The sequence below is a fragment of the Mobula hypostoma genome, chromosome 7 (assembly GCF_963921235.1).
Source record: "Mobula hypostoma chromosome 7, sMobHyp1.1, whole genome shotgun sequence".
In the NCBI taxonomy this organism is placed as follows: domain Eukaryota; kingdom Metazoa; phylum Chordata; class Chondrichthyes; order Myliobatiformes; family Myliobatidae; genus Mobula; species Mobula hypostoma.
Window position 1 is genome coordinate 16,755,842 of NC_086103.1, and position 72,089 is coordinate 16,827,930.

At 46.7% G+C, this 72,089-nt stretch overlaps 1 protein-coding gene across 1 annotated transcript; it reads left to right on the plus strand.

The window, feature by feature from the left end:
* The first annotated feature begins 394 nt into the window (after positions 1 to 394).
* On the plus strand, positions 395 to 56,460 carry mat2b (methionine adenosyltransferase 2 non-catalytic beta subunit methionine). The gene is made up of 7 exons (XM_063053098.1): positions 395 to 547; positions 27,486 to 27,680; positions 35,404 to 35,518; positions 40,180 to 40,332; positions 43,065 to 43,258; positions 43,653 to 43,766; positions 54,403 to 56,460. Exons 1-7 carry the CDS (start codon positions 419 to 421, stop codon positions 54,571 to 54,573), a joined length of 1,071 nt encoding a protein of 356 aa, XP_062909168.1. The 5' UTR covers positions 395 to 418; the 3' UTR covers positions 54,574 to 56,460.
* The last annotated feature ends 15,629 nt before the right edge of the window (positions 56,461 to 72,089 follow it).

Genomic DNA, 72,089 nt, shown 5'->3' on the forward strand with positions numbered 1-72,089 from the left:
TTTGTTCACCAGTCAGCTGCCAGTTGTCCCTCTCCGTGACTCTACACACAGAGCCTCTGTGGGATTTTAAAGATAAATTATCATAACACCCAGCTGATATTACATATTGATTTGTTAGCCCCAAATCCATTCAACGCTGTGGAAGGAAGAGCGTGAAACTGATTGGTGGGTGGCCATGTCAGTCATTATCAGAGGCCGAACTCCAGCCAGCTAAATACTGTATCCAGAGAGGTGACGCAGTTGAAGGCGGGATCTTCAGTTATCCGATGATGTGATTCGGGCGTCCTTTCGCCAAGGTGAGAATAATGGCGCCCGTTGTCCAATTAGGAATGCGCAACTGTCCGTGGTTGTGGTTGATTGGTGAGAGCTGACGTCAGTCAGAGAACTGCCGCACGGCCAGGCGGATGGACGTGCGCCTATGTCCTATAGGCCGCTGAGACGTCATTTAGGACGGAAGGGGCGGGGTGGAACAGTGGGCTCGGCCATGGTAGGCAAGGAGAAGGAGTTAACTATCCACTTCAGTCCGGGTTGTGTGCAGCTGCTGGAGGTAAGCGGCCCTCAGGACCCCGGGACACCGGTACTAGTCCCATTACCATGGCTTCAGTCCGGTGCAATCCCCGCAGTCGCGTCAGAAACGGCCCTGCCTCGTAACTGGGCCCAGAGGAAAGTTCCCTCTCCGAGAGGGGCGGTACTGAGGGAGAGTCACACTGTGGGAGGGATGGTACTGAGGGAGGGTCACACTGTGGGAGGGGCGGTACTGAGGGAGGGTCACACTGTGGGAGGGGTGGTACCGAGGGGATCACACTGTGGGAGGGGTGGTACTGAGGGAGGGTCACACTGTGGGAGGGGCGGTGCTGAAGGAGGGTCCCACTATGGGAGGGGCGGTACTGAGGGAGGGTCACACTGTGGGAGGGGTGGTACTGAGGGAGGGTCACACTGAGGAAGGGGCGGTACTGAGGGAGGGTCACACTGGGAGGGGCCGTACTGAGGGAGAGTCACACTGAGGGAGGGTCACACTGTGGGAGGGGCGGTACTGAGGGAGGGTCACACTGTGGGAGGGGCGGTACTGAGGGAGGGTCACACTGTGGGAGGGGCGGTACTGAGGGAGGGTCACACTGGGAGGGGTGGTACTGAGGGAGGGTCACACTGTGGGAGGGGCGGTACTGAAGAGGGTCACACTGTGGGGGGGCGGTACTGAGGGAGGGTCACACTGTGGGAGGGGTGGTACTGAGGGAGGGTCACACTGTGGGGGGGCGGTACTGAGGGAGGGTCACACTGAGGGAGGGGTGGTACTGAGGGAGAGTCACACTCTGGGAGGGGTGGTACTGAGGGAGGGTCACATTGTGGGGGGGCGGTACTGAGGGAGGGTCACACTGTGGGAGGGGTGATACTGAGGGACGGTCACACTGAGAGGGGCGGTACCGAGGGAGGGTCACACTGTGGGGAGGTGGTACTGAGGGAGGGTCACACTGTGGGGGGGGGCGGTACCGAGGGAGGGTCACACTGTGGGGGGGTGGTACTGAGGGAGGGTCACACTGTGGGGGGGTGATACTGAGGGACGGTCACACTGAGAGGGGTGGTACTGTGGGAGTGTCACACTGTGGGAGGGACGGTACTGTGGGAGGGTCACACTGTGGGGGGGCGGTACCGAGGGAGGGTCACACTGTGGGAGGGGTGGTACTGAGAGAGAGGCTCAAACCTTTAGGAACTCTCTCCTAAAGTTGAAAATTTGTGGCAAAATCCCAAAGAAGAATTTTTGGGGCCATCAGGAGACTTTGGGAGTATGGAGTATCCTCTCAGCAGTGGACTGGACTGAAACATTTTCTTTGCCTGGAAAGTTTCTGTTTGATGAAGTTTTTCGGGCTGTGCCTATTTAGCGCTGAGCAGTGGGTGTGGGTGGCAGATTGCCAAAGTTTCGAGTCTAACTCTGCGGGGAGCAGGGATGGATTTATTCCGTTTGTAACAGAAAGCTCCTCCTCTTCGGAGTGCTTAGCCCCAGGGGGGCTGCTGAAGAGGACTTTGGAGCAGCTGACAGAAGAACGGACTGGCTCTTCATTGTTTGTAGCCACATGGGAACGCTGAGGTTTTAACACCTTGCGGACTTCCCCTGCCTATCCACTCCATCCCGCCTCCTCTCTGAACTGTGCTCCTCTGGGTGTAGACTGTGTAATATCCCAGTCAGGGACTGACGCTGAGCGTGGGTTCAGGTGACGGGTGGGAAGGTGAAAAAGGAGAAGCACCTGAAGGCTTCTCCCCTGAGAGAAGGAGTGGGCAGGAGGTGTTGAACCAAGCTCGGAGTGGTCCTGTGGCTGTTGAGATTCAGGAAGAGCCTGGTTGTCAGAGGAGGGGAGGGAAGTGGTGCCTCTGAAATGGAGGTCGGCGTGCCTCAGCGTAGGTGTCCTGAAGACCAGGGTGCACTGAAGGAAGATTTACCCCTGGTAAAGGCTGTATTCCCCTCACAGCTGGAGGATTGCCCTATGCTGGGGGGGGGGGCATCCCCAGAACATGCATCCTCTGGGCTGGTGAGAGGGGCTGTGTGGGGAAGGAGACGCCTTCAGCTGAGACAGCACACTCAGAACGAGCAGCAAAGGGCATTGCCTGTGGGTGGGGGGGGGTCACCAGTGGGATTAATTTCCCAGATTGCCTTAATCGAGGCTAGATACTCTGCGAAGTAGTGTCTGGTCCATGAGGTGAACAGAGCAACCTTGGATCGCCATTCTGTGCAGCTAATCAGAGAGAGGATGTTCTGAGGGGTGAGGTGGGAGGGGACTCTGCTCGTGCTGATTCTGGGGAGGGTGCCAAGGATGTGGGGATGGGCATGGCCCAGCTTGTATCCTGGCTCTGGGTGTAATTCTGGACCCAGGGGTGGTGGGGCCTCCCTCTGTCACTGGTCCTGGGGATGGGATAGTGGCCATTGTGGGGTCTTCTGTTCGGGCTGCAGTGAGAAGTGAGGTGGTCACGTCGGGTGCGATGGATAGTGAGGAGAGCCTGGGACGCAGTGAGGGAATGGGGGAGGGGTGACTTGAAGCTGAGAAGGCAGACCAAGTCACGGGCTGTCCCTGTGGAGGAGATCCGGATGTTTGTGGAGGAGGAAACTGATGGCTAGTCAGATCTGTAAGGGATTGTTCAGTCTCTCTGCACTATTCTCCAACAGAAGGGGAGGGGAATTGAAGTGACCCGTAAGGAGAGCTGCCAGTTTAAGAGACTCTTGGAGTCTCTGAGAAGGGTTGTAGAGTGAAGATGGGAGATGGCTGGAAGGAGAGCTCTACTCCTTTCTAAGGCTCTGGTTCAGTAAGATGCATCATGAAGTTCAGTGTGGCAGTTGAAGACGTTCCACAGATTCCTTCATCTCTGTCCTCTGGGATGGGAGATATGTGGTGAACTTCTTGCAGGAAACCTGCATTGTTCCAGGAGATGAAACCGACTGGCTCAGGGAATGGCGGGGGTTCCACATGAGTCACTTCAATTCCACTTCCAGCAGGGTGGCCCCTTATTGCCAGCCTGAAATAGTGAAGGTTCAGGAACTCATTGCAGGCTGCCTGCTTCACCTTGCCATGTGCCAGGATGGTGTGCCAATGCATTGTGTCGGTGTGTACACCCCTGAGCCCGGCCAGCTGCAGGCGTGCCTGTTCAGAGAGGTACCCGCATTGCTGGAGGCCACAGATCATAATGAATACGTCATCCTGGGAGGTGGAGGCTCACAGATCGATCACCTGTACATCATCTCTGGGTGCACGTCTCCTGGGCGTTGCCTGCCTCCATGCGGCCAGTTCCCTGCTCGGACCACCACCTGGTGTGTGCGGAGCTGAAGGCGCTTCCTGCACAGGTAGGGTCCGCGTACTGGCACTTCAACAACCGGCTGCTGGAGGTTGGCCAGTTCCAGGATTCGTTCCGTCAGTTCTGGAGACCTGGCAGGAAGAACAGGAGTTTCCCCTCCCTGAGGCTCTGGTGGGATGTGGGCAAGGCTCACATCGAACTGTCCTGGCAGGAATATGTTCGTAGATTGACCAAGTGGTACTGAGTGGATTGATGCACTGTTGTCTTTGGTGGAGCTGACCAGTGCCCTCAGCCAGCTGTAGAGAGGCAAGTCCCGGGGACTGGATGGTTGACCGTTGAATTTCTCTGGGCCTTTTGGATGTCCTCGGGGTTGATTATTCAAGGGTATTGGGGGAAAGCATGGTGCCAGGTAGGATGCCACTCGCTTGGTGCAGGGCAGTTGTAGCCCTGTTGCCACAGAAGGGAGATCTCTATTGCTTGAGGAATTGGCACCCAGTATCTCCCTCAGTGCGTAGTACAAGATCTTTGCCTGGACAATGGCCAATTGTCTGGGCTCCGTGCTGGCCCAAGTAGTCCACCTTGATCAGTCCTGCACAGTCCCAGAATGGTCGATCCAGGACAATATCCAGCTTGTCGAGGATCTGATTTACTTGTGCCAGAAGGCTGGTCTGTCAGTCACCTTTCTCCCTTGACCAAGAGAACGCTTTTGATTGAGTAACCACGAGTACCTTTTTGGGACTGCGAGTGTTTGGGCTCAGGCCGCATTTTTTGGCCCACGTCCAACTGTTGTACACGGCTGCAGAGTCCCTTGTTAAGGCTAATGAGTCCTTGATGGCATCTTTGTGCTTTGGGAGGGGGATGTGTCAGAGGTGCCCCATCAGGGCAGTTGTACTCTGTTTGCGTGGAGTCTTTTCTGTGCCTTCTCTGTAAGAGGTTAACGGGTTTGGTTCTACATGAACCAGACATTGAGGTCATCCTTTCGACTTATACCGATGACGTCCTCCTCCCGGTTACCGGCCCTTTTGACCTCTAGATGATGAAAGACTGCCAGAAGATCTTCTCAGCTGCTTCCTCTGCAAGGGTTAACTGGGAAAAGTGTGCAGGCCTCTTGGGCCAGTGGCAGGTGGAAGGGTCCCTGTCGGAGGGGCTGAGACATGTTGCATGGAGCAGCACGCACATCCTCTACCTGGGGTCTACCTGACAGCCAGAGGAGCCCTGTCCAGCAAACTGGCGGAACTTGGAGACAAAAATCTCTCCCTGGCTGGGGTGATGGTCTGGGCTCCTTTCAAACATTGGTATTAAATCAGCTGGTAGCCTTCATGATATGGTACCGGCTGGGTACTTTATTCCCCCCCCCCCCCACTGCCTTTGTCTACATGACCCAGAAGAGGCTCGTAGACTTCTGGGGCAATCGAGGGCATTGGGCCTGTGCTGTGGTCTTGAGACTACTGATTGTGGAGGGCAGTCATTCATTGGTGTGTGTGCGTGCACCCAGCTGGCGGCTCTACACCTCAGGACCCTGTACTGTGACCACCCTCCGAGATGGCACTTGGGGGTATCAGCTTTGTCTGTTGGGGACATTGCCTACTGGAGGGCATGCAGCTTCCAGTGGACAGCATCAGCCATGCTGCTTCGATGGAGCAGCCGTGGTTTTACCGGGAGTTGTTGGGGGTGTGGAGTTTAATCTTGACCAGACGGTGTTCCTGCGCTGGTAGGGGTGGGGAGGGGTGACAGAGCTCTAGCTGTGAGGGGGACTGGATTCCATCCTGACACTTCGGGTGTCGAGGGGGCTCGTGGAAGTGGAGCAGTTCCAGCTGCACCAACAGACGTAAGAGCAGAATTAGGCCATTCAGCCCATCGAGTTTGCTCTGCCATTCCATCATGGCTGGTCCCAGATCCCACTCAACCCTATACACCTGCCTTCTTACCGTAACCTTTGATGTCCTGACCAATCGGGGAGCTATCATTTTTCGCTTTATATATACCCATGGCCTTGGCTTCCACAGCAGTCTGTGGCAGAGTATTCCACAGATTCACTACTCTGTGGATAAAAAAAAAAATTCCATCTTACCTCTGTTCTCAAAGGATCGGACCTCAAGTTTGAGGCTGTTTCCTCTGGATACCACCTCAGTAGGAAACATCCTCACCATATCCACCCTTTCTAGCCCTTTCAACACTTGATAGGTTTCAATGAGATCCCAATGCACTCGCCTAAATTCCAGTGAGTACGGGTTCAAAACTGCCAAATGCTCCTCATATGTTAACCCCTTCATTCCCAGAATCATCCTCGTGAACCTCCTCTGGACTCTCCAATGACAGAACATCCTTTCTGAGATATGGGGCCCAAAATTGTTGACAATACTCCAAGTACAGCCTGACTAGTGTTTTATAAAGCTTCAGCATTATCTCCTTGTTTTTATATTCTATTCCCCTTGAAATAAATGCCAACATTGCACTTGCCTTCTTTACCACAGACTCAACCTGTAAATTAATCTTCTGGGAGTTTTGCACATGGACTTCTAAGTCCCTCTGCACCTCTGATGTTTGAACCATCTTCCCGTTTAGATCATTCTCCGCGCTGTTGTTCCTTTTACCAAAGTGCATTATCTTACATTTCCCAACACTGTATTCCATCTGCCACTTCTTCGCCCATTCTTCCATTTTGTCTAAGTCCTGATGCAATCGCATTGCTTCCTCAGCACCATCTATCCTTCCAACTATCTTTGTATCGTCTGCAAACTTTGCCACAAAGCCATCAATTCCGTTATCTAAATCGTTGACAAATGTGATGCCCTGAGGAACACCATGAGCCACTGGCAGTCAACCAGAAAAGCTCCACTTTATTCCCACTCACTGCCTCCTTCCCTTCAGCCATTCCTCTATCCATGCCAGTATCTTCCCTGTAATGCTATGGAATTTTTTTCTTCTTGTAGCTTTGTGTGGCTCCTCTCTCATCAGAATCAGGTTTATTAGCACCAGCATGTGACGTGAAATTTGTTAACTTAGCAACAGCAGTTCAATGCAATACATAATTTAGCAGAGAGAGAAAAAAATAATAAAATAAAATAAAACAATAATAAACAAGTAAATCAATTACGTATATTGAATAGATTTTTTTAAAATGTGCAAAAACAGAAATATTGTATATTAAACAAATTGGGGTAGTGTCCAAAGCTTCAATGTCCATTTAGGAATCTGACGGCAGAGGGGAAGAAGCTGTTTCTGAATCGCTGAGTGTGAGCCTTCAGGCTTCTGTATCTCCTACCTGATGGTAACAGTGAGAAAAGGGCATGCCCTGGGTGCTGGAGGTCCTTAATATTGGACGCTGCCTTTCTGAGACACTGCTCCCTAAAGATGTCCTGGGTACTTTGTAGACTAGTGCCCAAGATAGAGCTGACTAGATTTACAATCTTCTACACACAAAATACTCTGCAGATGCTGGGGTCAAAGCAACATTCACAGCACGCTGGAGGAACGCAGCAGGTCGGGCAGCATCCGTGGAAAAGATGGATAGACGTTTCGGGCTGGAACCCTTCGTCAGGACTGTAGAGGGAAGGGGCAGAGGCCCTATAAAGAAGGTGGGGGCAGGGTGGGAAGGAGAAGGCTGGTAGGTTCCAGGTGAAAAACCAGTAAGGGGAAAGATAAAGGGGTAGGGGAGGGGATAGGCAGGAAAAGTGAAGAAGGAATAGGGGAAAACACAATGGGTAGTAGAAGGAGGCGGAACCATGAGGGAGGTAGTAGGCAGCTGGGGGAGGGGGGGGCAGAGTGACATAGGGATAGGGGAAGGGAGGGAGAGGGAATTACCAGAAGTTGGAGAATTCAATGTTCATACCAAAGGGCTGGAGACTACCTAGACGGTATATGAAGTGTTGTTCCTCCAGCCTGAGTTTAGCCTCATCATGCCAGTAGAGGAGGCCATGTATGGACATATCTGAATGGGAATGTGAAGCAGAGTTGAAGTGGGTGGCAACCGGGAGATCCTGTCTGTTGTGGCGGTCAGAGCAGAGGTGCTCAATGAAACGGTCCCCCAATCTGCGTCAGGTTTCACCGATGTAGAGGAGGCCACACCGGGAGCACCGGATGCAATAGATGACCACAACAGACTCACAAGTGAAGTGTTGCCTCACCTGGAAGGACTGTTTGGGGCCCTGAATGGTGGTAAGAGAGAAGGTGTACGGACAGGTGTAGCACTTACGCTTACAGGGATAAGTGCTGGGTGGGAGATCCGTGGGCAGGGACGTGTGGACCAGGGAGTCGCGGAGGGACCGATCCCTGCGGAAAACGGAGAGGGGTGGAGAGGGAAAGATGTGCTTAGTGGTGGGGTCCTGTTGAAGGTGGTGGAAATTGCTGAGGATAATGTGCTGGATCCGGAGACTGTTGGGGTGGTAGGTGAGGACAAGAGGAACTCTGTCCCTGTTGTGGTGGCAGGAGGCTGGGGTGAGGGCCAAAGTGCAGGAAATGGAGGAGATGTTGGTGAGGGCATCATTGATGACGGCAGAAGGGAAACCACGATCCTTAAAGAAAGTGGACATTTGACTTTCATAACTCCCTTGACTATACCTCTTTCCACCCTGCCACATGCAAAAATGCCATTCCCTATTCCCAGTTCCTCTGTCTCTGCCGCATCTGCTCCCAGGATGAGGCTTTCCGTTCCAGGACATCTCAAATGGGGGATGGCATAAACATTGACTTCTCTAACCTCCGTTAATGCCCCACCTCCCCTTTGTACCCCATCCGTTATTTATTTATTGTTATTATATATATATTTTTTTCCTCTCTCTTTTTCTCCCTCTGTCCCTCTCACGATACTCCTTGCCCATCCTCTGGGATTCCCCCCTCCCTGTTTCTTTCTCCCTGGGCCTCCCGTCCCATGATCCTCTCATATCCCTTTTGCCAATCAACTTTCCAGCTCTTGGCTCCATCCCTCCTCCTGTCTTCTATCATTTCGGATCTTCCCCTCCCCCTGCCACTTTCAAATCTCTTACTAGCTCTTCTTTCAGTTAGTCCTGATGAAGGGTCTCGGCCCGAAACTTCGACTGTATCTCTTCCTAGAGATGCTGCCTGGCCTGCTGCATTCACTAGCAACTTTTAAGTGTGTCCTTTGATATTAAGCTTCCTTCAGCCACATCTCAGTGATGCCCACAACGTCTTACTGACCAATCTCTAATTGTGCCGTGAGTTCATCCATCTTATTTTGAAGGTGAAGCGCATTTAAATACAGTACCTTCAGTCCTGTATTCTACGTCCTTTTGAATTTTTCCTCTATGGTACAATTTAACTTCTTGTTCTGTCTGCATTTGTACGCAATCATTGGCTTGTCCTTCCTTACATACATGTTACATTCATCATCTACTTGTAAACCTGCTGGCTCATCCTCAGCTCCATCATACTGGTTCCCATTGCCCCGTCATATTAGTTTAAATCACTCCCAACTGCTCTAGTAAACTTGCCCGCAAGGATATTGGTCCCCATTGGATTCAAGTGCAACCTGTCCCTTTTGTACAGGTCACACCTGCCCCAGAAGAGGTCCCAATTATTCAGAAACCTGAATCCCTGCCCTTTGCTCCAATTCTTCAGCCACACATTTATCTGCCGCCTCATTCTATTCCTATCCTCACTGTCACATGGCACAGGCAGCAATCCCGAGATTACTACCTTGAGGTCCTGCTTCTCAGCTTCCTTCCTAAATCCCTGTATCCTGTCTTCGGGACCTCTTCCCTTTTTCTACCTATGTTGTTGGTACCAAATAGTGCCATGACTTCTGGCTGCTCACCCTCCCTTTATAGGATGTGGACGCATTCAGAAACATCGCGGACCCTGGCATCTGGGAGGCAAACTACCATCTGTGTTTCTTTTTCGCGTCCATGAATCGTCTGTCTGTCCCCCGACTATAGAGTCACTATTATTGCTGCCATCCTCTTCAGTTCACTCCACTTCGGAGCCACAGGGCCAGACTCAGTGCCAGAGGCATGGCCGCTGTTGCTTCTGGAGTACTTAATGTTGAGGGGGACGGCCACAGGGCTGCTCTCCACTGTCTGACTTTTTACCTTCCCTCTTTTATCTGTCTCCTGCAACCATGGGGTGACTACCTCCCTGTAGCTCCTTTCTTTCACTGCTTCACTTTCCCTATCAGACTGAAGGTGCTCGAGCTGCAGCTCTAGATCCCTAACACGGTCTCTTATGGAGCTGCATCTTGATGCACCTGATGCGGATGTGACCATCGGGGAGGCTAGGAGTCTCCTGGAAATCCCACATCTGACACCCAGAACAGAACACTGGCTCTGCGGACATACCCCCATTCTTTCATGAGTTAAATAAAAATAAAGAAATAAGAAATAAACTTACCTGCTTACCTACTTCCTATTCAAGATTCCTGGAGTCCCTTGGGTGAAGACAGTGGAGGGCTTATAGGGGTGCCTTATTCCTTAGCCCTAGGGAGTGGGGTGGGCATGTTAGGTGGAGGCGCTGACTGCTTGGAGGGTGACAAAGGTGTGGAATGTTTTAAGGGGGAAGAGAGGACTCCTTCGAAGCCAAGATACTGGATTTTAGCCGGCCTGTGGAGGAGATTGGGCAGTTTGTGAAGGACTACTGGAGGAAACCGTTTGAGGCCCAGCTGGCCACTGACCTGCAAGGGTTTGTTGGATTCATTCACACCATCCTTGAAAAGAAGGAGAAGGGTGTGGAAGTGATGCGCAAGGAGAGGCACCAGTTTAATAGACTCCTGGAGTCCCTGGAGAAGGGATGTGGGCGAAGACGTTGGAGGGTTCGAAAGGAAGCTCTATTCCTTTGTCCTAGGGCTCTGGTGAGGGGTCTCAATAAAAAGGATCATGAAGCTAATTGTAGCACTGCTTAATCAATGGTGGCAGTTGGGGGGGCACTGTGTATATTCCATCATCTCTCTGTCCTCCAGGGGTAGATGTGTGGTGAGTTTCTCACAAGAATCCCGCTCTGTTTCAGGAGATGAATCCCCAGGCTCCTGGAATGGCAGGGGGGTGGGGGAGGTGGTGTGAGGTTCCACATAAATCACCTCAGCTCTATTTCCAGTGGGAATGCAATTTCAGGAACTGCCTGTTTTACCTCGCCATGAGGCAGGATGGTGTGTCAATGCATTTTGTCAATGTCTACGCCCCTGAGCCCAGCCTGATGCAGGTGCACCTGTTCAGAGAGGTGTCTGCTTTGCTGGGTACCACTGACCATAACAAGTGAGTCATCCTCGAAGGTGACTTCAATTGTACCCTGAGAGAGGGATCCCTCTGGTCCCCAGAGTAGTCAGGCTTCGCTTAGGAAGTTACGGGAGCTGGTCGGGTCCTTTGACTCGGTTGAAGTCTGGTGGAGCATTCACCCTGAATTCTGTGCTTTCTCATGGAGGTATAGAGGGGTTGGAGGCTTGCGGATTTATCAACTGTACATCGCCAGGGCACACATCTCCTGGGTGTTGGCTGCCTCCACGTGGCCGATTGTGTGCTCAGACCACCATCTGGTGTGGGCAGAGCTCAATGCACTGCCTGCGCGGCTGGGGTCTGTGTACTGGCATCTCAACAACCGGCTGCTAGAGGATGGCAAATTCTGGGATTTGTTCTGTCATTTTTGAAGGACCTGACAGGAAGAACAGGGGAGTTTCCCCTCCCTGAGGTTCTGGTGGTATGTGGTCATTTGAGTTTGAGGAAGAGGTTGAAGTCAGAGACTTGTGAAGTTGTAAGAAACACTTGGAAGTTGTACTCCACTGTAACTTAGTGCTCTTGATTCCCTACTCCTGAGTGGGCACATGAATAGAGCTACTCGAGCGTAAAACTGAAACAGCCTTGGGAGTAGACGGCATCACTGCTGATGTGATGAGTAGCTCAGTCAGTAGCCGCAAGCTCATTGTTTGCAGCCGAGACCTCAGAGCTGACGGTGATCCTGATGAGAAAGGAGACAGCTGATAGTGATGATAAAGGCTTCTACTGCCTGCCAATGGAAGAGTCATCTGGATCTTCAGCTGTGCCCTCCTGGTCATGGATGGCTGTTCCCGGAATCACGGTGTGGGTTCCGTCTGTCCGGACACATCGTGATTACTCAGAACAGCCTGGGAACTGGCCCTTTGGTGATGCCATGTTGACCTTGAACCTTTTGCCTGAGTATAATCCGTACCCCTCCAGTCCCTGTCTGGGCGGCAGCCAGTGAAATGCTGTACAGCGCCAGCAATTCCTGCCACTGTCTGTAAGGAGTTTATACGTCCTCATGGGTTTTCTCTGGGTACTCTAGTTTCTAAAGATGTATAGGTTAGGCTTAGTAGATTGTTGGCATGCTATGTTTGTGCCGGAAGCATGGCGAATCTAATGGGTTACACCCACCACATTCTCAGACTGTTTTGATCGTTGGTGTAAACGATGCATTTCACTGTACTGTGTGTTTCGATATACTTGTGACAAAAAAATCTAGTCCAGCAACCTTAACACCCATAGTTCGTCTGCTTCTGCCATACCCCGGCAGTGTATTCCAGCCACTCCCCACTCTCCTGTCCTACACCTCAGATAGCACTGCTGGGAGGTCAGTGTGTCCTCACTCACTGCTGTCGAAAGCCAGGTGCTCCCCAAATCTGTCCTCCGGGGTATCTTTCACTATCTCACAGCCTCTCTGCCAGTGAAGTACGTTGGAGGAGTCGTCTCTGTATTGGACAGGTGCTAACCAGCTTACTCTCAGCCATGATAATGATTAACTTTATCTATCCCATACAGTGAAACCTATCATTTTATGTCAAATGAAATCGGGGTCTGGGGGCAGCCCGCAAGTGTCACCACGTTTCTGGCACCAACGTAGCATGTCCGCTGTTGCGTGAATGAAGTCACCAGAGAAAGGCACTGGTAGATATGGAGCACCTTCTTTACTCAGCAAAACAAGATACAGCAGGCATCATATGGAGATGCTTTTGGGGAAAGGTCTGGCTGGCTCATTGTGGGCTCCATAGTTCGTGTGCTGAACATCAAAGGACAATTCCATATTTAAAATGTATCCACAATGCTTTCTTTGAAACCACACACAAACTTTACATCTCCCGACTCACACCACAGACTTATAAATAAATTTTAATCAGCATTGTCTGGTCCGTGATTCACAACTGTGAGGAACCGATTGTTCAGAGATGCATTTTAAATTAAATCTCCAATTTATATTCAGATTTTCAGATTGGTGGCTGAAGTCATTTGCTAACTATAAATGTGCTAAACCAAAAATCGCTCTAACGTCCACAACTTAAGAACCCGTACGTCTTTGGTATATAATAATAAATTATTTACAGAGCACTTTTCATCCAGAAGATGTAGTTCAAAATGCTTTACAATGGGATGAAGTGCAAATGTGAAATTAAAGATAAAAAGATATTTGTTAAAAGCAAGGTTAAATAAATAGGTTTTGAGTTGGTGAACAAGAGAGAATCTGCAGAAGATGGAAATTCGAGAGGGGGGGGGGAGAGAGAGACACCCCTCCACACACCCACACGGAAAACAGTACAGTCAATGTTTTGGGCCTACCTGCCTTTTCCCCATAACCCTTAGTTTCCCTGCTATGCAAAAATCTATCCAGACTTATCTTAAATAGATTTGCTGATGTAGCCTCCGCTGCTTCATTGGGCAAAGAATTCCACAGATTCACCACTCTCTGGGAAAAGCAGTTCCTCCTCATCTCCGTCCTAAATCTACTTCCTTGAATCTTGAGGCTATGTCCCCTAGTTCAACTCTCACCTACCAGTGGAAGTAACTTTCTTGCCTCTATTTTATCTAGCACTTTCATAATTTTATTTATTTCCAGCAGATCTCCTCTCATTCTTCTGAATTCCAGCGAGTACAGTCCCAGGCGACTCAATCTCTCCTCATAATCTAACCCCCTCATCTCTAGAATCAACCTGGTGAACCTCCTCTTCACTGCCTCCAAAGCCAGTATATCCCTCCTCAAGTAAGGAGACCAGAACTGCACGCAGTACTGCAGGTGCAGCCTCACCAGTACCCTGTACAGTTGGAGCATAACATTCTGTTCTAAAATTCAATCTCTCTAGCAATGAAGGCCAACATTGCATTTGCCTTCTTGATAGCCTGCTGCACCTGCAAACCAACTTTTTGTGATTCATGCACAAGCACCCCCAAGTCCCTCTGCATAGCAGCATGCTGCAATTTTTTACCATTTAAATGATAATCTGTTCTTTCATTTTCCCTTCCAAAGTGGATGACCTCGCATTTACCAACGTTGTACTCCATCTGCTAGACTCCTTGCCCACTCACTTAACCTATTTATATCTCTCTGCAGACTCTCCGTATCTTCTGCACAATTTGTTTTTCCACTTAATTTAGTATCATCAGTAAACATCAGATACACTACACTCGGTCCCCTCTTCCAGATCGTTAATGTATATCGTGAATAGTTGTGGGCCCAGCACTGACCCCTGTGGCACACCACGCACTCTGATTGCCAACCAGAGTAACTCCCCTGTATCCCAACTCTCTGCTTTCTGTTACTTAACCAATCTTCTATTCCTGCTAATCCATCATCCCCAACTCTTTTTATGTGGTACCTTATCAAATGCCTTATAGAAATACAAGTAAATAATGTCTATCTGTTCCCCTCTATCCACTGTGCTTATTATATCTTCAAAAGACTCCAGTAAGTTTGTCAAACAGGACCTGCCTTTGCTGAATCCATGCTGTGTCTGCCTGTTGGATCCATTTCTTTACAGATACCTCACTATTTCTTCTTTAATGATAGCTTTAAGCATCTCCCCAACTACAGATGTTAAACTAACTGGCCTATAGTTACCTGCCTTTTGCCTGCATTCTTTTTTGAGCAGTGGTGTGACATTTGCCCTCTTTCAATCTGCTGGGACCTGACCAGAGTCCAGAGAATTTTGGTAAATCATCACCAACACCTCTACTATAACTTCTGCCATTTCTTTCAGTACCCTGGAATGCATTCCATTAGGACCAGGGGACTTGTCTATCTTTAGGCCCACAAGTTTGCACACCACTCCCTCTTTAATGATAAGTATTGTATTGACGTTCTCATTTCCCATCGCATTCGTAACCTCTCTCTTTGTGTCCTCTACCGTGAAGACCGACAAAATATAGTCATTCAAAGCCTCGGCCATTTCCTCATTCCCTAATATCAATTTCCCTTTCTTGTCCTCCAAAGGCCTATGTTCACTTTAGCCACCTTTTTCCGCTTTAGAAGCATAGAAAACCTACAGCACAATACAGGCCCTTCGGCCCACAAAGCTGTGCTGAATATGTCCCTACCTTAGAACTACCTAGGCTTTACCCATAGTCCTCTATTTTTTTCCATGTAGCCATCCAGGAGTCTCTAAAAAGACTCTATCGTTATCGTTTCCGCCTCCACCATTGCCGCCGGCAGCCCATTCCACGCACTCACCACTCTCTGCGTAAAAAAATTTACCCCTGACATCTCCTCTGTACCTACTTCCAAGCAACTTAAAACTATGCCCTCTCGTGCTAGCCATTTCAGCCCTGGGGAAAAGCCTCTGACTATCCACACAATCAATGCCTCTCATTATCTTGTACACCTCTATCAGGTCACCTCTCATCCTCCATCGCACCAAGGAGAAAAGACCGAGTTCACTCAACTTATTCTCATAAGGCATGCTCCCCAATCCAGGCAACATCTTTGTAAATCTCCTCTGCACCCTTTATGTGGTTTCCACATCCTTCCTGTACTGAGGCAACCAAAATTGAGCACAGTGCTCCAAGTGGGGTCTGACCAGGGTCCTGTATAGCTGCAACATTACCTCCTGGCTCCTAAACTCAATCACAAAATAATCTGCAGATGCTGGGATCAAAGCAACACTCACAACACGCTGGAGGAACTCAGCAGGTCGGGCAGCATCAGTGGAAACGATGAATCGACATTTCCACTGATGGTGCCTGACCTGCTGAGTTCCTCCAGCGTGTTGTGAGTATAAACTCAATCCCACGACTGATGAAGGCCAATGCACTGTATGCCTTCTTAACCACAGAGTCAACCTGCGTAGAAGCTTTGAGTGTCCTATGGACTCTGATCCTCCACACTGCCAAGTTCTTACCATTAATACTATATTCTGTCATCATATTTGACCGACCAAAATGAACCACCTCACACTTATCTAGGATGAACTCCATCTGCCACTTCTCAGCCCAGTTTTGCGTCCTATCAATGTCCTGTTGTAACCTCTGACAGCCCTCTACACTATCCACAACACCCCCAACCTTTGTGTCATCAGCACATTTACTAACCTATCCCTCCACTTCCTCGTCCAGGTCATTTATAAAAATCACAAAGAGATTTTATATAATTATAAAAACTTTCACTATCCATTTTTATAATTTTGTGCTAGTTTATTTTCATAATTTAGCTTCCCTTCCTTTATTGCTCTTTTTGTGGTACTTGGTTGCTTTTTAAAGTTTTCCCAATCTTCCAGTTTCCCACTACTGTTGGCGACTTTGTATACACGAGCTTTTAGTTTGATACCTTCCTTTATTTCCTTAGTTATCTGAGGCTGGCTCTCCCCACCCTTACTGTCCTTGTTTTTAACTGGAAAATCAGATAGAGCACTTGGAGGAAACCCACACCATCACAAAGAGATCGTACAAACTCCTTAGAAACAGGTGGGAATTGAACCGCAATCTTGCACCCTGACACACAACCCTCATGACCAAGCAGGCTGTGCAACTGGAACCCATGTAGTTCGATCAAGGCGAGCTTTTGTTGGCTGCTGGGTTCTGGCAGTGTCCCACAGAGCACCCTCAGCAGCTGTGAATGTGGAGCTGTTGCAGAGAGTTGATGCTGCGTTCATCCCCTGTTCCTTCACACTGCTGTTGAGATATTTGGGTTGTCAGGGAAGCTATTATACTCTTGGATTCCACTGCAATGAGACATGAAAAGTGGCAGATGGAGTTCAAACAAAAGTGTGAAGTGACTCACTTTGCGAGGTCGAACTTAAAGGCAGAGCAGAGGGCTAATGACAGCGTTCCTAGCTGTGTGGAGGAAGCGGGGGACCATAGGGTTCAAGTCCATAGATCCCTCAAAGTTGTTGAAAGTTGAAAGGGTGGTTAAGAATGTGTATAAAGTGTTGGTTTTTATTAGTCGGGGGGGGGGTTGAGTTGAAGAGCTGCAAGGTAATGTTGCAGTTCTATAAAATCCTGGTTAAATCACACTTGAGACCATAAGACATAGGAGCAGATTTAGGCCATTCAGCCCATCGTGTTTGCTCAGCCGTTCAAACATGGCTGATCCTGGATCTCACTCAACCCCATACACCTGCCTTTTCACCAAATCCTTTGATGCCCTAGTTGATCAGGAACCGATCAACTTCTGCCTTAAATATACCATAAGAGCATAGAAACATAGAAAATAGGTGCAGGAGTAGGCCATTCGGCCCTTCGAGCCTGCACCGCCATTTATTATGATCATGGCTGATCATCCAACTCAGAACCCCGCCCCAGCCTTCCCTCCATACCCCCTGACCCCCGTAGCCACAAGGGCCATATCTAACTCCCTCTTAAATATAGCCAATGAACTGGCCTCAACAGTTTCCTGTGGCAGAGAATTCCACAGATTCACCACTCTGTGTGAAGAAGTTTTTCCTAATCTCGGTCCTAAAATGCTTCCCCTCTATCCTCAAACTGTGACCCCTCGTTCTGGACTTCCCCAACATCGGGAACAATCTTCCTGCATCTAGCCTGTCCAATCCCTTTAGGATCTTATACGTTTCAATCAGATCCCCCCTCAATCTCCTAAATTCCAACGAGTACAAGCCCAATTCATCCAGTCTTTCTTCATATGAAAGTCCTGCCATCCCAGGAATCAATCTGGTGAACCTTCTTTGTACTCCCTCTATGGCAAAGATGTCTTTCCTCAGATTAGGGGACCAAAACTGCACACAATACTCCAGGTGTGGTCTCACCAAGGCCTTGTACAATACATGCATAAGACATAGGAGCAGAATCCGGCCATCTGGCCCATCGCGTCTGCTCCACCATTCAATCATGGCAGATCCTTTTTTCTTCTCCTCCTCAACTCCAGTTCCCAGCCTTCTCCTCATAACCTTTGATGCCATGTCCAATCAAGAACCTATCAATCTCTGCCTTGAATACACCCAATGACCTGGTCTCCACAGCTGCATGTGGCAACAATTCCACAAATTCACCACTCTTTGGCTAAAGAAATTTTTCCACATCTGTTTTGAAAGGGCGCCCCCCCCTATCCTGAGGCTGTGTCCTCTTGTCCAAGACTCTTCCACCATGGGAAACATCCTTTCCACATCTACTCTGTCTCGACCTTTCAACATTTGAAAGGTTTCAATGAGATCCTCCCTCATCCTTTTGAATTCCACCGAGTACAGACCCAGAGCCATCAAACGTTCCTCGTATGATAACCCTTTCAATCCTGAAATTATCCTTGTGAACTCCCTCTGGACCCTCTCCAATGCCAGCACATCTTTTCTAAGATGAGGAGCCCAAAACTGTTCGCAATACTTAAGGTGAGGCCTCACTAGTGCCTTATAAAACCTCAGCATCACATCCTTGCTCTTGTATTCTAGACCTCTTGAAATGAATGCTAACATGGCATTTGCCTTCCTCGCCACCGACTCAACATGTAAGTTAACCTTTAGGGTGTTCTGCACAAGGACTCCCAAGTCCCTTTGCATCTCAAATTTTTGGATTTTCTTCCTGTTTAGAAAATAGTCCACAAACTTATTTCTACTACTAAAGTGCATGACCGTGCATTTTCCAACATTGTATTTCATTTGCCACTTTCTTGCCCATTCTCCTAATCTGTCCAACTCCTTCTGTATCCTACCTGTTTCCTCAACACTACCTGTCCCTCCAACAATCTTCATGTCATCTGGAAACTTGGCAACAAAACCATCTATTTCATCATCTAAGTCATTTAAATACAGATTAAAAAGAAGTGGTCCCAACACCGACTCCTGCTGAACGTAGCTAGTTACTGGCTGCCAACCAGAAAAGGATCCTTTTATTCCCACTTGTTGCCTCCTACCAATCAGCCAATGCTCTAACCATGTGAGTAACTTTCCTGTAATACCATGGGCTCTTAACTTGGTAAGCAGCCTCATGTGTGGCACCTTGTCAAAGGCCTTCTGAAAGTCCAAATATACAACATCCACAGCATCCCCTTTATCTATCCCAGGGGTCCCCAACCTTTTTTGCACTGCGGACCGGTTTAATATTGACAATATTCTTGCGGACCAGCCGACCCGGGGAGGAGGGGGAGTGGGGTAGGGTTGCCAACGGACAAGCGTAGCAGTCAAATACGTTGTGTTTACCCAGAGAAAGACTACAATGACCATGAAGCCTTGCGCGGGCACCAGTGCGCATGCGTGCTCTGCCCCTGCGTGTACCTGCCGATTTTTTTTTCTGCAAATACTTTTTGGCGATTCTGTTCGGTGGGGGGGGGGTGGTATTAGTCACGACCGGAATATAGGTGATAAGTGGCTAATACACTCAATTTCGTTTGTAAAAAGGTTTATCTAACGAATTTAATATTAAACACACAGCACATATTTTCCTCGCATGAATATAGTGATAAGTCAATTATCAGGGGAGTACAGGGGAGCTTGAAGTAAGTGTTGAACGAACTTCCAGTAGAAGTGGTAGAGGCAGGTTCGATATTATGATTTAAAGAAAAATTGAATAGGTGTATGGACAGGAAAGGAACGGAGGGTTATGGGCTGAGTGCAGGTCGGTGGGACTAGATGAGAGTAGCGTTCGGCACGGACTCGAAGGGCCGAGATCGCCTGTTTCCGTGCTGTAATTGTTATATGGTTATATACGTAAGTCAATAGCATCATAACATTTTACGTAACGTTTGGATATTAAACACACAGCACATATGTTCCCCGTATGATCATATAAAATCATTGCAACGCACCAATATTGCTGAATCAGTGGGAGCCCTGGGCTTGGTTTCCTGCAGCCACACGGTCCTATTGAAGGGTGATGGGAGACAGCGATACTCGAAGGGGATTCCTTATGTCCAGTCTATTCCGCAATTTAGTTTCCGTTTCATTCATTGCAGAAAACTCCGCTTCGCAGAAAAATGTTGGAAATGGAAGCAACGTTTTCAGTGCTTTCGTGGTTATCTCAGGATATTTAGCCTTGACTTTGATCTGGAATGCCGGCAGCGATGTTATGTCAAACACACTTTTCAGCTCGCCGTCATTTGCAAGCTGGAGGAGTTGATCTCCTTCCCGCGCTGACATGGATGACGCGTGCATAATGACCTCGCGTGCGTTCAAGCTCAACAGTGGCCGTGACAGGGAACAAGGAAAGGTGCCGCGTTTCCTCGCGGCCCGGTAGCACATGCTTTGCGGCCCGGTGGTTGGGTACCGCTATCTATCCTACTTGTAATCTCCTCAAAGAATTCCAACAGGTTTGTCAGGCAGTATTTTCCCTGAAGGAAACCATGCTGACTTTGTACTATCTTGACTCCATCACCTCATCATTGACAATTAACTCCAATATCTTCCCAACCACTGAGGTCAGGTTAACTGATCTATAATTTCCTTTCTGCTGCTTTCCTCCTTTCTTAAAGAGTGGAGTAACATTTGCAATTTTCCAGTCCTTTGGCACCATGCCAGAATCCAATGATTTTTGAAAGATCATTTCTAATGCCACCATAACCTCTAATGCTACCTCTTTCAGAGCCCTGGTGTACAGTCCCTCTGGTCTGGGTGACTTATGTACCTTGGTCTTTCAGCTGTTTGAGCACCGTCTCTCTTGTAACTTCACCCATGTCTCTTCCTTCACACACTACAACATTAGGCATACTGCGAGTGTCTTCCACAGTGAAGACTGATGCAAAATACTAATTTAGTTCATCAGCCATCTCCTCGTCCCCTATTATTATTTCTCCTGCCTCATTTTCTAGCAGACCTATATCCACTCTCATTTCTCTTTTATTTTTAACATGAAAAAATTTACTATCCACTTTGATATTATTTGCTAGCTTGCTTTCATATTTCATCTTTTCCTTTCCAACGATTTTTTTTAGTTGTTCCCTGTAGGTGTATAAAACTTCTTAATCCTCTATCTTCCCACTAATTTTTACTTTGTTGCATGCCTTCTCTTTTGCTTTTACAATAGCTTTAACTTCCCTCATCAGCCACAATTGTACTATTTTTCTTCATTTTTGGAATACACGTCTTGCACCTTCCTCATTTTTCCCAGAAACGTGCACCATTGCTGCTCTGCTGACATCTCTGCCAGCAGCTCCTTCCAATTTACTTTGGCCAACTCCTCTCTCATACCACTGTAATTTCCTTTACTCCACTGAAATACTGCTACATCAGACTTTACTTTCTCCCTATCAAACTTCCAGTTGAACTCAATCATATTGTGATCACTGGTTCCTAAGAGTTCTTTTACCTTAAGATCCCTAATCTGTAATAGTGCAGCAAGGTCATTCACTTTATTTCTTATACTACGTGCTTTTAGGTACAACATCTTGAGTACCGTTTGCTATAATTTCTTGCTATACCCACAGACTTGGCCTCCATTGTAGTCTGTGGTAGAACATTCCACAGATTCACTACTCTGGCTAAAAAAATTCCTCCTTGTCTCCGTTCTAAATGGTCACCCCTCAATTTTCAGGCAGTGTCTCGAGTTCTGGATACACCCACCATAGGAAACATCCTCTCCATATCCACACTATCTTGTCCTTTCAACATTCGGTAGGTTTCAATGAGATCCTCACGCATTGTTCTAAGTTCCAATGTGTACATGCCCAAAGCTGCCAAACATTCCTCATATGTTCCTTGGAACGTTCCTTCATTCATGGAATCATCCTTGTGAACCTCCTCTGGACTTTCCAGTGACATCATATCCCTTCTAAGATGTGGGGCCCAAAACTGTTGACAATACTCCAAGTGTGGTCTGACTAATGTCTTGTAAAGGCTCAGCATTATGTCCTTGCTTTTATACCAGAATCAGGTTTATTGTCACCCGAATATGTCGTGAAATTTGTTAACTTAGCAGCAGCAGTTCATTCATTGCAGTACGTAATGTAGAAGAAAAAAATAATAAACAAATCAATCAATCGGATACATGTATATTGAATAGATTAAAAATCATACAAAAACGAAGTAATATGTATTAAAGTACAAAGTAGTGTTGGTGGGTTCATTGTCCATTTAGGAATCGGATGGCAGAGGGGAAGAAGCTGTTCCTGAATCACTGAGTGTGTGCCTTCAGGCTTCTGTACCTCCTACTTGATGGTAACAATGAGAAAATGTGTGTCCTCGGTGCTGGGGGTCCTTAATAATGGACGTTGCCTTTCTGAGACACTGCTCCTTGAAGATGCAACATAACTCAAAGTTGCTGGTGAACGCAGCAGGCCAGGCAGCATCTCTAGAAAGAGGTACACTTGACGTTTCGGGCTGAGACCCTTCGTCTTGAAGATGTCCTGGATACTTTGTAGGCTAGTACCCAAGATGGAGCCGACTAAATTTACAACCCTCAGCAGCTTCTTTTGGTCCTGTGCGGTAGTTCCCTCCCCCTTCCCCCCATACCAGAGAGTGATGCAGCCTGTCAGAATGCTCTCTATGGTACATCTATAGAAGTTTTTGAGTGTTTTTGTTGACATACCAACTCTCTTCAAACTCCTAATGAAGTATAGTCGCTGTCTTTCCTTCTCTATAGCTACATTGATATCTTGGGGACCAGGTTAGGTCCTCAGGAACTTGAAACTGCTCACTCTCTCCACTTCTGATCCCTCCGAGGATTGATATGTGTTCCTTCATCTTACTCTCCCTGAAGTCCACAATCAGCTCTTTCGTCTTACTGACGTTGAGTGCCAGGTTGTTGCTGTGGCACCACTCCACTGGTTGGCATATCTCACTCCTGTACGCCCTCTCATCACCACCTGAGATTCTATCAACAATGGTTGTATCATCAGCAAGTTTATAGACTGTATTTGAGCTACGTCTAGCCACACAGTCATGGGTATATAGAGAGTAGAGTAGTGGGCTAAGCACACACCACTGAAGTACACCAGTGTTGATCGTCAGCGAGGAGGAGATATTATCATTAATCCGCACAGTTTGTGGTCTTCTGGTTATGAAGTCGAGGATCCAATTGCAGAAGCCTGAAGGCACATACTCAATCCAATTGCATTTGCTTTCTTTTCCAGAGACTCAGCCTGTAAATTAACTTCCTGGGACTCCCAAGTCCCTCTGTTCTTTGAACCTTCTCCCCATTTAGATAATACTCCGCTCCTTTTACTAAAATGCATTATCATACATTTCCTAACACTATATTCCATCTAACACTATTTTGCCCATTCTTCCACTTGTCCTCAGCACTACCTACGTGTGACTTATGCTTCTCCCTCTCAAATTGCAGTGTGAATTCAATCATATTATCGCTGCTTCCTAAGGGTTCCTTTACCTTAAGTTCTCTAATAAGATCTAGGTTATGAACAACACCCAATCTAAGATAGCCTTTCCCTGAGTAGGCTCAAGCACAAGCTGCTCTGAAAAAAAAACGTCTGGTAGCCATTCAACAAACTCCCCCTTGCGGTCTGATACCAATCTGATTTTTCCCTCTCCGCTTATATATTGAAATCCTCCATTACAGTTGTGTCCTTGCCCTTATTACAGACCTTTTCCAACTCCCTTTGCAAACTCAACTCCACATCTTGGCTACTATTGAAGGCCTATATTTGATTCCATAATTTTTTTTACCCTTGCAGTTTCTTAACTCCTCCCACTAAGATTCAACATTCTCTGACCCTGTCACCTCATTCTCAAGATGTAATTCCATCTCTTACCAACAGAGCCACACCACCGCCTATGCCTTCCTTCCTGTCCTTAATATACAAGGTATATCCTCTGATGTTAAGCTCCCAGCTATGGCCTTCTTTCAGCCATGACTCAGTGATGCCCACAGTGTCATACCGACCAATCTCTAATCGCTGAACAGATCCTGACCTGGATCTGGGCCGTACCCTCCAAATATCCAGACCTGCCTCGGGTTTTTTGCACTACCTTACTTTCCCTTTTCTATTTTCTATTTATGATTTATAATTTAAATTTTTAATATTTACTATCGATTTGTACTCCAGGGAGCGCGAAGTGCAGAATCAAATATCGCTGTGATGATTGTACGCTCTAGTATCAATTGTTTGGCGACTATAAAGTATAAAGTGTAATTGTGCCACGTGTTTGCCCACCTTATTCTGAATGTTATGTGCATTTAAATACAGCACCTTCAGTCCTGCATTCTCCGCCTTTGAATTTTGCCTCTGTGGTACAATTTAACCCTTTGCTCTGCAGTTGTACTCAATTATTGGTTTGTCCTTCCTTGCATTCATATTATACCCATCACCTACTTGTAAACCTGCTGGCTCATACTCAGCTCTATTATACTGGCTTCCATCCCCCTGCCATATTACTTTAAACCACTCCCAACAGCTCTGGTAAACCTGCCCGCAAGAATATTGATCCCCTTGGATTCATGTGCAACCCATCCCTTTTGTGCAGGTCCCAGCTGCCCCAGAAGAGGTCCCAATTATCCATAAATCAGAATCCCTGTCCCCCTGCTCCAATTCTTCAGCCACGCATTTACCTGCCACCTCATTCTGTTTCTATCCTCACTGTCATGTGGCACAGGCAGCAATCCCGAGATTACTACCTTTGAGGTCCTGTACCTCAGCTTCCATTCTAACTTCCTGTATTCTTTTTTTCAGGATCTCCTCCCTTTTTCTACCCATGTCGTTTGTACCAATATGTACCGCGACTTCTGGCTGCTCACTATCCCTTTCAGGATATTGCGGACATATTGAGAAAAATCACAGACCCTGGCACCTGGGAGGCAAGCTACCATCTATGTTTCTTTTTTGCGTCCGCAGAATCACCTGTCTGTCCTCCTGACTATAGAGTCCCCTGTTACTGCTGCATCCTATTCAGTTCCCTACCCTTCTGAACCACAGGGCCAGACCCAGTGCCAGAGGCACGGCCGCTGTTTCTTCCCCCAGGTAGGCGCTCCCTCCAATCATACTCAAAATGGAGTACTTATTGTTGAGGGGATGGCTACAGGTGTGCTCTCCACTATCTGATGTTCTCCCTTCCCTCTCTGGACTGTCACCTATTTACCTGTCTCTTGTAGCCTTGGGATGACTACCTCCCTGTAGCTCCTGTCTATCACTGCTTCAGTTTCCCAAACAAGCCAAAGGTCATCGAGCTGCAGCTCCATTTCCTTAACATGTTCCCTAACATGATGAGTCCATGGCCAGATGAGCCATGATCTTATTGAATGGTGAAGCAGGACTGATGGGCCAGATGGCCGACTCCTGCTCCTATTTCTTATGTCTCTCAGGAGCTGCATCTCAATAAACCTGGTGTAGATGTGGCCATTGGGGAGGCTGGCAGTCTCCTGGAGATCCTACATTTGACACCCACAACAGGACACTGGCTTTGTGGACATACCTCCTATTCTCTCAAAAGCTAAAAAGAAATAAGTAATAAACTCACCTATTTACCTTGCCTCCACCTATTCTCGCTGAATCCTGTTGTGCCAAAGCCTTGCTACTCTAACTCAAGACTACTCTGACAACTGCTCCCATGATGACTGCTCTACTCAGCTGGACTATTGTGGTCATTTTTGGTTGCCTCATTATAGGAAGGATGTGGAAGCTTTAGAGAGGGTGCAGATGAAATTTGCCAGAATGCTACCTGGATTAGAGAGCATGTCTAATGAGGGCAGGATGAGCGAGGTAAGCCCTTTCTCTTTGCAGCGATGAGAGGTGACTTCATAGAGGTTTACAAGATGCTAAGAGGCATAGATAGAGTAGAGAGCCAGATACTTTTTCCCCAGGGTAGAAATAAGTTAATTTTATGGTGACTGGTGGAAAGTTGGGGGGTGGGGGGGGAGGTGTCAGAGGTAGCATATGAGTAGAGTTTGATTACTCTGGGTCTCTACTCACTAGAATTCAGAAGAATGAGGGGTGACCTCATTGAAACCTTTTGATGGTGAAAGGCCTTGATAGAGTAAATGTGGAGAGGATGTTTCCTATGGTAGGAGAGTCGACACAGCCTCAGTATAAAGGGGCGTCCTTTTAGAACAGAGAATGGTGAGTCTGGAATTCTTTGCCACAGGCAGCTGTGGAGGCCAAGTCTTTATGTATAGTTAAGGTGAAGGTTGATGGATTCTTGATTGGTCAAGGCATGAAGGAATGTAGGGAGAAGGAGATTGGAGCTGAGAGGATAATTGGGTGTGTGGAACACACTGCCAGGGGTGGTGTAGAAGCAGATACAATCGGGACATTAGATAGGCACATGGATGATAGAAATATGGAGGGTTGTGTGGGATGAAAGGATTAGATTGATGTTGTAGTGTGTTAAAATGTCAGGTCATTGTCACGAAGGGCCTGTACTCTATGACAGTGCCTCTACTTCCTTAGCAGTCTGTGGAGATTCAAAGACTTCGACAAACTTCTATGGATGTGTGGTGGAGAGTGTATTGACTGGCTGCATCACGGCCTAGTATGGGAACACTAATGCCTTTGAATGGAAAATCCTACAAAAGGTAGTGGATTCGGCACGGTACATCACAGGTAAAACCCTCCCAACCATTGAGCACATCTACATGAAACTCTGTCAGAGGAAAGCAACATCCATCATCAAAGATCTTCACCATCCAGGCCATGCTTTTTTCTTGTGGCTGCCAGCAGGTAGGAGGTACAGGAGCCCGAGGACTCGCACCACCAGCTTCAAGAACAGTTACTACCCCTCAACCATCAGGCTCTTGAACAAAAGAGGATAACTACACTCAACTATTGAGATGTTCCCATAGCCAATTATCTCATTTTAAGGACTCTTAAATGTGCGATCGAGAATCTCCGGAGAGAAAGCCCCAAAATCCTCGGCTTTGCCTGCTGCTGGCGACCGAGGCTGAGGTCGAAGCGTTGGGATAGAGATGGTGCTCGGTACTCGGTGTCGGAGGGCTGATCAGAGCTGGAAGTTTTCAGACGACTGAGAGTCGGACTGTGGTCGGGCATGGCAGGGAGAGTTTTTTCCTTCTCTCGTCTGCGTGAGATGTGGGACTTTCGAGAGACTTTGAACTTTTTTACTGTGCCATGGCCTGTTCTTCATCAAGTTATGGTATTGTTGCACTGCTGTAACTATATGTTATAATTATGTGGTTTTGTTAGTTTTTCAGTCTTGGTCTGTCCTGTGTTTCTGTGATATCACACTGGAAGAATATTGTATCATTTCTTAATGCATGCATTAATAAATGACAATAAAAGACTGCGTGTCCTCATAATCTAATCTAATAATCTACCCTTCATCTTATTATTTCATGCTCTTGTTATTTATTGCTATTTATTTACATTTGTATTTACACGGTTGTCTACTATGCTGTGCTTGATCTTTCATTGATCCTGTTACAGTTACTATTAAAAAGATTTGCTGAGTATGCCTGCAGGAATAAAGAATTTCGGAGTTGTATGTTGTGACATATACAGTATGTCTCTGAATAGTAAAACTTACTTCGAATTTTCTGCAGTGTTCTGTGATACTGAACTTGGTGAGGCGGTAGATTCTATGGATATTCACTGTTTGGGATCTGTGCATTGGAAAGTGGATTTCATCTGGGAGGGGTGTTGGTGCTGGTCACAATGCACCTGACCTGGGCTGGCAGCAACACTAATCTTTGCCCTTCTCCTTACAGGAGGATGTCTCAGTGCCCGACAGACGGGTACTGGTCACTGGAGCAACGGGACTGCTGGGCCGAGCCGTGTACAAAGAGTTTGCGGAAAATGGTTGGGATGCGGTGGGCTGTGGTTACAGGAGAGCTCGACCCCGGTTTGAAAAAGTGAACCTGCTGGAGGCAGGGGAAGTGCAGAGGATGATCCAGGAGGTTAAGGTGCTGAACCTCAATATACTGCTGACAATTGGGCTGAGGAGTGGGCTGTAGAAGACATCTGTAATGGGAAGGGCTGGTGGGCTTGGGAGAGGGCCAGAAGTGTAGCCATGCTGTGCTGGGAATGAATGGTGTGGAGGAGGGGCTGATGTCATTGGTGGGATAGGAGCTTGCTAGGGAAGGGTCAATCAGCCTGTGCCTGCAAGCAGAGCAGCATCATGTGTATTAGTCTGGAGCTGGGGGAAGGGGATTCTGTGCGTTTAACAGGTCCCTCACAGCAGGTCTGTTGGCCAGTGAGCAGCAAATGTCTGTGGAACAGGAGAGAGAGAGATCTCTGCTTTGACAGAAATTGCCATGTTCCACAGAACTTCAGAGCCAGTTGTAAAATGGCTCTGAAGTTTTATGAGATGGTATGGAGGGAAGATTCACTGTGTCTGACCCTGGGAGTGTGAGATGGGATGGTGTAGAGGAAGCGTTGATATGTGTCTAACCCTTTTTTTTAAACAAAATATCTTTGTTACAATTTTATTGCTTCAGTATATACAAGCCAGTGACTAACACAATTATTACACAACGACTAGACAAACGACATTGAACTAAAATGTTTCCATCTCTGTCAATGGTGGCGCTAATCCCCTGTTGTGCCCAACGGTCCTGGAGCGCCTCTGTGGTCACCGTGGACAGCATGTGTTCCTCCTCAATATTTACCTGGGCATGAACATACCCCTAAACATTGCCAGGCAGTTTGCCCAGGCAGATCCCTCCGCCACCTGCTCCAGGAACCTCAGATAGCTGTTTTCGCCAGCCCCAGGTGCAAGTTGACAAGGACATCATCATCCCTCTATGCCCCCTCCTTACTGGGTGACCATAGGATGGGGCTGAAATGCAGACAGAGGAAAGGAACAACCCTCGCAGATATGTGAAAAGGGGCTGCAGCCTCGCACACTGTAGGTACACGTGGTACAGGGTCTCCTCCAGCCTGCAGAAGTGACATGCAGCTGTGATATCCGTGTACAAACTAAGGAACTTGTTACAGGGCACTGCTGTTTGCAGCAGCCTCCACCCCAAGTCCCCGAGGTGCATGGGAAGAAGTCCCTTGTAAAGGGACTTTCATTGTAGACTCGCCTCACCTCCAGGTGGAAAGACAGTCGGCCACAGCATGTCAGGACAGTGGACAAGGACTAGGAAGTGGAGGGTGTGGAGCAGCAGCCAGTGCAGGTACTTCCTACTTGCATTCCTGAATGGGATTGTGGGTGTCGATGAGAGACGACTCAAGTTGTGTGGGCTCAGCTTTCGGAAGGGATTGCAGGGTCTGGGCCCAAAAGGCAGCTTTGGCAGTGCAGAGGTGAGCCCAGCCTGGGTCGTTCCACACACCTGAGCCGCACTGACATCCGTTGAGGTAGGTCCGGGGTCGGCCGGAACTCCACGATCTGCCAGAGGAGAGGGTTCCTGGCCTGAGGCAACTATGTTCCAGACCCTCATTAGGTCCTGATAGGAGTCAGACAGACTTCTGACAAAGCATCACGGCTAATGCCCGCCAGTGGTAGCCGCATCTCTTCGTGAAGACAGTGGCCCTCCGGAGAAAGTATGTTGCCACCAAATGTCACCTGGGAGCGTGCTCGGCGTACAGGAATCTGAGCGGGATCCTGAGGCGGAGAGCCGCCAGCCGCGTGCGGACACACACCGGTGACTGTCTGCCCACTCCCACTGGGAGACTGAAGACTGGAGACTCAGTGTTTCCTGTTACCCCAGAAGAAGTCCGTCAACTTCCTCTGCATTCCTGAGACAAAGGGGGCAGGTGGGGCAAGGTGACCATCTGTAACCACAACATGGAGGCCACCAGCTGGCTTATGACCACCGCTCTGCCTTGATAGGAAAGCACCCTAAGAAGGCCTGACCAGCGTCCCAGCCGGGCCATGACTTACGTCTCTTGGTCCTGCCAGTTCGCCAGCTAGGTCTCCCCAGAAGGACTTGGGTAGACTCAGATAGAGGAGATTCACTCAAAAGGCCTCATTTCCTCTGGCAGCGAGTCCACCTGCCATTGACCCATTAACTTCCTGGCACTTGCGCATTCCCTGCAGGTCATTGGGATCTGTCACCATCAGGAGCACGTCGTCGGCATAGGCCAAAAAGGATGACTTCCATGTCCAATTCACGTAGAGCCAGACCCGCCGCTCCGCTGAAGAAGGCACAGGAACAGCTCTCTACTCAGATGGTATACAACTGGCTGGACATAAGGCATACCTGATGTACCCCTCTTAAGGGAATGGGCGCTGTCAGTGATCCATTAACCTTGACAAGGCACTATGTGGCACAGTATAGGAGTATGACCTGGGCTACAAAGTGTGGTCCCAGCCCAAATGCCTACAGAGTGCCCACTGGTCCAACATCTTCTCCTGGTCAAGAGAGTGAAATGCTGCAGTTTCCTGGAACAGGTGGATCAGGTCCGGGACTAGATGGACATTATCCTGAATGGACTGACTTGGGACTGTGTACAATTGGTCAGGATGGATCACCTGTCAATACTGAGCCAAGAGGGTTAGCCATTGCCCAGGCAAAGATCTTACAGTCCGCCAACCAAAGAGAGACCGGACACCAGTTCTTTAGTAGGTGGCAGTCTCCCTTCTTGGGCAGTAGGACAACAGTTCTCTGCCATGAAAGGGACATTTCCCTGGTGGCTAGACTCTCCCCTAGGACAAAACTGTAGTCATCCCCGAAGACAACTAGGCCAGGTGAGTGTCCAGCCCCTCTGGGCTGACCATAGGTAGATCTTTCTGGACCTCACTGCACGTGTCTGCATTTGACAGGTCTGGTGAGAATAAGGACACAGAGGGAGCGAGGAGTGGACTTCTGTGTTGATTTCATCAGGGTCTGTGATGCGGAAATCGTCTGCAGCAGGTAATTCCAGTTCTGCTTTTGGGCTCCCTGCCACTTCTCCAATGAGTAGAAGGGTGAGCCAAGGTCCAAATTGTGCAGCGTTTGGATCCATCATCTTGTGTATGTACTTCGGGACTGCTAGAGCGTACTTCTCCTGGTATTCCTGCCATAACTATTGGTCCCCATTGGTCAGACCAAGGTGGAACTCTTAAGTCAATCAACTGTCTCTCAAACCGATCAATCTCAGAGCCCTGCATCTTTGGCGACCCCCCTAGTGTACTCCTGACATAGAAACCAGATGTGGGCTTTGCCCACATCACACCAGAGCCGTAGAGAGCAGAAATCCTCCTGCCTCTCCCTCCAGGTGACCCAGAGTGCATGGAATGAATCCAGGAATTGGCTGTCTTCCAGCAACCAGTGTTAAAGTGCCAGTGCCCAGATCCCACCCAAGAATACAGTGGAGCAAACTCCATCCACACAAGGTGATGGCCGCATGGAGGATGCTAAATGCCGGAGATATATGCCTGAGAGATGTAGAGGTGGTCTTTGGGGAAACCTCCCTCTCTAGATCTTCTCGGGAAGGTGCTAGAGTCAGGGTGAAGATTCTGCCAGGTGTCTACCAAGTCAAAGGAGCCTACTAGCTCCTTTAAATTTTCTGATGCTGGGTCACAATGGAGACCAGATTGGTCCTCCACCATGAGGGTACAGTTGAAGTCTCCCCTGAGGATGGTGCATCCACAGGGTTAATGGAGCTCAGCAGAATGGACACCTGACGAAATAGGCGCATCTGCAACACCTTGTGCCTCGGGGCATAAACGTTGATAAAGTGCAGAGGTGCACTATCCAGGCACATGGCTAGGTGAAGCAGTTGGCGGGAACGATACCTTGGACTTCTACGATTTCCAGCTAGAAGGTTGGTGCCAAAAGGATCGCCACCCCACCAGAGGTGGAGCTGAAGTGACTCATGTTGACCCCTCCCTGCCACTCCAGGAGCCAATTGGACTCGTCCCCTGGGATGGTATGGGTTTCCTACAGGAAGCTCACTGCATATCTCCCATCCCTGAGGACTGAGCGATTTTTAAACCTGTGGAGGGAACCCCCGCTGCCATTCAGATTTAGACTAACTATGGTGATCTTCATATTGGGAGTATACACTAGCACCCTTCCTGGTGAGAGCAGAGACACCCTCAGTCATACTTTCTCGGAAAACCAAGAAGGTTCTTTGCTGTCTGGGCTCAAGTGGTGCCAGCGCTACCCTGTGACGTGCCAACCCCCAAAGGAGTAAGGCTACTTTGCATCCTGATGTGTCTCACCAGGTAATCCATGAAGGATTTAAGCTGTCGCCTATCGTTCCCAGACATAACATTCCTATTCCCCTTCCCTTTCCGTCTGAGGATGACACCCAGGAACTTAATCAGCCTCTGCATGCTAGACCAGCGCAAGGAGGCTAATTTCGACTGATGCTTCTCACCCTCAGAGGTGAGGATAAACTCTCTGATCTCAACAGGGATCAATGGGAACTTCTCAGGAGGGGTGAGGATGTCCTTCGTCTCACTATCAAATGAATCTTCCTCCACCCCATCTTTCTTCCTGTGTGTACTAGCAGACTGGACCACTTCTAACTGACACTGCACAGCGGGTACCTTGCTCACACCTGCCGACTCCATCTTTTCATCAGCCCTACCCTCAAGAACAACAATGGAGGGATCACCCCCAGGAACTCCCTGAAAACCAAGCGTAGATAGGGTCAGCATGAAGAATAAATCTCTCTTCTCAGGAGCCAGGCAAGAGGTGGACCCCGACAACTCTGTTTCTAGGGGCATTTGGGAGCCTGATCCTGAGAGTGAGAGCGGCAGGCCGCTGCTTTGCTAACATTATCTGGTGCACTTGCCTCTAGGAAGGCACCAACTAATAAGTCCTGGGGGAGGGCTGTAGGGCTGTCTCAGTTCCCAGATCAGGGGCAACAACAACTTCCTGCATAAACACCCCACCTACCATAGGGCTCGAGGCTGTTTCTGGGGATTCAGGTTTAGGACTCACCTCCACCCGGATACCCACACCCTTCGGTGACCCCCCAAGCCTACATTCTCTGCCCTCTGGGAGAAGAGCTTCTTCTCCTCAGGCTAGATGGGCACCCAGGTGCAGGAGTTACTAATGCAGTGGCACACTCCGCTTCCATCACCCTGTCCACCTGCGTGCTTCCCTGAGCCTCCCGCTGAACTTCAGGACAAGTGAGTTCCTCGGTAGTGAGCTCTGCGTTCTCAGGGGCCTTCCTGGGGTGTTTGGATTTCTTCTCCGCCTTCCTGCCCTGTGGAGGCTCCTCCCTGTGCCTGCCGTACATGTAAGCTCAGGTGCCTCCATCCCAACCACGGGCAAAAGCAGTTGCAGGGATAGGGGTAAATGGGGAACTAGTGCCAGAGGTGGACTCCTTGGGCCGGGTGTTTGGACAATCCTTCTGAAAGTGTCCCACCTCTGCGCACACATGGCACTGTGGGTGCTCAGAGCTCCAGTACTGGACTTCGTGCTGGACAGTAAACTGGCCCTCAGCGTTGTCCTCCTGTGCCAGCTGCATGAACAGCTGGCACTGGAAAGAGATTACACTGCGGTGGCTGTGTCTCTTAAATTTGTGTCTTACGGCAGTTATCTCTGACGTTATGTCCCAGAGGGCTAGATGGGGAAGAAACACCTCATAGGGAATGAAAGGCTTGACGTGCCGGAGGATGATTCATTGCATGGGAGCTGTCACTAGCTCCATCTGTAAAAACGTGTCTTTGACTGTGATCCCCTTACTGAGAGTCTAGTGCACCAGCTCATCATTCCCCAGATAAAGCACAAGACCGTAAGACATAGGAGTAGAGTTAGGCCATTTGGCTCATGGAGTCTGCTCCGCATGAATCATGACAGATCCTTTTTTTCCCCTTCTCATCCCCAGTTCTCTCCTTAACCTTTGATGCCATGTCCAATCAAGAACCTATCAATCTCTGTGAGGTTCACGAGGTTAATTCCCGGGATGGCGAGACTGTCACATGTTGAAACATTGGAGCGACTGGGCTTGTATACACTGGAATTCAGAAGGATGAGAGGGGATCTGATTGAAACATATAAGATTGGACACGCTAGAGGCAGGAAACATGTTCCTGATGTTGGGGGAGTCCAGAACCAGAGGCCACAGTTTAAGAATAAGGGGTAGGCCATTTAGAACAGAGTTAAGGAAAAACTTTTTCACCCAGAGAGTTGTGGATCTGTGGAATGTGCTGCCTCAGGAGGCAGTGGAGGCCAATTCTCTGGATGCTTTCAAGAAAGAGTTAGAGCTCTTAAAAATAGTGGAGTCAAGGGATATGGGGAGAAGGCAGGAACGGGGTACTGATTGTGGATGATCAGCCATGATCACAGTGAATGGTGGTGCTGGCTCAAAGGGCCAAATGGCCTACTCCTGCACCTATTGTCTATTGCCTTAAATACACCCAACAACCTGGCCTCCACAGCTGCCTGTGGCAATAAATTCCACAAATTTACCATCCTCTGGGTAAAGAAATTTCTCCGCATCTCTGTTTTAAATGGGCACCCCTCTATCCTGAAGCTGTATCCTCTTGTCCTGGACTTTCCCACCATGGGAAGCCTCCTTTCCACATCTACTCTACCAGGCCTTTCAACATTCAAAAGATTACAATGAGAACCCCCTCATCCTTCTAAATTCCAGCGAGTATAGACCCAGAGTTATCAAATGTTCCTCATATGATAACCTTTTTATTCCCGGAATCATCCTTGTGAACCTCCTCTGAACCCTCTCCAATGCCAGCACATCTCTTCTCAGGTGCGGACCCCAGAACTGTTGACAGTACTTAAGGTGAGGCCTCATCAGTGCCTTATAAAGCTCTGCTCTTATCACATCCCTGCTTTTGCATTCTAGACCACCTGAAATGAATGCTAACATTGCATTTGCCTTCCTCACCACCGACTCTACCTGCATAGTCTCCTACAGTCTGACCGTCACATCTCTACATAGTCTCCTACAGACTGACTCTCACATCTCTGTGTAGTCTCTTACAGTCTGACTGTCACATCTCTACATAGTGTCCTACAGTTTATGACAGTCACATCTCTACATAGTCTCCTACAGACTGACCGTCACATCTCTACATAGTCTCCTACAGACTGACTGTCTCTACGTAGTCTCCTACAGTCTCACCGTCACATCTCTGCGTAGTCTCCTACAGTCTGATCGTCACGTCTCTACATAGTCTCCTACAGACTGACCGTCACATCTCTACATAGTCTCCTACAGACTGACCGTCACATCTCTACGTAGTCTCCTACAGACTGACTGTCTCTACGTAGTCTCCTGCAGTCTCACCGTCACATCTCTACGTAGTCTCCTACAGTCTGACTGTCACATCTCTACATAGTGTCCTACAGACTGACCGTCACATCTCTACGTAGTCTCCTACAGTCTGATCGTCACGTCTCTACATAGTGTCCTACAGACTGACCGTCACATCTCTACATAGTCTCCTACAGCCTGACCAGATCGCTACATATGTCCACTCTTCCCTCTGCGATGTGGGACTGTGCAGCAGCATAACATGACCTTTGTTCCCACGTGGAATGAATTTTATGTTAAGTGCCGCGCATTTTTCAGTTCTCAGTCTAAAAATTTCCTGCTCGGTCTTTGTCTGAGCCAATGCATCCACTTTGTTTTGTAATCTCCATGTTGCCGTATCTCTGTCCTAAGCCATTTCCATTTGGAATGAATCCGAGTTCTGTGCTGACATGTATGTAGGAATACAGTTAGTGGCAATCCTGTGACCGGTGGAAACCTGACAAATCTCTTGTGTTTGTCCTGTTACAGCCACACGCTGTTGTTCACTGTGCGGCGGAGCGTAGACCTGATGTGGTGCAAAATCGACCTGATTATGCCCAGCAGTTGAACGTGAACAGTTCTGCATTCATAGCCAAGGAGTCAGGTATCACATCTTTTTATGGCCTCAAATACTTGTTGCTCTTACTGACAGAAATCCACAGGGCGACTGTTTAACTTGTCATGACTATCTGTCACCAGTGTGTCTGCTGTTTGAGCCGAGGGTAACAGGTATCCTGTTAACTGGCAAATTGCAGGGAGCAGTGATCATGTGGGACTGGAGGCTCATCTTTGGTCCAGACAGTAGAAACAGGGCATTAGGGATGATGGAGCCCGGATGACGCAGGCTGCTGGAGCCCGGAGCAACACTTGGAGGAACTCAGCAGGTTGAGTAGCATCTGAGAGGGACAAAGGAATTGTTTCAAGATGAAACCCTGTATCAGGACTGAGTGTGGAGAAGAGGCATTGAACAGTACAGGCCCTTCGGCTCACAGTTTTGTGTCAGCCTTTTAACCTACTCCAAAATCAATCTAACCCTTCCTTTCTACATAATCTTCCATTTTTCTGTCATCCATGTGCCTTTCTGAGATTCTTCTGAATATCACTAAGTATATGCCTCTACCAACACTGCAGGTGGGACTTTCCACACACCCACTACTCTCTGTAAAGAACCTGCCTCATTTTCAGTAATGAGGAAATGGCAGAGGCTTTGAATGACTATTTTGTGTCAGTCTTCACAGTGAGGACACATCTAACATGCCAAAGAGAGATGTTATGGATGTGATGGGAGGTGAGGACCTCAATACTATAGCTATCACTAAAGAGGTAGTGCTGAGCAAACCTGTGGGTCTAAAGATAGACAAGTCCCCTGGTCCTGATGGAATGCTTCCCAGGGTACTGAAAGAAATGGCAGAAGTTATAGGAGAGGCTTTGGTGATAATTCACCAAAATTCTCTGGACTCAGGAAGGTCCTGGCGGATTGGAAGACGGCAGATGTCATGCCACTGATCAAAAAAGGATGCAGACAAAAGGCAAGTAACTGTAGGCCAGTTAGTTTAACGTGTGGTTGGGAAAATGCTTTAAACTATCATTAAAGAAGAAATAGCTAGGCAACTGGAAAGAAATGGATCCATCAGGCAGACGCAGCATGGATTCAGCAAAGGCAGGTCCTGTTTGACAAACCTACTGGAGTTCTTTGAGGATATGAATAGCACAGTGGATAGAGGGGAACGGATAGATGTTATTTACTTGGATTTCCAGAAGGCGTTGAGTAAGGTGCCGCATAAAAAACTTATCCATAAGATAAGAATTTATAGAGCTGGGGGTGATGTATTAGCATGGATAGAAAGCAGAGAGTTGGGATACATGGGTGTTACTCTGGTTGGCAATCAGTGGTGATTGGTGTGCCACAGGGGTTGGTGCTAGGCCTGCAACTATTCATGACATACATTAACGATCTGGAAGAGGGGACTGAGTGCAGTGTATCTACGTTTGCTGATGATACTAAATTATGCAGAAGGTATGGAGAGTCTGCAGAGAGATATTGAAAGGTTAAATGGGTGGGCAAGAGTCTTACAAACGGAGTACAATGTTGGTAAATGCGAGGTCATCCACTTTGGAGGGAAAAATGAAATACCAGATTATTATTTAAATGGTAAAAAATTACAGCATGCTGCTGTGCAGAGGGACTTGGGAGTGCTTGTGCATGAATCGCAAAGGGTCGGTTTGCAGGTGCACCGGGCTATCAAGAAGGCAAATGGAATGTTGGCATTCATTGCGAGAGGGATTGAATTTAAGAGCAGGGAGGTTATGCTGCAACTGTACAGGGTACTGGTGAGGCTGCACCTGGAGTACTGTGTGCAGTTCTGGTCTTTTTACTTGAAGGAAGGATATACTGGCTTTGGAGGTGGTGCAGAGGAGGTTCACCAAGTAGATTCCAGGGATAAGGGGATTAGACTATGAGGAGAGATTGAGTCGCCTGGGATTGCACTCACTGGAATTCAGAAAAATGAGAGGAGATCTTCTGGAAACGTATAAAATCATGTAAGGGATAGATAAGATACAGGCAGGAAAGTTGTTTCCACTGCCAGGTGAGACTAGAACTAGGGAACATAGCCTCAAGATTTGAGGGAGTAGATTTAGGACAGCGATGAGGAGGAGCTGCTTTTCCCAAAGAGTGGTGAATCTGTGGAATTCTCTGCCCAGTGAAGCAGTGGAGGCTACCTCAGTAAATATATTTAAGTCAAAGTTGGATAGATTTTTGCATAGTAGGGGAAATAAAGGTTATGGGGAAAGGGCAGGTAGGTGGAGATAAGCCATCTTACTGAATGGTGGAGAAGGCTTGATGGGCCAGATGGCCTACTTTTGCTCCTATTTATGTTCTTATACCTCTGATATCCCCTCTATATTTTCCTCCAATCAAGGAAAAATTGCCTGGCTGCACTCTCTCTCTGTCTATGCTTCTTAAGATCTTGTACACCTCTGTCGAGATAGTCACCTCTCATCTTCCACTCTTAAGAGAAAGTCACTCAATCTATCCTCATAAGATGTGTTATTTTATCCAGGCAGCATCCTGGTAAATGTCTGCATCCTTCCTATAATGAGGTGATCAGATCTGAACACAATTCAAGTGTGGTCTAACCAGAGTTTTATAGAGCTGCACCATTACTTGAGACAACCAGCAGGTAACAGGTTGAAGGATGAATACAAATGGAGGTGGGGTGTGGGCAGATTTGGGGAGTGGTGGAGACAGGAGGGCGATGAACAGGAACGCAAGCTCTCCCATGCTGGAATGGGATGAGTATGACTGTTGATAATAGGAGCTATTAGAGTGGAGGTGATGGCCAGGTGGAACCAGGTACAAACAGGGGGATGGTGATCCGGTTGGTCGGAGGGGTGCTCTGGTCAGTGGGATGGGAGCTGGTGACAGCCAGGTGGAACCAGGTACAAATAGGGGAATAGTATTCCTGTCAGTGGGATGGGAACAAAATAATTGTTACTGTGGATCTGATGCAGTACAAAAATAACACAATAAAATAAAGAGGCAGGAGGCCATTCTATCCAAGTGATTTGTGACTTTATCAAGCTGGCTTGGTTAAAAGCTTCAGAAATAATGGTGAAGGCGTCAGGGTGTGCTGTTTTGTGAATGTTGATGTCATTGTTCAGATCATTACCTCTTTGACATTGGCCTGAGGTGGAATGTATACCGCTATCAAAATGACCGCAGAATTCTCCTGCGGCAGGTAAAATGGATGGCACTTAATTTTGAGATATTCCAGGTCTGATGAGCAGAATTGGGACAACACTGATACATTTCTGCACCAAGAGGAACTGATCATGAGACATACACCACCACCTCTGCTTCTGTCAGACGGATCCTGATGGTGTATAGTGAACCCGTTACTCTGAATGGCTGTGTCCCATTCAGAAGCGGTTAACCAGGATCTCACCCTAGCTCTGAGATCTTTGATTTTATTTACTAGAGACTATACGTATACAGTGATAGATTGTTCAATCACATTAAAACATCTTTGTTGACTGTACAAACCCTGGAAGCAGTTGTGATTCAGTCTACCAGGCTGAAAGGGGGATATTTAGTCATGTCCGTTGAGCTGCACTGCAATGAGATCAGCTCACGCAGCCCCGGAAATAGACCGGAGGTATCACGGCTTTGAGGATGGTGGTGAGGTTTAGGAAGAGAAGGTGCAAGGACAGGTGTTGCACTCCCTGAGGTTGTAGAGGAAAGTGCCAGGGAGTCAGTGGTAGGGGGCTGGGGTCAATGACCAGGAGGTGATGGATGGAATGTTCCTCTAAATATATTCAGTTTCACCCCGTGTGGTATTTGATCAAATTTCTTTTTCAGTTGTTTCAAAGTAGATTCAAGTTCTCAAACAGCCTGTGTTAGAATATGAACGCTGTTTCTCATATATCAGCCCTTGCCTTTCCCACCTATCACCTCCCAGTTTCTTACTTCTTCCCCACCCATCTGTCATCTTCTAGCTTGTCCTCCATCCTCTCTTCTCACCATCTTACTCCAGCTTCTACCCCCTGTCCTTTCCAGTCCTGATGAAGGGTCTCGGGCCAAAATGTCGACTGTTTATTCTTCCCCATAGATGCTGCCTGACCTACTGAGTTCCTCCAGCGTTTTGTGAGTGTTGCTCTGGATTTCCAGCATCTGCAGAATCTCTTGTGTTCCACATATCTCACCTGGTCTATAAGTGTCCCCAGGAGCACCTCCCTCTGTGCTTGTGCCCCTACTCTCTGGTTATTCAGGGTGGTGTAGTGATTATCAGCCTCATTGGCAATTCCTGCATCCTGCCTCGAGATGAGATGGTGCTGGTTTGGGTTTGGACATATAAGTTTCACGTCACTGGGACAGAGGCTGGAGATCCCGGTTCACAACATTCTGGGAAACCAAATCAAACGTGGCTTGAGTGAACAAAGCAGAACTTCCAGGCACCACACTAGTGTAGCAGCGTGATGCTGTTACAGTTTGGGGCACTGGAGTTTGGAGTTCAGTTCCAGTGTCCTTGTATGTTCCTTCCCATGAGTGTGTGGGTTTCCTCTAGGTGTTCCACTGTGCTCCCACAGTCCCAAGATGTGCCAGTTAGTAGGTTAATTGGTCATTGTAAATAGTCCTGTGGTTTGGCTAGAGTTAAGTAAGTGTGTTGCGGTGTAGCATGGCTGATTGGGTCGGAGGGCTTGTTCCGTGCTGTATCTATAAATAAATTACTTTAACTAATTACAGCCATTTTCTGCTTCTTACAGCTGAGGTTGGCGCCTTCATGATATACCTGAGCACAGATTACATTTTTGATGGAACACACCCTCCTTACCGAGAAAGCGACACTCCTAACCCCCTCAACCTGTACGGAAAAAGCAAGCTGGCAGGGGAGAGGCAGGTTTTGCAAAACCACCCTGGTGAGGCAGGAATTGAACGGCCTTGGGCAGTGATTGTGGTTGGCAGTAGGTGGGGGGAGGTGGTGGGCACTGGGGTAATGTAACAGGGAGTAAGCTGCCTTGGGCATTGATTGGGGTTGGCAGTGGAGGAGGGGTGGGCATTGGTTATGGTTGGCAGTGGTGGAGGGGTGGGCTGGTGAGGGGTGGGCACTGGGGTAATGTAACAGGAAGTAAGCTGCCTTGGGCATTGATTGGGGTTGGCAGTGGAGGAGGGGTGGGCTGACGAGGGAAAGGTATTGGAGTTACATAACGGGAAGTGGGCTGCGGGGCATTGATTATGGTTGGCAGTGAGGAGGGGTGGGCATTGGTGTTACATAACAGGAATGGAGATGCCTTGGGCATTGATTGTGGTTGGCAGTGGAGGAGGGGCAGGCACTAGGGTTATGTAACAGCATTGGCAGCAGAGGCAATGAGGCATACAGTGGCATGCAAAAGTTTGGACACCCCTGGTCAAAATTTCTGTTACTGTGAATGGCTAAGCGAGTAAAAGATGAACTGATTTCCAAAAGGCATAAAGTTAAAGATGACACATTTCTTTAATATCTTAAGCAAGAAAACTTGTATTTCCATCTTTTACAGTTTCAAAATAACAAAAAAGGAAAAGGGCCCGAATCAAAAGTTTGGGCACCCTGCATGGCAGTACTTAGTAACACCCCCTTTGGCAAGTATCGCAACTTGTAAACGCTTACTGTAGTCAGCTAAGAGTCTTTCAATTCTTGTCTGGGGGATTTTCGCCCATTCTTCCTTGTAAAAGGCTTCTAGTTCGTGAGATTCTTGGGCCATCCTGCAGGCACTGCTCTTTTGAGGTCTATCCACAGATTCTCGATGATGTTTAGGTCGGGGGACTGTGAGGGCCATGGCAAATCCTTCAGCTTGCGCCTCTTGAGTTCTATTTTAACTTCATCAGACCACAGGACTTGTTTCCAAAATGCATCAGGCTTGTTTAGATGTTCCTTTGAATGTTTTGAATAGAACTTTTTGGCCGCAATGAGCAAAGGTATGTTTGGAGAAAAAAGGGTGCAGAATTTCATGAAAAGAACACCTCTCCAACTGTTAAGCATGGGGGTGGATCAATCATGCTTTGGGCTTGTGTTGCAGCCAGTGGCACGGGAAACATTTCACTGGTAGAGGGAAGAATGAATTCAATTAACCACCAGCAAATTCTGCAAGCGAACATCACACCGTCTATTAAAAAAAAGCCAAAGATGAAAAGAGGATGGCTTCTACAACAGGATAATGATCCTAAACACACCTCAAAAGCCAAAATCCTCGAGACGCAAGCTGAAGGATTTGCCATGGCCCTCACGGTCCCCCGACCTAAACATCATCGAGAATCTGTGGATAGACCTCAAAAGAGCAGTGCATGCAAAACGGTCCAAGAAGAATCTCACAGAACAGAACTAGCAAGGAAGAATGGGCGAAAATCCCCCAAACAAGAATTGAAAGACTCTTAGCTGGCTACAGAAAGCGTTTACAAGCTGTGATACTTGCCAAAGGGGGTGTTACTAAGTACAAAGAAATGTGTCATCTTTAACTTTATGCCTTTTGGAAATCAGTTCATCTTTTACTTGCTTAGCTAATCACAGTAACAGAAATTTTGACCAGGGGTGCCCAAACTTTTGCATGCCACTGTAGATTCTTGTAAAGGTTCTACAGAGACCTCTAAATCACACAAGCAGGATGTGTGGTAGGAGGAATTGGCCTTGGAGGGGGTAGGTGGATTTAAGACTATAAGAGTTTGAAGCAGAATTAGGCCATTTGGTCCATTAAACCTGCTCCACTATTCCATAATGGGTAATTTATTATCCCTCTAAACACCATTCTCCTCCCTTTTCCCCGTAACCTTTCACACCGTTACTAATCAAGAACATGTCCACCTCTGCTTTCAATATACCCAATTAATTGGTCTCCAGAATCATCCGTGGCAATGAATTCCACAGATTCACTACTCTCTGGCAAAAGAAATTCATCCTCGTCTCTGTTCTAAGTGGTCGATTCTCTCTTCTGAGGCTGTACCCTCTGGTCCTAGACTCACCCACAATAGGAAACATCCTCTCCACATCCACTCTATCTAGGCCTTTCAATATCTGATAAGTTTTAATGAGATCTCCCCTTATTCTTCTAAACTCCAGTGAGTTCAGGCCCAGATTAATTAAATGCTTCTCATACATTAATCCTTTCATTCCTGGAATCATTTTTGTGAACCATCTCTGGACCCTCTCCAATGCCAGTAGATCCTTTCTTAGATAAGGGATCAAAGCTGCTTGCAATACTCCCAAGTGTGGTCTGAGAAGTGCCTTATAAAGCCTCAGCATTATATCCTTGCTCCATGTTCACTGAGCAGGGGGTGTGGACGGGGGATTGTGAGCAGGAGGTTATTTGGGTTATGGTGGAGACGGGGAGATTGTTGTGGAGAAGGAGTTTACAGTGTTGGGAGTGTGCATGTGGGGGATATCTGCGGGGAGAGGTTGTAGAAAACGGGTGTTGTATGGGTGGTGGTGATTTCCAGAAATTGTTGATGTGGAGAGTTTGCTCACTGTGGTGGTATTATGAGTGGAATGATTGTCAATATGTGGATGTTATTTACAGAGTGGGGATGAAGGGAGAGTGTGGACAGATTGTTGGATATTTTCAGTGAGGGGAGATTATTCACTGTATGGGGGTATTTACCCTGTCTGTTCACTGGGTCCCAGGCGCTGCAGTGCTCCGTGTTCCTGTCCTTTACGGTCCAATAGAGGAGCTGGAGGAAAGTGCAGTCTGTGCCATCTTCAGCAGTGTCCAGTCCCCTGAAAGATTGGCCAGTGTTGACCACTGGCAGCAACGGTTCCCCACGCACGTGGCTGACGTGGCCAGAGTGTGCAGGGAGCTGTCTGAGCGCAGGATGCAGGTGAGTGTATGTGCACACATGCGCACACGTACGCACACATAGAACAAATCCTGTGTCTACTCTCACCCTGTTCAACCAATTCCCCCTTTCCCCATCCGTCACCCATCTGTGTTCACCTTGTGTGACTCCATAACCTTTCAAATCGCAGTACAAGCTTTTGTGTTACAAATATGATTAGTAGATTGATCTCAGAGTAGGTTGAAAGGTCAGCACAACATTGTGGGCTGAAGGGACTGTGCTGTGCTGAACTGTTGTGTGTTGAGGAATTCCTGCCAGAAGTGTGCTACCCTCAGTTGGCTGTGTTGCTGTGTTCTGGATGTGTGGAACTGTTAACTGCAGATTTTGTCCCAGATTTACATCTGTTACCTTATTGGGAATTATTTCCCCTGAACAGGACTCTTCAGTTAGTGGAATCTTCCACTGGTCTGGGAACGAACGAATGACCAAATATGAGATGGCTTGCACTATGGCAGATGTCTTCAGGCTTCCCAGAAATCACCTGCAACCGGTGAGTGAGTGTGCGTGTGTTCATTTTCTGTCGGGGGGGTTTATGTCACACAGGATCCCTTGCTGAAGAGCATGCTATGTTGGGTGTCAAGCTGACCTGTGTATGTCAGGTTTGTGTCACACACAGTACTTTGCTGAAAGCATGCCGTATTGCATGTGGAGCCTCCTGTTGGAGGTGGACCTGACAATCTGCTCCTCCCCAAAATTCAGAACTATAACCTGATATTTCTCAATTGTTTAAATGAGCAAAGAGAGAGAGACAATTCATAGCAGCCTTCCATGGCATTAACATATTACTGTCGCCTGTGTCACGTTCAGACTTTGCACTGCTTCAGATTGGGACTGTCGCCAGTCCTATAAAACAATGGACTTGGTTTTGAAATGTACTTACCATCATAATACACACACACACACACACACACACACACACAATGCTGATTGAATAGGTTAGGATTTTATTTCTTGGTACGTAGAAAATTGATGGGAGATTTGATAGAGGTATATAAAATTATGAGTGGTATAGATAGGGTAAATGCAAGCAGGCTTTTTCCACTGAGGTTGGATAGGATGACAACTAGAGGTCATGGGTTAAGTGTGAAAGGTGAAAAGTCTAGGGAACATGAGGGGAAACTTCACTCAGAGACTTGTGAGTGAACGAGCTGCCAGCGCAACTGGTACATGCAAGCTCGATTTCAACGTTTAAGAGAAGTTTGGATAGGTACATGGGCGATAGGGGTATGGAGGGCTATGGTCCTGGTGCAGGGTGATGGGAGTGGGCAGTTTAAATGGTTTGGCACAGACTAGATGGGCCGAATGACCTATTTCTGTACTGTACTTTTCTACGACTGTAGGTGATGGGCAGGTGGGAAGAGATGGGAGCCAGACTGGGAATGGAAAAAGGGAGGACAGGGGGACGAGAGAGAAATAACCCAGAAGTTAGGGAAATTGATGTTCATGCTATCAGGAACGGTGGGATGGAGGCTGTTTTTGATCCTGGTGGTTGGTGCTTTCAGATTTTTCTATCTTTTGCCCAAAGGGAGAGGGAGAATCAGGTTTAATATTCCGTCTAAAGTATGTCATGAAATCTGTTTTACAGCAGCATTACATTGCAATACATAAATAAAACTGTGAAGTACAATAAGTATATCCTGGCAGGAAGGTTTAATAGAGCTGTTAGGGAGGGTTTAAACTAATTTGGCAGGGGAATGGGAACCGAAATGATGGAGCGGAGGAGGGGGAAAACAGAAATAAATCTAAGATAGTGAGCAGTAAAGATGTCAGGAAGGACAGGCAGGCAACGTGCAATAAAATTGCAGAGCAATCAAAGCAAAAAGTACCAAATACTGGACTGAAGGTGTTATACTTAAATGCACGCAGCATAAGGAATAAGGTGGATAATCTTGTTGTACAGCTACAGATTGGCAGGTATGATATTGTGGCCATCACTTAGACATGGCTAAAGGATGCATGTCTCTGGGAGCTGAACATCCAAGGATACATGGTGTATCGGAAGGATAGGCAGGTAGGCAGAGCGGGTGGCGTGGCTTTATTGGTAAGAAATGATATTAAATCATTAGAAAGAGGTGACATAGGATCGGAAGGTGCAGAATCTTTATGGGTTGAGCTAAGAAATCGCAGGGGTAAAAGGACACTGATGGCAGTTATATACAGGCCTCCAAACAGCTGCAGTGATGTGGACTACAAATTATAACAGGAAATAGAAAAGGCGTGTCAGAAGGGCAGTGTTATGATAATTGTGGGGATTTTAACATGCGAGTGGATTGGGAAAATCAGGTCGGCACTGGATCTCAAGAGAGAATTTGTAGAAAGTCTACGAGATGGCTTTTTAGAGCAGCTTGTTGTTGAGCCCACAAGGGGATCGGCTGTACTGGATTGGGTATTGTGTAATGAACCGGAGGTGATTAGAGAGATTGAGGTGAAGGAACCCTTAGGAGGCAGTGATCATAACATGATTGAGTTCACTGTGAAATTTGAGAAAGAGAAGCCGAAAACCGATGTGTCGGTATTTCAGTGGAGTAAGGGAAATTACAGCGGCATGAGAGAGGAACTGGCCAAAGTTGACTGGAAAGGGACACTAGTGGGAAGGACGGCAGAGCAGCAGTGGCTGGAGTTTATGCGAGAAGTGAGGAAGGTGCATGACAGATATATTCCAAAAAAGAAGAAATTTTCAAATGGGAAAAGGATGCAACCATGGCTGACAAGAGAAGTCAAAGGGAAAGTTAAAGCAAAGGAGAGGACATACAAGGAAGCAAAAATTAGTGGGAAGACAGAGGATTGAGAAGTTTTTAAAAGCTTACAGAAGGAAACTAAGAAGGTCATTAAGAAGGAAAAGATGAACTATGAAAGGAAGCTAACAAATAATATCAAAGAGGATACTAAAAGCTTTTTCAAATGATGCTGGAGAATTGTAATGGGAGATAAGGAGATGGCAGAGGAACTGAACGAGTATTTTGCATCAGTCTTCACTGAGGAAGACATCAGCAGTATACCGGACACTCAAGGGTGGCAGGGAAGAGAAGTGTGCGCAATCACAATTACGACAGAGAAAGTACTCAGGAAGCTGAATATTCTAAGGGTAGATAAATCTCCCGGACCAGATGGAATGCACCCTTGTGATCTGAATAAAGTAGCTGTGGAGATTGTGGAGGCATTAGCAATGATCTTTCAAAAGTCAATAGATTCTGAAACACATATGAGCCAATCTGAACATGGCAGGTTAAAAAGAATGGGCTTTAAGCATGTATTTTATTCATCATATAAATTGAGCCACAAAAGAGGGGTAACTACTCTAATATCAAGTACTCTTAATTATGAACATATTTCAGAGACTAAAGTCAAAGATGGACGGTTTGTAAAAATTACAGGAAGAATAGAAGGTACAGAAATAACATTGCTGAATGTTTATGCTCCTCCAGGTTGTGAATGGTCATTTTATAGACACATTTTTGATCTAATGGTCAGTTCTCAAGGGGTAGTAATTTGTGGAGGGAATTTTAATATTAGATTAAATCTTGTATTAGATTCTTCAAGAATAGTTACCCAGAATAAACCTCTGACTCGGAAAATGAATTTATTGATGGAGGAGTTGGGAATTATAGATGTGTGGAGGGAATTACACCCCACTAGTAAAGATTATACACATTACTCTTTCCCTCATTCAGCCTATTCAAGGATAGACTATTTCTTTATCTTTAATACAGATAGACTCAGGATAAAAAACTGTAATATTGCAACAATTGATCTGTCGGATCATAGCCCAGTCTCTATGTCTCTAATCCTGGAAAGGAAATGAGGAAAACACTATGGAGGTTAAATTCACATATACTCAATAACCCAAAAGTAATGGAGAGATTAAGGGGAGAAATCAAAGAATATCTAGACCTTAATGACACGGGAGAAACATCACCAGTGATCTTATGGGATACATTGAAAGCGGTACTGAGAGGGAAAATTATTTCCATTACCACTCACATGAAAAAAATCAATGCACAAAAATTAGCAGACCTTCAAGGAAAATTAAAACAACTTCAAGTTGTAGATAGCAACAAAAGTAATTCAAATCTTAAACAGGAAATTAGGAAATTGCAAAGTGAAATTGACGATATTTATACATTGGAAACTCAAACAAATTTCCTTTACCTAAGACAAAAGAATTATGAAGTAGGAGGTAAATCAGCTAGATTATTAGCATATAAATTACGAAAACAACAAGCAGACAATACAATTCATAAAATAAAGAATCCAAAGACAAAGCTTGTGGAGAGTACAATAGGGAAAATTCAAGAGAATTTTGAAACATATTATCGAGAGCTGTACTCCCAACCCCAGGCCTCCAATGAGCCCTATATAGACACTTTACTGAATTCTTTAGATCTACCTAAACTTACAGATTTACAAAATGAAAGTTTATTAGAACCAGTAACTGCCAAAGAACTGAACGTGGCCATCTCTAGGTTAAAGGCTGGAAAGTCCCCGGGTTCTGATGGGTTTACCTCAGAGTGGTACAAATCGCTGAAGTCACAGTTAGCCCCATTACTACTTAACACCTTTAATTGGATCTTGCAGAGAGGAGAAACTCCACCTTCCTGGAGAGAAGCGATTATTTCAGTTATTCCTAAAGAGGGTAAAGATAAACTAGAATGTGGCAATTATCAGCCAATTAGTGTTCTTAATTTAGATTACAAACTATTTACATCTATATTAGCGCGCAGATTGGAAAAGCTTTTACCTGGCCTAATCCATTTAGACCAGACTGGATTTATTCAACAAAGGCAAACACAGGACAACATAAGGAGAACTCTACACATATTAGAACAGGTTAATAAGAACAAGACAGAGACAATGGTAGTAGGATTAGATGCTGAGAAAGCTTTTGATTTGATTAGTTGGGCATTCCTATACAGAGTGTTAGGAAGATTCAGCTTTCAAGAAAAGTTTATTAAAGTAATTCAGACTCTATATGACAGCCCTACAGCCCGAATTAAGATAAATGGGGACCTCTCTGACTCCTTCATTTTAGAGAGAGGCACTAGACAGGGATGCCCAATTTCTCCTCTCCTTTTTGCGCTATATATTGAACCGCTCGCCCAACTAATAAGACAGAGCGAAATCGTAAAAGGTATCAAGGTGGCAGGGATTGAACAGAAAGTGGCGTTATTCGCAGATGATGTTTTGGTCTATCTGAGTGAACCAGAAAAATCATTTATAGGATTGTTTACATTGTTGGATGACTTTGGGAAAATATCAGGTTATAAAATAAATGTAAAGAAAACGCAGGTTATGTCCCTAAATTATACACCATCCAAAAAATTGCAGGATACATATGATCTTAAGTGGGAAGCTAAATCATTAAAATATTTAGGAATAACCCTGCCGAAGGATCTTTCAACGCTGTCACAGGTAAATTATGGGCCATTAATCTCAGAGATAAAAGCAGATATGCATAGATGGAACTTTATCCCTTTTTTAAGTTTAAATTCAAGGATAAATACTATAAAAATGAATATTCTTCCTCGGTTACTGTGTCTTTTCCGTACTTTACCTATGGAGGTGGATGATAATCAATTCAGGGAATGGGACAAATGGATTTCCCGCTTCATTTGGCAAGGAAAGAAACCTAGAATTCGATATAACACCATACAGCTAGGGAAGGAAGGAGGAGGTATGGTTCTTCCTTGCCTGAGAAATTATTTTTATGCCTCACAGATAACCCCTCTGTTATATTGGTGTAATAGGGAATATAAGGCTAGATGGAAGGAAATAGAATTTGGATTAGTTGACAGTTTTCCTCTACAGGCCTCAATAGCTGACAAAGGATTGATGGCCCAATTGGAAAAATTTAAAAACAGTTGGATGAATCTTACATTAAAAGTATGGCAGAAGGTGGTTAATTCGTGCGGAATTAATAACATGTTAAAACTGTTCAGATGATGTGCATATGATACCGAATTCCTTCCCAACAGAGGAAATAAAAGATTTGAACTATAGATAAAGAAAGGTCTTACAACCTACCTCTCATTTATAGATAAAAGAGTATTACGAAGTTTCCAAATCCTGCAGGACAAACTTGGCCTAGAACACAATGACTTTTTTTAGGTACCTTCGAGTACGAAACTATGTTAACCAGAGTTGTAGATATACAGACCTATCAACAGTAGAATTAGAATTTTTCAAGATTCTGAATTTGGCTTGCAGTTAAATACCTAGTAAATCAGTTTCTCGATTATATAATGCACTCTCCCATGCTAAAAAGGTAAACACATTGTATATTAAAGAGAAGTGGGAGAAAGAAGGAGGAGGCTTGGGGGAAAATATGCAGCGTTCAGTGGTCCTCGACTAATTCTTTGACTTGGAGAGAACATTGTTGGAAAAATATTATAAGATACTTCAAGACCCCATATCAGGAAAAATATAAAGATACAAACGTGACGTGTTGGAGAAGGTGCGGCTCCAAGGAGGCAAATCATTTTCATATTTTCTGGGATTGCCCTAAATTAAGTCTATATTGGGAAGGTATTCATAGAACATTAGTTAAGGTACTTAGGTCCCAGATACCTCTGAACTTTGAGACGCTCTATTTGGGGCATGTATTGTTTCTTGAACAGAAGGAAGATATAAAGTTGCTGCAGGCCCTCTTAGCGGCAAGTAAGAAATCAATCACTAGAAAGTGGCTAAATCCAATACCACCTACATTAGAAGATTGGCACGAAATTATCTTGGAAATATTTAAAATGGAAAAGTTGACTTACTCCCTGAGAATTAAAAAGAAAAATTTTATCAAATCTGGAATAAATGGATTGAATATATAACCCCAATGCGAGCAGACTTTAGATGACTGCTCTTCTCATCAACACAGTAATATTGCTGACATAAGCACCCCGAGTCTAAATGTTTACTGTTTTTGTTTTCTTTTGGAAAATAGAGAATTAATACAAGTAAAGGAAAAGATTTGGGAAAGGGATAAAAAATGATAAAATTAAGTAAATAAGTACATAGGGATTGGATAATTATGTCTGCGGGCAGGAGCAAGCATGAACAAATTAGGATATAAACACCTACAATGGTTGTTACATAGGCTTATATACAACATTTTGGACCAGTAGAAATGGTCCAGAAGAGATATATGGAAACTATTATTACTATTTTTCTTAACAACTAATACCATTACCTAGCCTAATAGATTAGAATTACCACTGTACATAATTATCTATTTAAGTGTCTAATTTCCTTTTATATCATCTCAATGTGTACTTAAGAATGTATAAATAATTATAGTTTTATACATATAAAAAAATGGAAAAGGTTATATGTGTGAAAAAAGTACATGATACTTGTGAATTCCTTATCCAAATAAAAATAAAATTAAAAAAAAACAAACAACAAAAGTCAATAGATTCTGACATGGTTCCGGAGGACTGGAAGATTGCAAATGTCACTCCGCTATTTAAGAAGGGGGCAAGGAAGCAAAAAAGAAATTATAGACCTGTTAGCTTGACATCGGTGGTTGGGAAGTTGTTGGAGTCGATTGTCAAGGATGAGGTTACGGAGTACCTGGAGGCATATGACAAGATAGGCAGAACTCAGCGTGGTTTCCTTAAAGGAAAATCCTGCCTGACAAACCTATTGCAATTTTTTGAGGAAATTACAAGTAGGCTAGACAAGGGAGATGCAGTGGATGTTGTATATTTGGATTTTCAGAAGGCCTTTGACAAGGTGCCACACATGAGGCTACTTAATAAGATAAGAGCCCATAGAATTACGGGAAAGTTACATACGTAGATAGAGCGTTGGCTGATTGGCAGGAAACAGAGGGTGGGAATAAAGGGATCCCATTCTGGTTGGCAAACAACAGGAATTCTGCAGATGCTGGAAATTCAAGCAACATACATCAAAGTTGCTGGTGAACGCAGCAGGCTAAGCAGCATCTATAGGAAGAGATGCAGTCGACGTTTCAGGCCGAGACCCTTCGTCAGGACTAACTGAAGGAAGAGTGAGTAAGGGATTTGAAAGCTGGAGGGGGAGGGGGAGATGCAAAATGATAGGAGAAGACAGGAGGGGGAGGGATGGAGCCGAGAGCTGGACAGGTGATAGGCAAAGAGGGATACGAGAGGATCATGGGACAGGAGGCCGGGAAGCAAGCTGCTGGTTACCAGTGGTGTTCCACGGGGGTCCGTGTTGGGGCCACTTCTTTTTACATTGTACATCAACAATTTGGATTATGGAATAGATGGCTTTGTGGCTAAGTTTGCTGATGGTACAAAGATAGGTGGAGGGGCCGGTAGTGCTGAGGAAATGGAGAGTCTGCAGAGAGACTTGAATAGATTGGAAGAATGGGCAAAGAAGTGGCAAATGAAATACAATGTTGGAAAGTGTATGGTTATGCACTTTGGCAGAAATAATAAATGGGCAGACTATTATTTAAACGGGGAGAGAATTCAAAGTTCTGAGATGCAACAGGACTTGGGAGTCCTCGTGCAGGATACCTTTAACGTTAACCTCCAGGTTGAGTCAGTGCTGAAGAAGGCGAATGCAATGTTGGCATTCATTTCTAGAGGAATAGAGTATAGGAGCAGGGATGTGATGTTGAGGCTGTACAAGGCACTGGTAAGACCTCACTTGGAGTATTGCGTGCAGTTTTGGGCTCTTTATTTAAGAAAGGGTGTGCTGATGTTGGAGAGGGTTCAGAGAAGATTCACTAGAATGATTCCGGGAATGAGAGGGTTAACATATGAGGAACGTTGGACTGCTCTTGGACTGTACTACTTGGAGTTTAGAAGAATGAGGGGAGACCTCATAGAAACATTTAGAATGTTGATGGGCATGGACAGAGTGGATGTGGCAAAGTTGTTTCTATGGTGGGGGAGTCTAGTACGAGAGGGCATGACTCAAGGATTGAAGGGTGCCCATTCAGAACAGAGATGCGAAGAAATTTTTTTAGCTAGAGGGTGGTGAATCTATGGAATTTGTTGCCATGGGCAGCAGTGGAGGCCAAGTCCTTGGGTGTATTTAAGGCAGAGATTGATAGCTATCTGAGTAGCCAGGGCATCAAAGGTCATGGTGAGAAGGCGGGGTAGTGGGACTAAATGGGAGAATGGATCAGCTCATGATAAAATGGTGAGTAGACTCGATGGGCCGAATAGCCGACTTTTGCTCCTTTGTCTTATATTTTAAAAAATTACATTAATTAAGTAGTACAAAAGAGGGGAAATATACTGAGGTAGTGTCCATGGGTTTATTGTCCTTCAGAAATCTGATGGAGGGTAAGAAGGTGTTCCTGAATCATTGAGTATGTTTTCAGGCTCCTGTACCACCTCCTCGATGGTAGTAATGAGAAGAGGACATGGGTGATGGGGGTCCTTAAAGATGGATGCCACTTTCTTGAGGCATCACCTTTTGAAGATATCCTTGATGCTGGGGTGGTTAGTTTACAGTTTTCTGCCGCTTTTTCTGATCCTGTGCTTCGGAGCCTCCAGTTGGAATGCTCTCCACTATATATTTGTAGAAATCTGCCATGTCTACCAAGTTCCTCAAACTCCTCATGAAATATTGCTGCTGTCATGCCTTCTTTGTAATTGCATCAGTATGTTGGGCCCAAGATAGATCTTCTGAGACATTGACACCCAGGAAGCTGAAACTGCTCACTCGTTCCACTGCAGATCCCTTGATGAGGACTGGTGTGTGATCCTTCAACGTATGCTTCCGGAATGTCCGGGGTTGGTGGGCGAGTCAGTGAAGAATATAGACAGAGTCCATGGAGGGGAGACAAGTTTCCTAGATGTGCTGAGCTATTTCCACAACCTTCTGCAGTTTCTTGTCGTTGCAGGCAGAGCAGTTGCCATACCAAGCCGAGGTGCATTCAGACATGATGTTTCTGTGGAGGTTTTGGAGAGGGTGTAGCCTGGATTAAAGAGGAAGAGAAGTTGGATGTATCTGGACTGTTAGAAGCTGAGGGGAGATTTGATAGAAGTCTATAAATTATGAAAGGCATACATAGAGTAGACGGAATTTTTCTCTCAGAGCCGAGATGTCAAATACTAGATGGCACAGATTTAAGACCATAAGATATAGGAGCAGTATTGGGCCATTTGGCCCATCGAGTCTGATCTGCTATTTCATCATGGTTGATCCATCTTTCCCCAGCCCCAATCTTCTTTCTTCCCCTCAAACCCTTCATACTCGGACTAATGAAGAATCTATCAACCTTTGCCTTAAATAATATATATATGTTTGTATGTATATATGCTTGACCTCCACAGCTGCCTGTGGCAATGAATTCCACAAATTCACCACTCTCTGGCTAAAGAATTTCCTCCCCGTCTCTGTTCTAAAAGGACACACCTCTATTCTGAGGCTGTCTCCTCTGGTCCTAGACTCCCCCACTACAGGAAACATCCTGTCCACATCCACTCTATCTAGGCCTTTCACTATTTGATACGTTCAATGGGTCACCCCTCATTCTTCTGAATTCCCATGAATACAGAATAAATTCCAGAGGGGCAAGTATAAAGTAAATTTGTGGCAAGTTTCTTTACTCACAGGGAGGTGGGTGCCCAGACCATGGTGAAGTTCCCACAGTGCTATTGGGGTAGGATTTCCAGGGTTTAGATCCTGTCACGATATATCTCCCAAGTCCTGATGGTGCATGACTTGGAACGGTGCAGGGACATTGTTTAAGGAAGTTTAATAGTAGTTCTCTTGTCGGATGTCCCAATTGTTAATTGTGGGAAGCTGAGGGATCACAGTCAAACCTGTCAAATATTGAAAGGCCAAGACAGAGAGAGTCTGTGGAGGACGTCAGTTGAAGTGGAGGTTAATAGGTTCTTGATTAGTCAGGGTGTCAAAAGTTACAGGGAGAAGGCAGGACAGTTGGGTTGAGAGGGATAATTAATCAGCCACGTTGGAATGGCAGAGCAGACTCGATGGGCTAAATGGCCTGATTTTGCTCTTATGCCTTATGGTTGTGGAGAGCAGATATGTAGTTATTGGAGAGATGGGAGTGGTAGATACCCCCACTGTGGCCCCTCTGCCCTGCCCTCACAAGTGTTTACTGGTGCTGAGCTCTGCACAATGCTTCAGGTATTTTGGTAATGACACTGATTGGTCTCCATCCCCTCCAGGTCACGGATCCCCCTCCCACCGGTACATTGCGACCTCACGATGCCCGCCTGGACTGCTCACGCCTGGAGAGGATGGGAATTGGACAGAGGACCCCATTCCGGCTGGGCCTGAAGCGCTGTCTTTGGCCCTTTCTCCGTGACAAGCAGTGGCAGCAGACGGTCTTTCACTGAGATGGTGAATTGAGTCGGTGCTGGGGGAGGTGGGAGGAGGTAGGAGGGGAGATCACATGCAAAAGCAGTGTTTGGAAGGTCTCGGCAACACCGCCCCCGACCGGAAGCTGATCCTGGGCACTGTGTGCCGTTACTTGTCTGTACATTCGGGTTTACCTGCCCAGGTAAATCCTACAGCAAATGCGTGTGCTCTACGAATAGTTCCTGTCCAGCCCTACTCTGTAATTGTGTCTGTTTTGAGTGGAAGCTTCTGTTTTGCACAAATTCTATCTGAGGTACCCAGCCAACATTATAGTTGGAATCGAACAACCAGCCCTCTGAGAGGGGAAATGGTTCAGGGTGTTGTGTAAGTGGTGATGGTTGGCTCCCTTCTGTCTCTCCCGTGCTGCTTCTCTCTGCCTGTGGGACCACACCCAGCTCGCTTTCAGTCCCAGCTGTATCCTCACCGCCGTAGGTACAAACTGTTGGAACTGATGGGAGGAGGGGCCTAGTGCATTTGACTTTCTATCCCTTCCCAAACCCAACCCACCAGAGAAACATCAGTTTCCCTTTCAGCCAAAAGTCCTGACTGGTGCCAGCCTGCTCAACATTGAGGCTGTTCAGCTGCCGCCTGCTGTCCAAGAGACAAAGACGAGGAGCAGGTTCAGACCCCTGAGTCCCCGCTAAGTGCACCTCCATCAGTAGCCTGGCTGATGTCTACCTCATCCTCTCTCCTGTCTATTCTTGAATGTACTCAGTCACTGAACAGTCTCTGGGATGGCCGGTTTAAAGACCCTGAATTCTCCCATTCTCAGCCCAGAGCAACAGTGTATATTCCTGGCAGCATCCTGTCAAATCCCACACTCCAGTAACTGTAGATCATCCTCCAACTCGGAACAGCCCCCTTGTCCCTTGTCCCAGACATCAGGGCCCAGAGTACACACTGTCCTCCCCTTCACGGACACAGGAGTTTTATTTCCTGAAACAGCCCCCTTGTCCTGGACATTGTGGAACAATTCCCTCGTTTCAGACATCAGTCCCAGGGTCCCATACCCTGCCCTGTTTTCTCGGAAATGCACTCTTTCCTCTCACCTTGCGGACACTGGAATTCCATCAGTCCCAGAGTGTTCTTTGCCTTCCCCTGGTTTCTCGGAGTTGCACTCTTTCCTTTCCCCTCGCAGACGCAGGAATTCCATCAGCCCCAGATATCGGTCCTGGAGTATTTTCTGCCCTGCCCTGGTTTCTCGGAGTTGCACTCTGTGCTGGTCTAGTGAAGTCACATATCCCTGCCCTACTCCCTGTCTCCAGCCGATCTGATGCATCATTATTTAACCATTTCTGACAGTTTGAAACATATTTTCCTAAGTTGCTCGTAGTAAACTGCAGGTTTGTATTTTCCCACCTGTCAGCATCCATTCCCTAATCACACTCCAGAGCTCTCTTTCTTGCTACTGAACATGGGAAGCACAGATTTGGTTCACTTCAGAGACATGACCCCTGATACTGTTCTTCTCCACACTTCCTACAGGCAGTGATTTAAATAAAAACGGTTGTGTTTTTATACCGGAGATTCTCTCTTACCTGTATCGCATACAGCTCATCCACACTCTACTTTGTAAACTGGTGAATTGTGCTGATTTTCGCCTTTCTGCAGTCTCCTCGTTGACCTGTCTTCCCAACCCTAGAACTCACTGCCGTGAGAGAGGGAGCATCACTCTGTCTTTGACCCCAGGAGTGTGTGATGGGATGGTGTGGGGGTAGCTTTACTCTGTGTCTGAACACAGGAGTCTTTGATGGGACGGTGTGGAGGGAGCTTCACTCTGTCTGACCCTAGGAGTGTGTGATAGGGCAGTGTGGAGCGAGCTTCACTCTGTCTGACCCTAGGAGTGTGTGATGGGGCAGTGTGGAGCGAGCTTCACTCTGTCTGACCCGAGGAGTGTGTGATGGGGCAGTGTGGAGCGAGCTTCACTCTGTCTGACCCTAGGAATGTGTGATAGGGCAGTGTGGAGCGAGCTTCACTCTGTCTGACCCTAGGAATGTGTGATAGGGCAGTGTGGAGCGAGCTTCACTCTGTCTGACCCTAGGAGTGTGTGATGGGGCAGTGTGGAGGAAGCTTCACTCTGTGTATTGAGGGAGCTTCAGTCTGTGTCTGATCCCGGGGGTGTGTGATGGGGCAGTGTGGAGGGAGATTCACTCTGTGTATTGAGGGAGCTTCAGTCTGTGTCTGATTCCGGGGGTGTGTGATGGGACGGTGTGGAGGGAGTTTCACTCTTTGATCCCGGGAGTGTGTGATGGGACAGTGTGGAGGGAGATTCACTCTGTGTCTGACCCTAGGAGTGTGTGATGAGACGGTGTGGAGGGATCATCACTGTATGTCTGACCCCGGGAGAGTATGATGGGACAGTGGAGGTGGCAGAAGGGGGTGTTATAAAAGGTGATATGATTCACAGATGTAATGGTGACGTATCCCAGTGGGTGTGATAAAAAGTCCCCGCAGGTAATACAGGTCCTGGCGAGTGTAACCCTTGGCCCTGTGATGGGACAACTGGGAGTTCTGCCACAGACTCACATGGGCAGCCTGCTCCTTCACTGTCCATTTGTCCCTTTGTCTGGCCACCTTCACAGTCAAAGCACCCCTCTCCACGGGTGGGGAGCATCCTGTCCAGAGGGCACAAAGTCCTAGATTATGTACCGGTCTTGGTAAAACTCAGGCTGCTCCCCCAGAGCAGATGGGTGGATACTCACCACCCCCTTTGCCTGGCTGTAAAATCATCAGCATCGGAGGAGATGTAGAGTCTCCACCTGGGGAGGGGGACACCAGTGACTGGCCACTCTCCTCGATCAGGGGCTCAGACCACATTAGAGACCTGGTGTTTCCTGGGGCACGAGACTGCAGATGCTGAAATTTGGAGCATCAAACACCCAAAGCTGGAGTAACCCAGCAGGTAAGGCAGCATCTATGGAAATGAATAAACGTTGACGTTTCGGGTTGAGATCTTTCATCTGGAGTGAGATAGGAGAGATAGTATAAAGGGGTGCGAGCTGGTAGGTCATAGTGCCACCCCCCCCCCCCCAGAGCTGTACCTGCTCCTATGGAGTGAGGTGGTGTATTTTTTGGAGACCAAAAGATACAAGCGCAGAATTAGGCCATTTGGCCCATTGCGTCTCTCTGTCTCTCATTTCATGATGGCTAATCCAATTTTCCTCTCGGTCCCAGTCCCCTGACTCGCAACCCTTGGCTAAAGAAATTCCTGCTCCTCTCTGTTCCAAATGGACATCCCTCTATTGTGAGACTCTCCCACCACTGAACCCTCTCCACGTCCTTTCTAAGATAAGGGGCCCAAAACTGCTCACAATACTCGAAGTGAGCCCTCACCACTGCTTTATAAAGTCTGAAGATTACATAGAAAGGTAGAAAACCTATAGCACAATACAGGCCCTTCAGCCCACAATGCTGTGCCGAACATGTCCTTACATCCTTGCTTTGTATTCTAGCCCTTTCAAAATGAATGCTAACAATACATTTGCCTTCCTCACCACCAACTCAACCTGCAAATTAACCTTTAGGGAATCCTGCACAAGGTCTCCCAAGTCCCTTTGCACCTCAGTTTTTTTGTAATTTCTCTCCATTTAGAAAATAGTTAATCCTTTCATCTACCAAAATGCATCACCATACACTTCCTGACACTGTATTCCATCTGCCACATCTTTGCCCATTCTCCTAATCTGTCTCAATCCTTCTGTAGCCTCTTTGCTTCCTCAACATGACCTGCCCCTCCACCTGTCTTTGTATCATCTGCAGACTTGACCACAAAGCCTTCAATCCCATCATCCAAATTATTGATATACAGTGTAACGTAAAAAGCAGACCCAACACCGACCCCTGTGGATCACCACTGGTCACCAGCAGCCAACCAGAAAACGGCTCCCTTTGCCTCCTCCCAAACAGCCACCGCTTTATCCACGCTAGACTCTCCTGTAATATGGCGGGGGAATGGGAACCAGTGTGACAGAACTGAGGATGAGCCAGCAGTTTTACAAGTAGATGATGGGTGTAACATGAATGTAAGGAAGGACAAACCAATGACTGGGTACAAATGCAGACAGAACAAAGAGTTAAATTGTTACACAGAGGCAAGATTCAAAAGGGTGAAGAATGCAGGACTGAAGGTGCTATATTTAAATGGGCATAGCATTCGGAATAAGGTGGATGAACTCATGACGCAATTAGAGTTTGGTCGGTATGACATCATGACTGAAAGAAGGCCATAGTTGGGAGTTTAACATCAAAGGATATGCTTTATATCGAAGAACAGGCAGGAAGGCAGAGGTGGTGTGGCACTGTTAGTAACAGATGGAATTATAGCTTTAGAAAGAGGTAATATAGGGTCAGAGAATGTTGAATCCTTGTGGGTGGAGTTAAGAAACTGCAAGGGTAAAAAAACCATTATGGGAATGATATTTAGGCCTCCAAATAGTAGCCAAGATATGGGGTTGAGATTACACAAGGAGCTGGAATAAAGGTAATGACACAGTTGCAATGGGGGACTTCAATATGCAAGGGCATTGGGAAATAAAACAGGTTGTTGGATCACAAGAAAGGGAATTTGCTGAATGCCTATGAGGTGGCTTTTTAGAGCAGCTTGTGCTTGAGCCTACTCGGGGAAAGGCTCTCTTAGACTGGGTGTTGTGTAATAACCCAGATCTTATTACGTCAGCTTAACATAACGAAACCCTTAGGAAGCAGTGATCATAATATGATTGAATTCACACTGCAGTTTGAGAGGGAGAAGCACAAGTCACATGTATCAGTATCACAATAGAATTAAGGACATTACAGAGGCATGAGAGAGGAGCTTGCCAGGTGGATGAGGGGGGGGGGGATACTGGCGGGGACAATGGCAGAGCAGAAATAGCTGAAGTTTCTGGGAATAGTTCACAAGGCACAGGATAGGTATGTCCAACAAAGAAGGAAGTTCTCAAATGGCAGTGGTAGGCAACCGTGGCTAACAAAGGAAATTAAGGTAAACACAAAATACTCTGCAGATGCTGGAGTCAAAGCAACACTCACAACACGCTGGAGGAACTCAGCAGGTCGGGCAGCATCCGTGGAAACGATGAGTTGACATTTCAGGCCAGAACCCTTTGTCAGGACTGTAGAGTCCCTCACCCCTTTATCTTTCCCCTTACTGGTTTTTCACCTGGAACCTACCAGCCTTCTCCTTCCTACCCTCCCCCACCTTCTTTATAGGGCCTCTGCCCCTTCCCTCTACAGTCCTGATGAAGGGTTCTGGCCTGAAACGTTGATTGATCATTTCCACTGATGCTGCCTGACCTGCTGAGTTCCTGAAAGGAAGTTAAGGACTGCATAAAAGCCAAGGAAAGGCAGTAAGGTAGCAAAAGTGAGTGGGAAGTTGTATGATTGGGAAACTTTTAAAGTTCAACAGAAGGCAACTAAAAAAGCTTTAAGAAGGGAAAAGATGAAATATGAAGGGAGACTAACCAATAATATAAAGTAGGATACCAAAAGTTTTTTCAGTTATATAAAGAGTAAAAGGGAGGTGAGAGTTGATATTGGACCACTGGAAAATGATGGTGGTGAGGTAGTAATGGGGGAGAAAGAAATGGCAGATGGTTACTTTGCATCAGCTTTTAATATGAAAGACGCAGTGTGTCGGAGGTCCGTGAGTGTCAGGGAGCAGGAGTGAGTGCCATTACTATTACAAAGGAAAAAGTGCTAGGCAAACTTAAAGGTCTTAAGGTTGATAAGTCACCTGGACCAGATGGACAACATCCCAGAGTCCTGAGAGAGGTTGCTGAAGAGATAATGGATGCATTGGTCATGATCTTTCAAGAACACTTGATTCTGGCATGGTACCAGAGGACTGGAAGATTGCAAATGACACTCCACTCTAAGAAGGGAGGAAGGCAAAAGAAAGGAAATTATAGGCCAGTTCGCCTAACCTCAGTGGTTGGAAGGTGTTGGGAGTCTATTAAGGATGAGGTTTTGAGGTACTTGGAGACTAATGATAAAATAAGTCAAAGTCAGAATGATTTCTGTGAAGAGAAATCTTTCCTGACAAATCTGTTAGCGTTCTTCAAGGAAGTAACGAGCAGGGTGGACAAAGGAGAGGCAGTGGATGTCATTTACTTGGATTTTCAGAAGACATTTGATAAGATGCCACACATGAGGCAGTTTAACAAGATAAAATCCTATGGGGTTACAGGAAAGGTACTGGCATGGATAGAGGAATGGCTGACAGGCAGGAGGCAGCGAGTGGGAATAAAAGAGGCCTTTTCTGGTTGTCTGCCAGTGACTAGTGGTGTTCCTCAGGGGTCAGTATTGGGACCACTACTTTTCACATTGTTTGTCAATGATTTGGATAATGGAATTGATGGCTTTGTGGCAAAGTTTGCAGATCATACAAAGATAGGTTGAGGGGCAGGTAGTGCTGAGGAAACAATGTGGTTACAGAAGGACTTAGACAAATTGGAAGAATAGGCAAAAAGTGGCAGATGGAACACAGAGTTGGGAAATGTATGATAATGCATTTTGGTATAAGGAACAATAGTGCAGGTTATTATAATGGGAGAAGGTTCAAAGATCAGAGGTGCAGAGGGACTTGGGAGTTCTCTTGCAAGACCCCAAGAAGGTTAATTTACAGGTTGTGTCTGTGGTAAAGAAGGCAAATGCAATGTTGGCATTTATTTAAAGGGGAATAGAATATAAAAATAAGGAGATAATACTGAGTATTTATACGATACTAGGGAGGCCACACTTGGAGTATTGTCGACAGTTTTGGGCCCCAAATCTCAGAAAGGATGTATTGTCATTGGAGAGAGAACAGGGGAGAATTACGAGAATTATTCTGGGAATGAAGGGGTTAACATATGAGGCGTATTTGGCAGCTTTGGGCCTGTACTCACTGGAATTTAGAAGAATGCGACAATCTCATTGAAACCAACCGACTGTTGAAAGGCTGGATAGGGCGGATGTGGAGAGGATGTTTCCTTTGGTGGGGGTATCTAGAACTAGAGGGCACAGCCTCAAATTTGAGGAGCGACCCTTTAGAACAGAGGCAAGGAGGCTTTTTTTTAGCCAGAGAGTAGTGAATCTGTGGAATGCTCTGCCACAGACTGTGGTGGAGGCCACTTCCGTGGGTATATTTAAGCTGGAAGTTGATCGTTTCCTGACCGGTCAGGGCATCAAAGAATATGCCGAGAAGATAGGTGTATGGGATTGAGTAGGATCCGGGATCAGCCATGATGGAATGGCAGAGCAGATTCAATGGGCTGAATGGCCTAATTCTGCTCTTATGTCTTACGGTCTAATACCCTGGGCTCGTGGCTTGTTTACCAGCCTCATGGATGGCACCATATCAATGGCCTTCTGAAAATCCAAGTCCACAATACCCACCGATTTTGCGTTGAAGTGCCTGATTCGGCGTTTTCGTGTCGTAATGTTCGGTCGTCGGTGTTCATGTGCAATACAGCCTCTCCCCACCAGGTGTCTCTCGCTCCCACCCCCAGAATCAACAGCCTGTCCTAATGGATCCGGCTGCATCGGCGTAGCGGTTCTGCCCGGCGCTGTCCAATTGATTATGTGATCAATTAACCCTCCAACCCATACCTCTGAAATGCGGTCATGGGGAGAAGGTACAGCCTCTTCACAGCCAGCGGCGGGAATTGAACCTATTCACTGTTGCTGTCGCAGCGTTATGCCATCGTTTTGGGCGTTTCTGCCTCCAACCCCCCCCCAGGCAGTCTGTCCCATGTCCCAGTGCTCTCTGGACGAGAGAGTTAATTCTCAAGTTCAAGTCTATTGTCATCTGACTGCACATACAGTTACAACGAAACAAAACAGCATTCTCCTGAACGACTGTGCACCCACAAAACATAAACACACAGCACATAAGCCAAAATATTACCATAAATTAATTAATAAAATGTAATTCAAAATGCATTTAGTGTGCAGCATAAGTAAACAGTAGACTCCCCACACCTCTGTTCCTAAACGCACGTCGTCTGGTATTTGACATTTCTACCCTGGGTAACAGATTCTGTCTATGCATGGTATAACTAGAAATCTGTATCAGGTCTCTCCTCAGCCTCCGGCTCTCTGGAACGAACCTGTCCTCAGACTCTTATCCAGGCAGTCTCGATACCTCAAAAACATAGGAAATCTGCAGATGCTGGAAATCCAAGCAGCACACACACACAAAATAATGGAAGAACTTAGCGTCTGTGGAAAATAGTACAGTCAATGCTTTGGGCCGGGACCCTTTGGCGGGACTGAAGAAAAAAAAAGTCTAGGTACCTCCACCGGCAGTGAGTTTCGGATATCACTCACCCTTCAGATAGCCTTTCAACCTCCTTCCTCCCATCTTAAACCCACACTTTCTTATTCTGTCTGCCCCAACACCTCTGTCTGGCCATCTCTTCAGAGTGAACAGTTCCATCTCTCACTGGAGACAAGGAGATGAGAGGTGGCGATAGATGAGGAGGCATTGGTCGAGTAGACAGGGAGATTCTTTTCCCCTGGGTGGAAATGGCTAATACAACGGGGCATAATTTTAAAGTGGCTGGAGGAAAGTATAGGGGCATGTGACAGATAGATATTTACACAGAGAGTGGTGGCTGCATGGGACCTGCTAGGGGTGGTGGTAGAGGCAGATACGCTAGGGACATTTAAGAAACTTGCATAGATGATAGAAAAATGGATGGTGATGTGGTTTGATGTTGGAGCTGGTTAAAAGGTTGGTACAACATTATGGGCCTAAGGGCCTGTGCTGTACTGTTCCACATTCGTATTCTGCGGCTTAACTTCAGAGAACTCAGAAGAAGGCTGAAAAGCAGGACCTCTAGGGTGGTTATCTCTGGTTTGCTTCCAGTTCCTCGTGCTGGAGAGGACAGGAACAGGGAGATAGGGGATCTGAATGTGTGGCTGAGGAGCTGGTGCGGGGAGCAGGGATTTAGATTCTTGGACCACTGGGATCTGTTTTGGGGTCAGGATGAATTGTACAGAGGGGACGGGTTGAATCTTAACAGACGGGGCACCAGCATTCTGGCAGGCAGGTTTGCCACTGTTACACGGGTGTGTTTAAACTAAGTAGTGGGGGGGGGTGGGGAGTGGGGAGAGGGGACGAACTGGAAAGATAAGGATGGAGTTAAAGGGAAAGAGAGAATAAGAAAAGAAAGACAACAGAATTAACAGGGCAGAAAGCTCAGGAAGAGATCGGAGAGTATGGGCAAGTGCAATAAGAATCGATATGAAAGGTGAGGGGGGTAAAAGTTTTACTTTAAATGGATTAAAAGTATTATATATGAATGCACCGAGTATAAGAAATAAAGTGGATGAGATTGAGGCTCAGCTGGAAATTGGCAAGTATGATGTTGTGGGAATAACAGAGACATGGCTGCAAGAGGACCAGGGCTGGGAAATGAATATTCAGGGATATACATCCTATCGAAAGGACTGGCAGGTTGGCAGAGGGGGTGGGGTGGCTCTGTTGGTGAGGAATGAAATTCAGTCACTTGTGGGGGGGGGTGGAGACATAGAATCAGGAGATGTGGAGTCAGTATGGATAGAACTGAGAAACTGTAAGGGCAAAAAGACCCTAATGGGAGTTATCTACAGGCCCCCAAACAGTAGCCTGGATATAGGGTGCAAGTTAAATCAAGAGTTAAAATTGGCATGTTGCAAAGGTAATTCTACGGTTGTTATGGGGGAATTTCACCATGTGGGTAGACTGGGAAAATCAGGTTGGTATTGGACCCCAAGAAAGGGAGTTTGTGGAGAGCCTCAGAGATGGATTCTTAGAGCAGCTTGTACTGGAACCTACCAGGGAGAAGGCAATTTTGGATTTAGTATTGTGTAATGAGCCAGATTTGATAAGGGAACTCGAGGTAAAGGAGCCATTAGGAGGTAGTGACCATAATATAAGTTTTAATGTACAATTTGAGAGGGAGAAGGGAAGATCAGAAGTGTCAATATTACAGTTGAACAAAGGGGTCTATGGACCCATGAGGGAGCAGCTGGCCAAAGTTGACTGGAAAGATACCCTAGCAGGGATGACAGTGGAACAACAATGGCAGGTATTTCTGGGAATAATACAGAAGGTGCAGTATCAGTTCATTCCAAAGAGGAAGAAAGGTTCTAAGGGGAGTAAGGGGTGACCGTGGATGACAAGGGAAGTCAAGGACAGTATAAAAGAGAGGAAGTATAACATAGCAAGGAAGCCAGAGGATTGGGAGACTTAAGGAGCAGCAGAAGATAACTAAAAAGGCAATACTGTACAGGGGGAAAAGATGAGGTGCTAGCCAAGAATATAAAGGAGGATAGTAAAAGCTTCTTTAGGTATATGAAGAGGAAAAAAATAGTTAAGACCAAAGTTGGGCCCTTGAAGACAGAAACAGGTGAAATTATTATGGGAAACAAGGAAATGGCAGATGAGCTGAACAGGTACTTTGGATCTGTCTTCACTAGGGAAGACACAAACAATCTCCCAGATGTAATAGTGGCCAGAGGACCTAGGGTAACGGAGGAACTGAAGGAAATTTGCATTAAGCAGAAAATGGTGTTGGGTAAACTGATGGGACTGAAGACTGATAAATCCCCAGGGCCTGATGGTCTGCATCCCAGGGTACTTAAGGAGGTGGCTATAGAAATCGTGGACACATTGGTGATCATTTTGCAATGCTCTATAGATTCAGGATCAGTTCCTGCAGATTGGAGGGTAGCTAATGTTATCCCATTTTTTAAGAAAGGAGGGAGAGAGAAAACAGGCAATTATAGACCAGTTAGTCTGACATCAGTGGTGGGGAAGATGCTGGAGTCAATTATAAAAGATGAAATTATGACACATTTGGATAGCAGTAACAGGATAGGCCCGAGTCAGCATGGATTTACGAAGGGGAAATCGTGCTTGACTAATCTTTCGGAATTTTTTGAGGATGTAACTATGAAAATGGGCATGGGAAAGCCAGTGGATGTAGTGTACCTGGACTTTCAGAAAGCCTTTGATAAAGTCCCACATAGGAAATTAGTGGGCAAAATTGGAGCACATGGTATTGGGGGTAGGGCACTGACATGGATAGAAAATTGGTTGGCAGACAGGAAACAAAGAGTAGGGATTAACGGGTCCCTTTCAGAATGGCAGGCATGGGGTACCGCAAGGCTTGGTGCTGGGACCGCAGCTATTTACAATATACATTAATGATTTAGATGAAGGGATTAAAAGTAACATTAGCAAATTTGCAGATGACACAAAGCTGGGTGGCAGTGTGAAATGTGAGGAGGATGTTATGAGAATACAGGGTGACTTGGACAGGTTGGGTGAGTGGGCAGATGCAGTTTAAAGTGGATAAATGTGAGGTTATCCACTTTGGTGGCAAGAACAGGAAGGCAGATTACTATCTGAATGGTGTCAGGTTAGGAAAAGAGGAAGTACAATGAGATCTTGGTGTCCTTGTTCATCAGTCACTGAAAGTAAGCATGCAGGTACAGCAGGCAGTGAAGAAAGCTAATGGCATGTTGGCCTTCATAACAAGGGGAGTTAAGTATAGGAGCAAAGAGGTCCTTCTGCAGTTGTACAGGGCCTGGTGAGACCACAACTGGAGTATTGTGTGCAGTTCTGGTCTCCAAATTTGAGGAAGGACATTCTTGCTATTGAGGGAGCGCAGCGTAGGTTCACTTGGTTAATTCTAGGGATGGCGGAAATGTCATATGTTGAAAGATTGGAGCAACTGGGCTTGTATACACTGGAATTTGAAGGATGAGAGGGAATCTGATTGAAACATAAGATTATTAAGGGATTGGATACGCTGGAGGCAGGAAGCATGTTCCCGCTGATGGGTGAGTCCAGAACGAGAGGCCACAGTTTAAGAATAAGGGGTAGGCCATTTAGAACGGAGTTGAGGAAAAACCTTTTCACACAGAGGGTTGTGGATCTGTGGAATGCTCTGCCTCAGAAGGCACTGGAGGCCAGTTCTCTGGATGCTTTCAAGAAAGAGTTAGAGCTCTTAAAAATAGCAGAGTCATGGGATTATGGGGAGAAGGCAGGAACTAGATACTGATTGCGGATGATCAGCCATGATCACAGTGAATGGCGGTGCTGGCTCGAAGGGCCGAATGGCCTACTCCTGCACCTATTGTCTATTCAAGTTGTTGATCTTTGTCACGAGTAGCAGAACTATGTCTCACATTGTCTCAGCTCCGCATACTGAGAGGAGTAGCAAGCCTCCAGCACTCCCTCTCCCTTGCTGGGCTCATTTAAGAACATAAGAAATAGGAACAGGAGTCGGCCATTTGGCCCGTTAAGCCTGCTCCAGCATTCAATAAGATCATGGCTGATCTGGCCATGGACTCATCTCCACCAGCCTGCCTTTTCCCCAAAACCCTAATTCCCCTTCTATGCAAAAATCTGTCCAACCTTGTCCGAAATATATTTACTGAGGTAGCCTCCAGTGCTTCACTGGGCATAGAAATCCACAGATTCACCACTGTCTGGGAAAAGCAGTTCCTCCTCATCTCCGTCCTAAATCTACTCCCTCGAATCTTGAGGCTATGTTTCCTTGTTTTAGTCTCACCTATCTCCATCTTATCAATAGGTACAATAGGTACATTTAATGTCAGAGAAATTTTATACAATATACATCCTGAAATTCTTCTTCGCAAAGCATCCACGAAAAGGAGTGCTCCAAAGATTGAAATGTTAGAACCCCAAAGCTCCTTATCCCCCTCAGCCCCCACAAGTAGCAGCAAAGCAATGACCCCCCCACAAGTAGAAGCAAAGCAATGACCCCCCCCCACAAGTAGCAGCAAGGCAATGACTCCCCCCACAAGTAGCAGCAAGGCAATGACCCCCCCCCACCCCACAAGTAGCAGCAAGGCAATGACCACCCCCACCCCACAAGTAGCAGCAAGGCAATGACCCCCCCCCCCACAAGTAGAAGCAAAGCAATAATCCCCCCTCCCCCACCAGCAAAAAATCATCAGCACCATCCACCAAGCACTCAAGCGTGCAGCAAAGCATCAATAAAGACACAGACTTGCAGTACCCCAAAGACTACTTGTTCTTCCGGTAATTCGACATACCACAGGCTCTCTCTCTAATAAGAGAAAAAGAGGTGTCCCAGTTTCACAGCGAGAGGGGAGACATAACAAACAACTCGATGATTTATGATGTTAAAAGTCTGTTGCCTTGTGTCACTTTTTCTGAGCTCTGTACCCAGAGAATCAACCCCAGAAAGGCTCAGGTCTCTGGGGACACAGTTCCTGATGTTCTGTATTCTCCCACGATGGCTTTCTCATCTCTGGAATCAACCTGGTGAACCTCTTCTGCACCGGCTCCAAAGCCAGCATATCCTTCCTCAAGAAAGGAGATCAGAACTGCACACGGTACTCCAGGTACAGTCTCACCCTATACAATTGCAACATAACCTCCCTGCTCTTACATTGAATCCCTCTAGCAAAGGCCCGGTGCACCTGCAAACCAACCTTTTGTGATTCATGCACAAGCACTCCAAAGTCCCTCTGCACAGCAGCGTGCTGCAATTTTTAATCATTTAAATAAAAATCTGCTTTTTCATTTCTCCTTTCAAATTGGATGACCTTGCATTTACCAACATTGTACTCCATTTGCATGACCCTTGTTCACTCACTTAACCTATCTACATTTGTATATCTCTCAGCACAATTTGCTTTTCCATTTAATTTAGTGTCATCAGCAAACTCAGGTACACTACACTCAAGTTGCCTCTTCCAGATTGTTAATGTATATCGTGACAGTTGTGGTCCAGAACCGATCCCTGCGACACACCGCTCACTACTGATTACTAGACAGAGTAACACCCATGTATCCCAACTCTGCATTCTATGAGTTAACCAATCCCCTATTCATCACCCCAACTCTTTACATCCTTATCTTACGGATAAGTCTTTTATGTGGCACCTCATCGAATGCCTTCTGGGAATCCAAGTAAATAACATCCTTCTGTTCCCCTCTATCCACTGCACTCATTATATCCTCAAAGAACTCCAGTAAGTTTGTCAAACAGGACCTGCCTTTGCTGAATCCATGCTGTGTCTGCCTGATGGATCCATTTCTTTCCAGATGCCTTGCTATTTCTTCTTTAATGATAGCTTCAAGCATTTTCCCAACTACGGATGGCAAACTAACTGGCCTACAGTTACCTGCCTTTTGCCTACATCCTTTTTATGAACAGTGGCGTGACATTCACTGTCTTCCAATCTGCCAGGACTTGCCCAGAGTCCAGAGATGTTTGGTAAATTATCACAATCACCAAATTATGGCCAACACAGTCTGAGGATTGTGCTGGGGGCAGCCCACAAGTGTTGCCATGCTTCCAGTGATAACGTGGCATGTCCACAACTCACTAACAAGAAGCAGTAAGCCTCTGGAATGTGGGGGAGAATGTACAGACAGTGGCAGGAGCTCCAATCCTTTGGTTGATCCTGTACAGCGTTGTACTATGTCACCATTACTCTCGGCTGAGGCACTGGGCGGCTGGCAATCAGGGCCGTGGGTTCCAGCACCTTTTCCACATTGAATGTAGAGCTGTACAGCACAGCACAGATCCCTTTGGCTTGCAATGTTGTGCTGACTTTTTACTTGCTGTAAGATAAATCTAATCCTTGAGCTGGTGAGATAGTGCAGCACCTTACATCGTCAGCGACAGCGGTCCCATACCGGCTCCTGTCTCTAGCAGTTAGTATGTTCTCCCCATGACTGCAAGGGTTTCCTCCCAGTGCTCCCGTTTCCTCCCACAGTCCAAAGACATATGGGTTAGTGAGCTAACTGGTCACACGGGTGTAATTGGTGGCGCGGGCTTGTTGGGTTTTGAGGGCTGGTTGCTATGCTGGACCTGTACATGAAAGTTAAATTCCACTGATTCCTCTGCTGATCTGAAATTGTGAGCAGAGTGTGTACATGGGCTCCCAAATCACCTATCGTTCCATGCAGTGAGATGAGAAAGGTGAGGTGGCTCTTGAATATGGACATTGAGAGTGATGGTCAGTGATACTAAACAGAGACACGAATGTGGACTCACGTGGCTGGGCTGGTTACACGAGAGGAGTGCAGTCTCTCAATTTTAAACCCTTCATTCTCAACTTTGAATTGCATCACTGTGTCTAAATGGTGGGACCCATCCCCTAACCAGGCATGGCTGTTGCTTAAGGAGGTGGCTCACCACCCCCCCCCCCAGCTTCTCGGGGCAATGGGGGGGGGGGAGAAACATCATACATCTGACAACGTGAATGGGGACGAAGGACTCCTCCAGTCCAGGCCTCAGGCCTCCGCACTGCCTGCTGAGCAGAAAGCACAATGATCTTGGAGCTCGGCCTGGCATTGAGCTCGGAGTTTGGGGTCTCATAACTGATTAGTTCGGGGGTCAATCGGAAATTAAAGCCTGGGTGGATGAAGCCTGGAAGCCTGACTGACTGGGAGGGAGGGAGGGAGGGATGGGCAGGCCTGGAAGCCTGACTTGTCTGTCTGGGAGTGAGGGAGGGAGGAACGGGCCTGGAAGCCTGTCCTGGAGTTGGAGGACTGTCTGGGGGGTGGGAGGCTACAAGAGAGGAACATGGCTTAGACTCAGAGAATACAGCACCAAAACAGGCCCTTTGGCCTATCTAGTCCATATCGAAAGCATTTAAACTGCCTACTTCCATCGACCTGCACCCGGACCATAACCCTCCATAACCCAACCATACATGTATGTATCCAAACAACAGGACTTCTGCAGATGCTGGAAATTCAAGCAACACACATCAAAGTTGCTGGTGAACGCAGCAGGCCAGGCAGCATCTATAGGAAGAGGCGCAGTCGACGTTTCAGGCCGAGACCCTTCGTCAGGACTAACTGAAGGAAGAGTGAGTAAGGGATTTGAAAGCTGGAGGGGGAGGGGGAGATGCAAAATGATAGGAGAAGACAGGAGGGGGAGGGATGGAGCCGAGAGCTGGACAGGTGATAGGCAAAAGGGATACGAGAGGATCATGGGACAGGAGGTCCGGGAAGAAAGACGGGGGAGGGGTGACCCAGAGGATGGGCAAGAGGTATATTCAGAGGGACAGAGGGAGAAAAAGGAGAGTGAGAGAAAGAATGTGTGCATAAAAAAGAGTAACAGATGGGGTACGAGGGGGAGGTGGGGCCTAGCGGAAGTTCTCGGCTCTATCCTTCCCCCTCCTGTCTTCTCCTATCATTTTGCATCTCCCCCTCCCCCTCCCCCTCCAGCTTTCAAATCCCTTACTCACTCTTCCTTCAGTTAGTCCTGACGAAGGGTCTCAGCCTGAAACGTCGACTGCGCCTCTTCCTATAGATGCTGCTTGGCCTGCTGCGTTCACCAGCAACGTTGATGTATGTATCCAAACTTCTCTTAAATATTGGCATCAAACTTACATGCACCACTTGTGCTGGCAGCTCACTCTCAGAATCCTCTGAGTGAAGAGGTTTTCCCCTCATGTTCCCCTTAAACTACTCACCCTTTACCCTTAAGCCATGACCTCTGGTTGTAGTCCCACCTGACCTCAGTGGAAGAAGTCTGCTTACATTCACCCTAGCTATACCCTTCATAATTCTGTATATCTCTATCAAATCTCCTCTTAATCTTCTGCGTTCTGAGGAATAAAGTCCTAATCTTTCCTTATAACTCAGGTCCCCTAGGCTTGGCAACATTCTTGTAAATTTTCTCTGTACTCTTTCAAGCTTATTTACATCTTTCCTGTAGGTAGGTGACTAAAACTGCACACAATACTCCAAATTAGGACCAACATCTTGTACAACTTCAACATAATAGTCATTGTCATAGTCATACTTTATTGATCCCGGGGGAAATTGGTTTTTGTTACAGTTGCACCATAAATAATAAATAGTAATAGACCCATTAATAGTTAAATTATGTAAATTATGCCAGTAAATTATGAAATAAGTCCAGGACCAGCCTATTGGCTCAGGGTGTCTGACCCTCCAAGACAGGAGTTGTAAAGTTTGACGGCCACAGGCAGGAATGACTTCCTATGACGCTCTGTGTTGCATCTCGGTGGAATGAGTCTCTGGCTGAATGTACTCCTGTGCCCACCCAGTACATTATGTAGTGGATGGGAGACATTGACCAAGATGGCATGCAACTTAGACAGCATCCTCTTTTCAGACACCGCTGTGAGAGAGTCCAGTTCCATCCCCACAACATCACTGGCCTTACGAATGAGTTTGTTGATTCTGTTGGTGTCTGCTACCCTCAGCCTGCTGCCCCAGCACACAACAGCAAACGTGATAGCACTGGCCACCACAGACTCGTAGAACATCCTCAGCATCGTCCGGCAGATGTTAAAGGACCTCAGTCTCCTCAGGAAATAGAGACGGCTCTGACCCTTCTTGTAGACAGCCTCGGTGTTCTTTGACCAGTCCAGTTTATTGTCAATTCGTATCCCCAGGAATCTGTAGTCCTCCACCATGTCCACACTGACCCCCTGGATAGAAACAGGGGTCACCGGTACCTTAGCTCTCCTCAGGTCTACC

Bases quoted from the DNA above. Each gene is read 5' to 3' on its own strand.
- mat2b (XM_063053098.1), top strand. From the start codon at position 419: ATGTCCTATAGGCCGCTGAGACGTCATTTAGGACGGAAGGGGCGGGGT. The intron at 548-27,485 runs GTAAGCGGCCCT...TTCTCCTTACAG, and splicing joins GTTGTGTGCAGCTGCTGGAG to GAGGATGTCTCAGTGCCCGA. The intron at 43,259-43,652 runs GTGAGTGTATGT...TCCCCTGAACAG, and splicing joins TGTCTGAGCGCAGGATGCAG to GACTCTTCAGTTAGTGGAAT.